At 42.4% G+C, this 71,788-nt stretch overlaps 3 protein-coding genes across 5 annotated transcripts in view; 1 reads left to right on the top strand and 2 right to left on the bottom strand.

The window, feature by feature from the left end:
- PPIL2 (peptidylprolyl isomerase like 2) overlaps nt 1-7,670 on the top strand; it is a 99,352-nt gene extending 91,682 nt beyond the window's left edge. The window contains exons 17-20 of the mRNA XM_060785902.2: nt 4,387-4,459; nt 4,575-4,637; nt 5,224-5,363; nt 5,972-7,670. Coding sequence (XP_060641885.1) covers nt 4,387-4,459; nt 4,575-4,637; nt 5,224-5,363; nt 5,972-6,065 — 370 coding nt within the window. The 3' untranslated portion in view covers nt 6,066-7,670. The remainder of the gene's footprint in view (nt 1-4,386; nt 4,460-4,574; nt 4,638-5,223; nt 5,364-5,971) is intronic.
- YPEL1 (yippee like 1) lies at nt 7,221-30,996 on the bottom strand. 2 transcript variants are annotated; one of them, XM_060785905.2, is made up of 6 exons: nt 30,821-30,996; nt 29,793-29,881; nt 21,136-21,421; nt 14,946-14,989; nt 14,103-14,211; nt 7,221-12,038 (listed from the first exon to the last, which is right to left on the bottom strand). In XM_060785905.2, exons 3-6 carry the CDS (start codon nt 21,250-21,252, stop codon nt 11,949-11,951), a joined length of 360 nt encoding a protein of 119 aa, XP_060641888.1. In that variant the 5' UTR covers nt 21,253-21,421; nt 29,793-29,881; nt 30,821-30,996; the 3' UTR covers nt 7,221-11,948. The 2 variants fall into 2 exon arrangements, with proteins under 2 accessions (XP_060641888.1, XP_060641886.1); XM_060785903.2 differs by lacking the exon at nt 29,793-29,881.
- A 13,123-nt stretch (nt 30,997-44,119) lies between these two features.
- Nucleotides 44,120-66,329, bottom strand: MAPK1 (mitogen-activated protein kinase 1). Of its 2 annotated transcripts, none has more exons than XM_060785907.2 (9): nt 65,969-66,329; nt 60,213-60,395; nt 59,426-59,615; nt 58,793-58,909; nt 56,524-56,638; nt 54,192-54,323; nt 52,062-52,171; nt 51,743-51,870; nt 44,120-50,005 (listed from the first exon to the last, which is right to left on the bottom strand). In XM_060785907.2, exons 1-8 carry the CDS (start codon nt 66,109-66,111, stop codon nt 51,754-51,756), a joined length of 1,107 nt encoding a protein of 368 aa, XP_060641890.1. In that variant the 5' UTR covers nt 66,112-66,329; the 3' UTR covers nt 44,120-50,005; nt 51,743-51,753. The 2 variants fall into 2 exon arrangements, with proteins under 2 accessions (XP_060641890.1, XP_060641889.1); XM_060785906.2 differs by having other exon boundaries at nt 51,747-51,870.
- Between the last annotated feature and the right edge of the window lie 5,459 nt (nt 66,330-71,788).

Below are 71,788 nucleotides of genomic sequence, written 5' to 3'. Positions count from 1 at the left end.
ATGAAACTAAAATATGAGACCAAAAGGGGGGGGGGCCAAAATGAGCAAGAGTTTGGCCGCCATTGTGGTCAAATCCCACCCCTTTGAGAGTTTAAAGAGGGACTGACAATGTGAGAGACGTAGCCTCCATCCAAGGCATCTCTTCACCCCTGGCGATTGCTTGCATCGATTGATGGTGTCCTCTATTGGGAAAGAAAGGGCTCCAAAGAGAAAAAGGCTCATGTATAGGTTGCTCTGTCTACGGTTCATGTAGAAAAGTTACTTTTGGAGTCGCTGAGCATGCCTGAGCAACTGCAACAGCAAGTTGTCCCTGAAGCTAAAAATAACACTGTCCCTGGCCCTGGACCTCATGAATCATCGTCACAGATTGTGGGGGAGAGCGTATGCTACCAATATATGTGCGATCTTTTCTTTTGGCTTGGGTAGATCCTGGTGGAGAGGCAGTCGCAAAGGATGAGCTGTTGTGCTGTTACCACTGCAGGACGAGCTAGGAATAGGATGGTACTATTTTTCTCACGAGAAGCTTATAATTTCATTGGCTTTTTAAGCTGCCAAACCTCACTGTTGACACATGTTCAGCTTGTTGTCTCCTAAGACTCCTAGATCCTTTTCCCATGGACGGTTTTCAAGCCAGGGGTCGCCCATCCTATACCTCTGCATTTCATTTTAGTTTTGGATCCTCACCTCTAGGGTACCGTGGATTCTCATAAGACCAAGCAGTGGGTCCTAGAGCAAGCGAGGCTATGGTATTTTGGCCACATTGTGAGACAAAGCAACTCATTAATGCTGTGTGCAGTGGGAGGGCTTAGATCAGCATTTCTCAACCTGGAGGTCGGGACCCTGGGGGGTCATGAGGGGGTGTCAGAGGAGTTTCCAAAGATCATCAAGAAAGCACAGTGTTTTCTGTTGGTCATGGGGGTTGTGTGTGGGGAGTTTGGCCCAATTCTATTATTGGTGGAGTTCAGAATGCTCTTTGATTGTTGGTGAACTATAAATCCCAGCAGCTACAACTCCCACCTGTCAACTCCCACCTATTTTCCCCAAACGCCACCAGTGTTCACATTTGGGCATACTGAGTATTTGTGCCAAGTTAGGTCCAGATCCATCATTGTTTGAATCAACAGTGCTCTCTGGATCTAGGTGAACTACAAGTCCAAAACTCAAGGTCAGTGCCCACCAAACCCTTCCAGTATTTTCTGTTGGTCATGAGAGTTCTGTGTGCCAAGTTTGGTTCAATTCCATCGTTGGTAGAGTTCAGAATGCTCTTTGATTGTAGGTGAACTACAAATCCCAACAACTACAACTCCCAATTGACAAAATCAACCCCCTGCCCAACCCAATTGGGGTGTATCGGGTATTTGTGCCAAGTTTGGTCCAGTGAATGAAAATAGATCCTGCATATCAGATATTTAGATTACAATTCATAACAGTAGCAAAATTACAGTTATGAAGCAGCAACGAAAATAATGTAATGGTTGGAGGTTACCACAACATGAGGATCTGTATTAAGGGGTCGCAGCATTAGGAAGGTTGAGAAACACTGGCTTAGGGGAAAACAGAAACTGTATTTCAAGTGGATTGACTCGATCAAGGAAGCCATGGCCCTGGCTTTGCAAGGCCTGAGAGCAGGGCTCTCGGAAACCTCTCATTCATAGGTCGCCCTGAGTCAGAGCTGACTTAAGGGTAAAGAGTGCCAACAAAACACACTCAGACGGCGTGCTTCATCTACAAATAATGTTTTTAGTAATGGCAGATTTTTGGAGCAGCCCTGCCTGTGTGGGTTGTCGCCCTCGGAAGCCCGTTTCCCTTCTCTCTCTCTCTCTCTCTCTCCCCCCCCCCCCCCATGCTTGGTTTCTTCCCCTAAAGCTTCTTATGTTTCTTATGTTGATCTGTGCTGCTTTCCTGTATTGTCTTCCAAGCAGGAAACGGCGGGGGGCTCTTTTGTGTTGGGGGCCTGGGCCAGCGCCAGCACAATATGGCACACAGCTTAATTGATGTAATTTAGGGGAAGACAAAAACACACAAGTGAAAAGAAACCTACACAGCGCAGATGTCCGGGAGACTGGGAAGTGCTGCCTTTAAACGTCAGGATCAGCGGGAAGAGCGGGGCTTGTACACAGCGCCCCCCCCCCCCCACACACTTTGCCCAACGTCCTGAGATTGCAGTATGTGTAGCCTTTGTTGGGTGCTTTCAAGCATTCAAAGAATGTGTCTTCCTGTCAAAGGCTTTCATGGCCATAATCACTGGGTTGTTGTAGGTTTTTTGGGCTGTATGGCCATGTTTTAGAAGCATTCTCTCCTGATGTTTCGAGGTTGTGAGGTCTGAGGATTCCTGCCATAGATGCAGTCGAAACGTCAGGAGAGAGTGCTTCTAGAACATGGCCATACAGCCCGAAAAACCTACAACCCAATGTTTCTTCCCTTATTTAGTTGTAACCTTCTGTAGGTCCAAACTAGGGGTCTGTTGAATGAACACCGCTTGAACTGCCATTTTTCAGACGTTGGAATAATTGTATTCTTCCACTTCAACACAAACATGAATATCACTTCTGTGGTCAGATGTCGTCACAGTGTTACATTTTTTTCCATGTTGCCTTCTGACAATCCCAATAAATAGAATTCTCTTTTTGTTGGGAAATTGAATATTAATTTGAATTTGGTCTTTGAGTCCAGACTGTTTGAGCCAACTCCATAGGCCCATATGGCAGAAAGAGATGGTCGAGAGAGCCCACCTGTTGCTCACATTTCCAGCAGATACTCGAGGCTCATTTCTATATCTTAGCCAAATTTTCCAGTGTGAAATGCCAACAATAGCATCTTATGGACATTTTCTTTTTAATCATAATGCAAATTTTACACATGTTGACCAATTTCTCCCATTCTTTTAACTGAATATTATATCTAAAATTCGACACCCACTTTATCGTACTTTCCTTGTTGTTCTTCTCTCCTCCCCCCCCCCCCCCCCCCGCCTCCATTTCTATATTTGACCAAGCCAATGTTTGTCATCCGCACACAGCCAGGTCACACATTCTGTTTTGTTCCCTTCAAAGGCATACATTTTTTAAAAGAAAGTTTGAATTAAAACATCCAAATATTTGTGAGGACACCACTGGAACTGATAACCCTCTGTCAGTGATTTGATTAATTGTATTGATTCATTAAGATATCAGGTCCCTTTCTAAATAGTCATAGTAAGTCAACTATCCTCCTTTCACTGTTGTTCCTCTCCTCGAAGGAGTTTCTTGGGGTGTCTTAGGGCATAATCTTGCTTTACATCGATTCGATATTCTGGGGGCATGGTTATTAAAACCAGCATTTGCTTGAGCTTTGTCAGGCCACAAGTGTCCATGCCATCCGAACCTCAAATCCCATGATATTGGAGATCCGGGAAAGAAGCTCCTATATTTTCCATTGTATTTCAGTGGAAATCCAGGGGCAATTAAGAATGCAGGGACCAGATGTTAGATTGGCTTTGAATCTCCATTGTAATGTAATGAGACTTCTGCTTTGGATTTTTCAAGTGCACAAACCTATTTGGCAGAAAGTGTGTGGGAAAGTTTTTACAATGAATCATAAAATAAATGATGTCAGGAGAGCTGTGGTTCTAGCTATGAGTAGGTTTCTAATTGGTTTTAAGGGTTTAAACTGTTTATTTTTTAAATATTGGGTTGCTGTGAGTTTTCCAGGCTGTATGGCCATGCTCCACAATGCTTCTGGAACATAGCCATACAGCCCGGAAAACTCACAGCAACCCAGTGATTCCGGCCATGAAAGCCTTTGACAACACATTTTTTTCAAATTGTCCATGTTTAATTCAATTTTAATATTTGCCTATTTTTAGGTCTTAAATTGTATTGTATTGGTTTCATTGTGAACCCACTTTGAGTCTCTAATTTTTAGAGAGAAAAAGCAGGATGACGATTATGGTGATGATGTTAATATTTATTTATTTATTTATGACATTTGTACCCCACCTTTTCCCAATCAGGGGCCCTAGTAGTAGTAATAATAATAATAATAATAATAATAAGCAGCCCCCAGTGGCGTTAAACCCTTGTGCCAGTAGGATTGCTGACCAAAAGGTTGGCAGTTCGAATCCAGGGAGCGGGGTGAGCTCCTGTTTGTCATCTCCAGCTTCTCATGCAGGGACATGACACAAACCTCCCACAGGATGGTAAAACATCCGGGCGTCCCCTGGGCAACGTTCTTGCAGACAGACAATTCTCTCACACCAGAAGCAAGTGACACGAAAATAATAATAACGATTATTATTATTATTATTATTATTATTATTATTATTATTATTATCAGTGATGGTAGATCTTGGATCTCTTGTCTTTTTTGCCTCCTGCTGAGTGGATTGTTTCCCCTTTGCTCTTCCAGAGTGGTTGGCGGCTTTGAAACCCTGACGGCAATGGAAAACGTGGAGAGCGATCCCAAAACTGACCGGCCCAAGGTACAAAATGGCTCTCAAGAAGAGCCAACACATTCTGACAAGGAAAAGGGCACCAGTCCAGTGAAGTATGCCAGGCTTAAGGTTTTCTTTCCTCCTCTTTCCATGCTCTTTTTAGGAGGAAATCCGAATTGAGTCAACAACTGTTTTTGTGGATCCATACGAAGAAGCCGATGCTCAGGTGAGGAGCAAGGCCTTCCTAGGAATGGCTGCTTTGCTTTCCATACTTCTGTCAGAGAGCAGGCAGGATGCCATCATCCAGGTTGCCTTCACACACTATTAGGGTGGCAAAGGAGGCTGGGGGCATCCCTTTTCCATGGCCACATTGGCATGAATCTCAGGCCCCTCAACCCTCAACTGTGATTGGTCAGTACTCGGGCCATTGCTTCAACACAGGCCTTTCTTCCCCCTCGATGGTTTGCTTGCAGCTGCTTGCAAACTTGGCAGGAATGTGCCGTTCCTTCGTAGACGCAGCTGTATTCACAGAGAACCCATCCAAATCCCATTCCCCTTGGCCAGAGCAGCTGCCCTGCCCGGGAGGGTTGCTGTTTTGCTATTTCCAAGCCTGGCTCGATTGGCTTAAGTTGAGAAAGCAAAAGGTTATTGGGCAGAGCATTGTCTTTGAAGCTGCATTTCCAGAGCGCCTGGCTCCCCGTGGGGGCCCCTTCTTGGGGCAAGAGGCTTGCTTGGCTGGGACTGCCACTGTTGCTGCGGTCACTGTGCCTTGGTAGCAGATTCACCTCTTTGCCCTTTTCTTCCCTCTCTAGGTTGCCAAGGAGCGAGAGAAGGCCCAGGAAGAGGAAGAGGCAGCCAAGGGGGCCGCCAAAGCCATGGCTCCCAAGAAGGAGAGCCACGCACCCAAAACGTACCGTGAGGGGGTCGGGAAGTACATTAATATTGCAGCTACGTAAGTTCCCTTGGCAATTTGCTTTACCCATTTCTGCTTTGTGTGTGTAGAGAAATGAAGTCATGGCCTTAGTGGAACTGTACCACATCCTGCACAAGTTTATAGTCCCCATCAAGGACTTAGATCGGCAGATGAGTTAGTTGGCAGGGAAAGCCCTTCCCCTATTGGCTTCTCTGTCTGCCTGTCATGCTGTTCTCTTCTCCTACCACCTTTCTGGTTAGACTGATATTTCTCTGAGACATGCCTTTTTTCTCCAGCAAGCCCCAAAGTCCTCCATTTTTGTTCTCCTTTTGTCTGCTGTGGGTTAGTTAGACAGCTAGGCTCTATGCTTTATTTTCCTATAGTTATATCGTTTTTTGAACAAAGTCTTTTGCAACTTTTAAAGTTTGACTCTGCTACTGAATTGCTTAAGCTCAATTGTTCTGCTGCTGGCACTAGAAGCTTTTGATCTGCCGCATCTCTTTGGCTCAGCTTTTGCTATGGGCTAAGTTTGGGTGAGCCTCTCTTTAGCCCCTGTGGTTCATTATGAAGTGTCATGGGAGCGGATAGGACCAAGAGGGAAGGAAAGTGGTGATCAGTCTGCCCCGATTCTTTGGTTAACATTATAGGAAGCGAGTGGCGGACGACGAGGGCCCATCCACCAGCGCAGCTTCCAAGAAAGAGAGAAAAGGCACCGGTTTTGGAGACTTCAGTTCTTGGTAGACGATGGATGGACTCGAAAATTATTTCAAATGTGATAGACCAGGTTGGTGCTTTTCTTTCCACCCACAAAAAAGCACATACCCTTAACATGCCTTCATTTAAGACTTCCATTTTCTGAAGTGGCTGTCCTTGGACACAGTTTCTAACCTCTCCACTCTGTGACTTTGCGAGCAGGGTTCCAGGGTAAAGCAAAAAGGTGTGAACTGTGCAGTATCCCTTTTCTTCATCTGCTTCAGCTGCCCTCAAGCTGACAGAATTGACCAGGATCAGAACATTTTAGCAGCCAGAATGTACCCAGAAACCCTGATCATAGGGGACAATTGTACAGATTAGTTAAGATTCCTGCTCAGGAATGGCTTGTATATTGCTTTGGGAAATCGTCCCTTTCTTTTACAGCTCATTTTATTTTTTTAAAAGAACACCTTGATAGAAAAATCTAGCTGAATGAATCCTGTGAAATATTCATAGTTGAAGATTCCATTTCAGTTTGTCCCGGATCATGCCAGCAGAGTGTTGTTATGTTATTCTCTTGCCAGGAAATTAGTCAGCCATATTTTCTAAGATCTTTGCAGGAGTCTGGGCTCATTGGAGGAAATGGTTGGGGCACTTGGTCAGTTTGGCCCCCATGGACAAGAACAGACGAGAACTTCAGTGTGTAGGGTATTAAATGAGAGGTTTTTTCTACCAAGAGGTGAAAACAAGAGGCCAAAATGTGACATTTGGACAGTTTTGTTAAAGATCTGTTAATCCTGTTTATGATAACTCAGCTGTAATTTCTAATGTATATTAATGTAGGCCTTTTGATGCTTAACGAGCTTGGGGAACAAAATAAAATAGAGATGCACACAGTGCATGTTGTATTTATATGGGCGCACATGGCCTGTTAATTTGTGTCCAGATATATATACATGCAGAGGACTATACCCACCTGTCTGTGTGTTCACTCACACATACACCATCAGAGGCCTTGTCCATCCTATCTGCAGCAGTCAGACTCCCTTCTGGTGTCTAAAGGGCTTCCTGCCATGCTAATTGTCCAAAGTACCCACAGCAAAACGTGATACTACCAAGAATGTGACTGTTTTATGAGTATGCTCACAGTTGTATAGTCCAACATGTTCTGTGGGAGGAGTAACCACAAAGAGAACCAGTGAGTTCAACAAAACAACTGAAGGCTTTTATTGTGATACCTCAAATAGATACAATAAAGTGAAACAACAAATTGTGTACAGTATTGCTAAGACAAAAAACCAGAAAGAAGCCACGTCAGCTGCAAAAGAAAGCAGGTTTTAAAGTGTTTCAGCATTGAGGCACAATTCAATTGCCACCAAGGGCTTCTCAGAAATCCCAGTCTGTTTAGTACATTGTCTAGAATGGGTTGTTTTTCAGCTAACAGTGTATGTGGTGCTACCAAAGAATGACCCTTGAACGTTTGCTTCTATTTCATTCTCGCCCCATTGGTCTCATATACACACATGTAATGTATATCCACATATAGATATGGATATCAAAATGTGACAATCTGGGAATGTCAGTATAAAACACGTTTTATCATTGAAGCTTATTATCTCAGTCAAAAAATAAAGTCATATATTGAAAACCTCACATTTCGTAGTCAATAATGCTGGTGACACTCTTATTCATAGTCAACATGAGCTCGCTCTTTTCTGGTACTACCAAAGTCTGGTTTCAGCTGGCATCCAAGTGAGTTTTGAGTATTTTGTCACAGAGTTCCATGACACACGAAATATAGCAATGGAGAGAGCCACTGGTCAGCTTCATCTTGCCACATTGAAACAATCAAAATGGAGCATAAATAAACTTTGGGCAAGACTAAAGACAATGCTCTCTCCCAAGTCCCCTTTCTTTGCGGGTTGGGACGACTGCCTTCCATATTGTTACAGAATGGATTCATGTCCAACCCATGTGGACAACAAGATCGGCAACACGCAAAGGCAAGCTCTACCTGGGGGGACAAGCTGCAAATGTTACAACAGATTACACTGCAAGTGTGGCGTTTCTTCCAGCGGTTCAAAGGCATCCACAGCTATTAAGTCTCCTAGACGGATCTGCTACATCAAAATCGGTGCGCACAACTGTAATGCTTACACCAAAGCAGCGAGAAAATGAAGCAATGGGTGGGCTAGTTCAAAGGAGAGCAAGGAAAGGGGACTGTTTGGGCCACAACGCCCCAGTCTGGGAGTTGTAGTCCTAGAATTCACAGCTCCAAGCTCTAGTTCAAAATGCACAAAACCCTCTTCACATTGAGCATTAGCACACAGCTCACTAACACAACCATAGCAGAAGTAACATCTCAGCTAATGGGATTTTCCTTCCTTTCAGGGAACTGTGCATCCCTTCCTCCACAGCCATCCATGAGGACACTCAACTTTGAAAAAGATTTGAATTGCCGTCCGTTATGTCATACTGTCTGGTTATTTTACGATAACCATGGCTATTGAGGTCAAACAAATACACACACACACACACACACACACACACACACTTCAATACACTTTGCCAGCACATCCTTGTCTGTGCCAATGAACATTCTCCCCAAGAGCCAGCTTGTAGTCAGTTCATCTAGTCCAAACAAACAAAACAAAAGCGGGGGAAAGACCCTAGCAGAGGATGCACAGGTGTTCACAAAAGTCGCCGTTACGATTTATAAAAAATATATATATATAAAATAAATGTTAAGACCAACAGTAATAAAAACAACACAGGTAACAAAAGTGCTCAAGTTGGGAGGGGAAGCGCAAACTCGCTCAGAAAGAACATGCGCACGACACCCTTAAATAGAATACATTACAAAATAGGGTTGTAGAGGGAAAGCGTTTTGTAAAATGTTCAAGTATTCTGTTTTTTTGAAAATGCTGGCAAGTTCAGTAACCAGACTGAGAGGTCAACCATTCTCCAGCTGGATCTGGTTCCGAGGGTCTCCAAAATGGCCCAAGAGGTGCACCCGGTTCCCACGAACTTCCAATGAGGACAACGTGGGAATACTACTGGTTAGGCTTCCGAACCTAGACTACGACCCCCTCCTCCTTTCTGAATCCATCCAACTATTGCCGGGGGCTGTTCCCCAAGGCTTTATCACCACCAGTAACTTGCACTTGGTTCCCTCCCAGCTATTTGGGACTCCAGGGGCTAGCTTCCTTGTTCTCTCAATTTTTGGAATCCAGAATGTTTCAATGAGGGCTTCCGTGTCCATGAACCCAGAGCACCAAACAACACATTGCATGTAAACCGTTCTAGAGACTGCTAGGAAAAGTCGGGGGGGGGGGGGGGGCTCAACCTTTTCCCCCAACTCGTGTAGTTTTCCCCTTCCTCCAAAGCAAACAGGCATTTTAATTCCTGCAGGGAGGTGAATTTGTAGCAGGGCAAAGGACCAAAGCCCCCCTGCTCTCTGCTACTGAATCACGGAGGGGGAGATTAGTGTCGGAAAGGCGGCATGCACATTCTTACGTAACAAGCAATTTGACCTGCCACAAGTCAGTCTGGAATACGAATAATGCACCGACAAGTGGCTGAAACCCTCTCCAAAGTTCCCCTCCTTCACTGTTTTTTCTTTCAGTGTTATCTGTGAAAAACCTATCTTAGACCGGATAGAAATGCACCAAATGAGCCTGCTATTGGAAAAAACAACCCACAATGTTTCTCTCTAGGAACACTTTCCCAGCCAATCACAGCATTCAAAGCCAAGAACAGCGGCTGCTTAAGAATTGTAGTGTACACCCTGTGGCTTGTGGATACACCGCCACAGGGAAATGTAGTTCAAACTCTTCCTTACTACAGCCATGGAGCAATGGAGGGAAGAGAAGGAAACCAGAGCTCCAAACGAAAGGATTTTAAAGAGAATGCACAGTAAGTCAGCTAAAGTTACTGGTTGAGGTGGGCAAGACGGAGCTTTCCATGTGTCACAAACCAGCAGGACACAAGAGGCCGGCCTGGGCCACTCTCCGCGCCACTTGTTCCAAGTCCATGGGGAACAGAAGGATCCACACTGGTTGCAGCAACTTGTGGCTCTCCAAGAAACCTCAATTTCTGGTTCACAGATCTATGGGGGGCACTGAAACAATCTGATATGAATCAAGGCAGAATCTGGTTCACTGCACTTTCTATTGGATACTGGGCTGAATGTTTATGGCGCCCAAAAACTCATTTGCATTAAATAAAGCACCGGAATAAAGGTCATTCAATGGAACAGGGTCTGAATCTAGCTGTCATGAAGACAGCTCTTTGGATTTGAATGCCTAAGAGGTAACTATATCGACATACATTTTAAATAGCTATATTTCAATATTGTCTTCATTTTGCATCACAGTGTAACCATATGACTTCCCAAATTAGTCACTTCGGGAAAGGACTCCTCAATCAAATCAGGGGCAGAGGGGACATCATCTTCAAAGGATATGAAACGTATAGGTAAAGTGCAGTAAAGAGTCAAAAGCCTATTAAAGGATGTTAGCAGCAGCTACTCAGGAGAGACATCACAAAGCTAAACAAGTTCCACTGTAAAGTTTTCCAATCAAATGTCATGCTCTCCGCAGTTATGTAGTGTCAGTGAAAAATCTCTCACATTGCTCCTCATGTCAATTTCAGAACAAGGATCAATGCAAAAAAAAAAAAAAAAGACAGGACGTAAAAAGTATTTAAACCTCTTGAAAGTGTGTAGCGAAAAAGTTCCCTTGCGGGAACTCGGCGCACTTAACACAACAGGCTGGAAGCGTCTGCTTGAGTCGCCCCACATCACAAGCTGCGGCCGGGGAAAACCAGTGACGTGCCAATGTTTTCGGCCACTGAAAAGTACAAAAATGTGCTCAGGGATGATTCAGCCAGCAAATCAAATGCCCCTTTTTAAAAACTACCTCGCTACTTTTTCTCTCTCTCTCATTGCCTAATGAAGAAATTAAGTCAGTTTGCCACTTCCTTGCTTGCTGACTCTCAGCGTCTCGCAAGCAACAGGGAAAGACTCCAGCCACTTACGGCACTGAAAAAATAATGCATTGTGGGGTTAAAGAGCTGCAGCAGCAGCAACCCCTTCCCTCTCTTTGTCCAGTGTGTTGAAACTATACAACGACATGGAACCAGCCATCAAACGCCACGGAGGGACACCTCCTGCTTAAAGGTACTGCACCCAACACGTCTCACACGGACACATTAAAAACACGAGCTGCATCTTTGTGTGTCTCTTGAGCTTTGCAAGACATTCTTCCTTCAAAAGAGAGCGGGCTTAAAAGCGCTCCTAGGAATGTAACGATTGAGGTTGATCTATTCTACAGTATTAGTTATCATTGCAAAGGAATGTTGCCCCTTCCCTAATTATTCTCTCTCTCTCAATAAAGCTGATTATTTAAGCAACCAGGTCAAAAGGTCTGTGCGGGTTGTAACACACAATACTTTCTCAGGTGGACTGAATACTTTTCATTGCAAATTGCTATGAAATGGCTATCTATGAGAGCTGTCTCATCCCCATACATTCTCTCCGCAGGACTCCTACATAATTCAGGCGATAGGCAAGAAAGCATGCAGAGCAGAAGGGAACACACCGAAAGGCCAATTGTCCAAAGAGAAAATACTTACTAGGAAACGTAACTTGCCAGTTAAAGAAGGATCCACTTAGAAAATAGTTCCATCCAAAACAACTGTTCACACAGGAACACAGATACAAAAAAGAAGGGAACGTACACAAAGAGAGAAAGGCAAAATGTGGCCTGAGGATGGGGTTGTGGCCACAACATGACACACGACGGACTGTAGAGGTTTCAAAAAATGCAAGGATTTCTCCCAACTGCCCCAACCACCCTCCTCGCTGCCCTGGTCTTGGATAAAGCCTGTTCCACAAACGCCCGGTCCATCGAGAGAGAGCAGGGTTCCCATTTACTCCCAGCCATTGTCTTTGATCATGTGGGCAAGTTCGATGATGAATTTCCCTTCTTTGTATTTCTGACTGCTCTCAAAGGCATGCTCCTAGGCAAGAAGGGAAATAAAAAAAGACAGACATGCATTACACACTCATCGCAAACAATATGTCCAATATAAGTATATTTCCACACTGCTCCTGCACATTTTTTTTTTGTCATGTCTGGAGCGACTTGAGAAACTGCAAGTGCTCCTGCACATAAAACAAAGGAAGAGCCAGCACACTTTCTTTCATTTGCAGCTCAACCCTACATCCCTGGATCTCTATCAAGAAGGCTTCAGGCATTGTCAGATTCCAATTTGAATCTCTAACCATTGACAAATTCAGCATACTCATTCCTCATGTAAGTTCTAGGTAGCACACTCTTACCTGAATAGAAGAAAATCAGCAACTTGGTCCGGACTTCATTTCACTTGTAATTTTGCAGTGTTACAATAAGAAGCAGCAGCAGCCATTGGCTAGACTGTCATTCAAACCTACCTTGGATATTTATGGGTAGCACAGAGAGTTAACATACTTTAAGAAGAGAGGGGGCGGTCTTAGGTCAAGTCCCTTTATCCACTCTGCTGAATATTTTCAATGCTAAGTGGCATCACTTCTTTATTATCTACGTTAATTACCCCAGTGTTTATTCCTCACAGCCTACTCAGTGAATACAGCAACAAATGATCAGAAATAAACAATAGTTCTCTGGCTGAGAATCCAAATAGCTCTCCCTAAATGGCAAATCCCAGGATTGTATCCCCCAGAACCGTGATATCCAAAGTGCAATAAATTGTAGCATGAGTGTATTTTTGCCCTTCACTTCTCCACCCCCATTCCGGATTGCATACCTTTCCCCCCCCTTCCCTGCCAGTGGATGATATAGGCCTGTCTCGCTTCACTACAACTCCCAGTACCCTACTGAAGGCAGTCGAGACAGAAAAAGAACCATTTCACTATAACTGTGTAGTGTGAAAGTCAAAAGACGTCTGTCCCCCAGTTTTTTCCTTAAGTGTCAGTAATCATCCCTGCCATGCCTTCCCTTTGATCCTTGGACTAAATTTAGATGTTCAGATGTTGCTGCTGCCACTAAGCAAAACCTGTGCCAGTCCTAGAGTGAGTTAATCCATTCAAAAACCTTGAACGTTTACCAAAATAATTAATTTTAACTGAATATATTTTATTTATGTGATGAATGTAATGAATTCAATATGTAGTAATTTTATGAGCTTAAGTTTAGGCTATGCTATAATGAAGTTAACCATATAGTTTCTCCTTGTGAACAGAAAAAGTGGGATATAAATAAACATAATAATTATAATGATAATAGTAGTAGTAGTAATATTTAAAGACAAAAAGGTCGGGACTTCAGAATTATGATGGTGTTGTTGTTGCTGTTGTTGTTTATTTATACCCCACTTTTTCTTTCCACAAAGGAGACTCAAAGAGGCTTGTCTAATCTAAAGACCCTGGTCCTAAAAGCACATCAGAAGGGAATCTCTATTCCTCAGTCACAACGTAATGCATTTGAAGCTGTTCAATAATGTTGATGGGGGAAAAATGCAGAATCCAGAAGCAACTCTGCTCCTCATTCCACTGCCTTGGCTCTTTCGTCATAAAACCTGCCTCTTTGCTCTCCCTTTTATCTCCACTAATGGGCTTATTTGTAGGCTGTGGCTTTTTTCTCCCCCCAAACAATTCTGGGAGGAAATTGGGACTGATACAAAAGACATAAAAGACAGATGCACTCCGATACTTGCCACATCCAAATCAAAAGCAAGGATAAAAGAGTTCAAGCCCCTTTGCCAATGCAAACCTTTAACAAAAGTGCTCCTCTATGAAACTAAGACCGCTGGGCCCATGCACCCAAGCTACACAGAGTGGCACATGCAATCTTGTTTTTGTCTCTTGAAGCTCAGACGGGGAAAGGTAAAGATGCCACCACTGGTGCTTCTCTGGCCCTCTCCCTCTAAGACTCTGGGGCTAAGTGGATCAAGTAGGTTCAAATTCAAGCTATGAGTCTGGCACAAGGCATGCTCCAGATATTCACCCCCTTTGCCCTCCCCTCAAAAAAGGACAAGAGTCAAACCATTAGACACAGATTTGCCCCACAGTGGACAATCGCTTACGTATTTCCATCCAAGAGTGGTTTTGCAGTTTTCACAATAAATGTCAGCGACTGCGTGCAATCCTGTCAAAAGGACTCTCTCTTCCGCAGGACCGCAGCCCACATTCACCCTGGGATGGAGAGGCGGAGGAGGGAGAAAGGTCAGCTAGACCAGAGGCGTCCCCTTCCCATTAATTTCTAAGCTTTGCACAAAACATACATATTTAACTGAAGCTATTTGAAATATAAGACCCTTCACTTTCCCTGTAGCATCGCTAGACATTAGAACAAAAGAAGCACTGTATGTTCATGTTTTGAGTCACTTTCAAGTGCAGAAGCTTTGAAAGAGCTCACATATGTCTATTTATTACTACATAGGAGGGATGGGCAAAGTGCAGCCCTCCAGATGGTGGGTGGCAACTCCCATTATTCCTCACCCCTGGCTTTGCTTGCTAGCTTTAATGTGATGGCAACATACCTGGAGGGATGTGCAAGTTGCTGCCCAGGGCTTATGGCTTCCTAGACATTGTTTGGCTATAACAGGAATTGGGACCCTGGGCTAGCCAGGCTGATGCTCGAATTCAATGTCATTCTTACGTCTGGCTGTGGACTATGCTGCCTGGAAGTCCGGCAGAGTCTCCTTCTCTGGAGGTTTTTAAGCACAGACTGGATGGCCATCTGTCAGGAGAGGGTTGGTTGTGTCTTCCTGCCTGGAGGAAGGGGTTGGACTGGATGGCCCTTGGGGTCTCTTCCAACACCGGGATTCTATTAAGTCATCTGAACTATTCCAACAAAGCCAATCATACATCACACTACCCCTGTCCAATGTTCTTTCACAGACTTTGAGAATCGTCATTACACTTACACTGAATTAAAGAGGTAGGCTCGTCCCTGGCTTCCCTGAAAGGACTGTTAAGAGAACAGAAGATGTTTGTTAAGAGAGGTTTTGAAGACATCTTATCAAATCATAAAACAACATTAATTCCTCCCAATAAAGGGCTATTAGATTTTTTTTTCTTTTGTAATCCACATTCAAGTTGAATGTTTAAATTGATACATTTCAGAATAATCCATAAAAATGTAGTCACATTTACTCTTTAAGCAACAGTTCTCCTTTTGTTTTATGATGCGGAAACCTTGGCCCAAGGCAAAGGTGGAAAACATTGCTCTCCAAGTTGATTCTGAACTCCAGTTCTCATCAATATTCTGTGAAAAAGGATGACGGGAGCTGCAGTCCAGCATCTGGATAGCCACACATTCTTTATCCTGGACCTATACGGCATGGTATATCAAAATGGTGAGCAATGCAGAAGAAAATGGTGTAGAAGGCCACTATCTGGCTATGCAATATTCAACATCAAGCAATCCAACCTGGCATTCGCCCTGCCTCTGCCTTTCACATTGCCAATATAGGAACAATAATGGCCTGACTTGCAGGATTATTGAGACAAAAATGAAATAATGGTTTGTGAAAATACATTGAGCACTCAATAGTCCACCTCTTGGTAATTTAATTTCATTTCTCTCTTGGGCCCTCATTTTTCTCTTTCATTTATTTGATCTCCTTTTATTCCCTTTAGCTTGTTTCATAAATGAAGACAGCAAAATGTGCAAATGGTTTCTAAGGGCACTCTGTGGCCAACAGCACTCTTGCCATTTGTTTGTCTTAAGTCAAGACGGCTGAATGCACAGCAAATGCAGAGATACGATTTACAGGCACATTTATACAGGCTATCATATGAAATGCATGTTGCTTTCAGTCAAAGCAGCATTTTCATTAGGCAAATAGGGGACACAGATGTAACTGTAGAATGTCTGACTTGAAATAATCAGAAAATGTATGGCTTTGCAAAGTGGGCCAGCTCCATTACATTGTAAACCTGTTGGAAATAGATCGTTTCAGAGCTAGGCTCCTAATGAACAGGTGCTTGTGGAACGTCTCTGATTTCCCTTTACTGTCACTGGTTTTAGAATATTACCATTTATGAAGTGTATTTCTTCAACGCTGGAGGAGCTTGGTTTGTGCATGAAATGTCTTGGCATAGAATTGGACTGGGCCATCTAAGTCATCCTGGTGACAAAGCATAACCATGCATTTACCAATCTCTTGCTTTTAATTAGTATTATCTAGACTTTCATCCAAGGAGTTCAGTTTGAGACTATGAAATGCAACAGATGCTTGATCTGACTGAACACAGCTCTCCTTTTATCAGGAAGATCAGAGCTGCGACAGGAACTGACCCAATCCTCCCCAGTAAAAGCTTTATAGCAAAATCTGGTTTTAGACTTGGGTCTTCTGGGTCCTAGTCCAAACTCTAACAAGCCCTGCCCAACCTGGTGCCCTCCTGATATTTTAGACTACAACTCCCATGAACCCCAGCCATTGACCATGCTGAGTTGAATGGAAGCTGAACATTAATCCTACTGTTAGTCCTGAATAGGGTAGAACCATTCAATTGATTGTGGCTCCAACAGGAGTCTCAATGCTACAGAATGCTGGGATTTGTAGTTGAGTGAGTTGCCAGCACTCTTTGGCAGAGGAGGGTAAAGGTCTTGGAAAATCATAGCTCCCATGACCCCACTACACTGAGCCATGGCCTATTAAAGTGGGGTCAAACTGCATTCATTCTACAGTGTAAATGAGCCCTTGGCAGCCCGATTTCCTCTATCTGGATGACGGGCTGCATTTTCTTCATTGAACCTGTTGGGTGTAATATGACCGTGTGTTGGGTTAACAAATGAATAAGAGACATGTACAAATTACAACTGTTCAAATGTTGAAGTGTCAGAGGAAGAAAAGAAATAGGCAATTTGTTAGGGACTAAATGGGAACCTTGGACAAAATATTTCCTGGTACCAATCAAACACCCGCTTATCAACGAAACATATATGAGGCAAATTATGATCCAGCGATTGCTCAATTTCTATGTAGTACAGTAATAAGTGGTTCAGAAATGTGCCATTTATATAAGTTATTACTAAATCACTGTTTTTCTTTTCAAACATGGCAATCCCTGTACTTGATACATTTCTAACTATGGGGGGAAATCTTGTCAGCTTTCTGTGCTGAAGTCAGGCTAAAATGTTGCAGAGAGAGAAGACATTCCTAAGGAAGATGAAACATTCCCAAGGATATTCTTGTATCCGTTTACTTGTCAAGTATAGATTGTATACTTCCTTGCCTTTCAACTAAACATATTAACTTGATCTGCAAAGCAGACTTTGCAAGCTAAGCAGGAAAACTGCCATGGGAAATGTCCCTTTGACAGAACTTTAAAAATATACCTGTCTGATGCTACAATGAATGCTTGCCGTATATATGCTGTGCTCCTCCCTGAGTCCCCTTCGGGGTGAGAAGGGCGGAATATAAATGTTTTAAATAAATTTGTTGTTCATTAGTTCAGTTGTTTCCGACTCTTCATGACCTGCCCAATTTTGATACAAAATGGCATGTTTTTATGTCATATGCAAAGTAGAAACATACACAATGCTATCAATATCCAAATTGTCAATGGGTTACATATTTCCCTGCAAAATAAAATGAGGGAAATACTGGACTGGTTTGTTTGTTTTTGTGTGTCTATCATATCTTCTAAAGTCTTTTAAAATTATACTGCTGGGGAACTACTTTTAAATCTTTGTCCTCTGTAATATTGGACATTCCCATTACAAAAAGGGGGAAAAGGGGAAATGGTATCATTATTATGAGAATGGAGACAGAGGTTTATTAAAGCTGATATACATTAGATCTGGTTACACAACACCTGACATTCAAAATTGTGCACATTAATATGGACCAAAATGAGCATCTCAGCTAAGGGAGGCTGAACAAGAAGGTTAATGGCATGGAACTAATTTCATATTTTATCTACACCTCCTCAGCAGGTATATACATGCTGGTCTGGAAATTAGTACTTGAGGTTAATATCTAGTTTGGTAGAGAGAAAAGAGTATTTACATATATGGGGAGTCAGAATTTCAAACACTATTGGAGAAAGCTTAATGGGAATTGTGGGTTTAGCTGGATAAATAGTACTTTGAAAGTGAAGGTAGCAGTTACTTCCAAATAGTGAGCTGCCATCATCATCATCCTGCTTTTCTCTCTGGGTGGAGACCCAAAACCACTACAGTTACAGAAGAGATGGTGTGTGACCATGACACTTTCAAGAATTTAGCAATGAAGTTATGCAAAGTAATAAAATAGGTATTAAAATATGCTATTTGTATAATTCATGCAAATATCACATTCTATTTTCATTAACACTGATTTTCATGATCGTATATGTGCCATCATCAAATTCTCAGACTTCTCTAATTCATAATTTGCTTTCACAGCTGACTGGTGTGTTTGTGTTTTGTGATTTGGTTCTTATCATTACTTTTCATCTATGGTTCTGGATGATCTTACTTCAGATGCAAATTCTTAGCTACTTAGAAAAAGCACCACATGTAAAAACAGGGATCTGTACCAGCTTTACATCCTAGAAGCCACCTTATAACCAGTGGCACCTTCCTACCAAAGCATCCTCCTAGACCAGAGGTGTCAACCTTGTGGCCCTTCAGATGTTTTGGACCCCTTGCCAGCTTTCCAATGGTCAGGAATTCTGGGAACTGAAGCCCAAAACATCTGGAGGGCCACACATTTTGACACCACTTACCTAGACTCTCCAAGATTCATCACTACTGAAGAATAATGATGACAATAGCTGCCAAACATCAGTAGGCCAAAAGAGAGTGCAGAACACAGATGTTAAATGCTATTCTATTCCATAAGGCAGCACCAGTTCAATATTAATTTGTTTAGATTTGATCGCCCCCCTCGCAGCAAGGTTCAGAGCAGATTGCAAATCAGTTTTCTTCCTAATGTTACCCTTAATAGCACTGTGGGTTAATTTAGTTATGACTAATTTAAGTCCCATTTGATTTCAACAAGTCTGTCCTTTGTATGACTAAGTCTGCAACCAACCCAATGTCCTGAAATATTCATGCTCAGTTATAGGTGGGAAAGAGAGACGTAATGCTTCTCATCTGTGGCTTACAGCCATATGGAGTTTTTTTAAAAGAAAAATTATAACACATCATGAGAATTGTGCTAACGCTAATTGTTCCATAATATCACTTTATTTCAGGGAAATGGACTCTGCAGGTTTTGTACTATTCATCATTTAAGTGAAGTAGACCAGCCTTGTTGTTAAAGAGAAATAAAAAGTAAATGTAAAAATGACTGCTACACATAGTGCCTCTCTTGTAGCTCTTGACCTGTTATTTAGTCTAGACAGTAGGACTTGGGATAAGACCAGTAATATCACATTCTCAGTCAGCCACATCTGCCCCTTACATAATTTGTATACAAAAGCAATATTACTTTCAACGAAGTGATTGAATGTATATTGCTATAACTCTCTTTTGAAGAGTTTCCCAGTATGGCATTCATACATCAAAGGTATGATGAGTATTGGAAGACATTCTTATAAAATCTTTTGTCCCGGATCCACTACTGTAGAAAAGTGGACTCCAGAAGGCACACCTGAATTGTTGAGGCCAAAGACATGCTGGGAACTAGGTCTCCCCTTCTCCATTTTCATTTGTGGGAGTCATTCTCATTACTCCTGCACACAGTTTGCAAACTCGGAATTGTCCGGATTTATCTTAAGGGCAACCATGACTCAGCTTCTTGCACTGGTCTCAGAAATAGTCCAATCCAATACATTCACATCCCACTCTATCCCTGACTTGCAAATGTATTCAACTTGAAAATTAAATACCGGCAAGATTCACAAGTCTGGCTGAAATCATCACATTTCCTTCTCAAAATAATATTAACTGGTGCTACAATATTTAATGACATGGGCAAATCCCACACAATGTAGGCAACAAATGGTCAGCAACTGTATACAACGCTTGTTAACAATTCAAGGAGGTAGATATTAGACAAACTGTCTATCTGAAAAGCTCTGCATGAGTGGCAGACAGTTTATTCAGAATATATATAATGCTTTTGTCTGAATAGCAAGCAAAAACACTTTAACTTGCAAAAAATAATAATTTTCTTGAAGGCTTATAGGGTTTAAATATTTTTCCTAAATTTGGTAAACAATTGGGGGGGGGGGGGGAGAGAGAAGCCAGATTTCTTGAGTCTTTATTTCCTTTGATGAACCAGGACCATAACTACATTTAACCTACTAGTAAATGCATCTTTGCCAGGATCTGTATGTAAACTGCAACAGTTTGACTACATACATTTAAACTTTAATGCTGGGAGGAAGAATATGGATTATATGAAAAAGATTATCTTCCAGAGTTCCTATGTCATGCAGATGATGGAGAGGCAATCCAATTCAAATGAGTGTGAAAGAAAACAGTGATAAAATTCCCTCTATTTCAAGGAACAAAAGGGGGGAAAACATTCTTGTCATTATTTCTGTAGGATAACTGCCTACAAAGATCTCAATGAAGGACCCTGATTCTCAGTTGCTAACTACGTCCTTAAAAGAAGAGATAAAGGAAGGAAGAACAAAAAGTTATATAAACAGCAGTCTTCAAGAACATGTTCCACCAGGAATGCTTGAACTCAATAAGTAAAAGAAAAACCATCACACTAAGAACTCCCTTGTTTCCCCTCCCATACAAACCAGATATGCATCTCATCTGTAAAATTACCTCTTCAAATCATTTTAGGCTATTTAGACTCTGCTTCAGTCGATAATATATATAACTAGCTTTGGGACCCAGCGATGCCTGGGTTATTAGAAGAAGGCATTTTTTGTTTTGGGATGTTAGGTAATATCACTTAAGTTTGGCCAAAGTAACCACCAGCCCTGAGAATTGTGGTTTACTTTGATGGAAACTTTCTCTTTTACAAAACAGAACACTTAGCTGTGGCCTGGCAGAGTCCAAACATTCTTCAAGGGGCACCTAGACAGCAACAAAAATTACGTAAACGTAATAAGTATTTCCAACAGAGTCTTCAAGTACATCGCTATTGATGGACTTCAATAGTTTACAAAACAGGCAACAAATAATGCACTCATGAGATGTCGAGACAAGCCACTTGCCTTAGAAATCAGCTCATCGTGATTGGCTAGATGGGCTCTGCAGTGGATACAGCTGTATGTCCGGTGACAATTTGGCAAATAGGCCTGAAACGTTTTGGATTTTGTCATCTTTACCATCTCTGTCGCTGGCGCCTCACTCTGGTCAGGGCTGGCACTTGAAGTATTATTACAACTTTGCTGAACTCGCTGGCAAAAGAAACACTGGAAAATGCAAGCAAAAGCCGTTGTTGTTCTGGAGTGTGTGTGGCACGACCCACACAAACGCCACAGAAGAAACAGTTAAAACCTGAAACAAAAGGGGAAACGTGTATCAGATTCTCCAAGCCTTCTTAACAGCATACATTTCCAAACGCACACATCCTTGTCCATCTCACCATCAACAGAAGATTCCAACAAATATGCACATTAGATGACCTATAAGATTTCTCCCTATATTAGTTAATTCAGGTGCTTGGTTTAGGATCCCAAATGGGGAAAGGGTCACCATTAAGTGAACTGAAGAACTATCCTCTGAGAATTCATAAGGTTAGATCGCATCCTCAACCTATGGCTCTCCAGCTGTTTGGGCCTCCAACTCCCAAACGACCTCGCCAGCTTGTTCAATGGTCAGGAATTCTGGGAGTTAGAGACTAAAACAACTGGAGGGCCACAGGTTGAGAATGCCTGGGCTAGATGGTCCCTAACACCGAAGAGCAATCCTTTCAAAGGGATTTTCTCCATGTGGATGATGGACCCTTGATATATATATAGCCTGCTTCTGGGATAGCAATTACCAGGGAGATGAAGCAGGGACACTTTCCCCACAGTCAATGTATCAGATGGCACTAAGAACAGCATTTGCTGATCACAAAAACCTGCTTCTGGTCCAGTATTTCAGGTAAGCCCAGTGGAGTTGAACACATATGAGAATGGAAAAGGGGCCAGAAACATGTAACCTGACAATTTTGGCAAGAAAGTACAGAAACCAGGCTTCTATCTCCAGCAAAACCCAGACTGATCGGAGGTCAGAGGGGGTCACAAGACCACCTCCAAAGTGGGATTAATTTGCAGCTGCAGTTCCTGCTGAGAAACTTTACTCTTTTTAGGGTTCATTTGGTTGTGGACTCATTGCTGCAAAGAGCTATTTGAATTGAGGTAAGATTACTATGGCTGTAACATTTTATATACTGCAAGCTCAACGAAGTTTCATTAGCTGATTTAGAATTGAGCAAGCTGTTTCCCAATAATGTGCAAACCATGCTAGTTAACAGAAGGATGACAAAACCATATCTAGAAAACCGTATGTAGCAATATAAAATGACTGGGAATTTTAAAGTCATACAAAAAAATTTCCTGTGGTTTTTTTTTTCAGGAAAAAATTAACAAGAAATTGAAATACAGGCAGTCCCTGAGTTACAAACATCTGACTTACAAACAACTCATAGTTACAAATGGGGCTGAGAGAAATCTACCCCTCTAAAGGGAAATCCACCCCTAAAAACTTTATTATAATGGGGGAAAGAGGTATCCACTGAAGCTTTCTCACCAATCCTTTCCACAACAAGCCATATTTTCCAAAATTCAATGATCACAGGGACAGAAAGTGAGGTGAAATCTGAACTGGGGCACAGGAAGCAAAGGAACCACCACAAGAGGCTTAACCCTTCCCTATGCTAGTCAAAACTTTAGCTGGAGTTACACTTTTAAAATGTCCCTGTTCCAACTTAAAAAATTCAACTTAAGAACAAACCTACAGAAACAATGTTGTTGATAACTTGGGGATTGCCTGTATATGCTTATTGTCATATCCAACATAAATTGATCCTACTGCTTAGCATCATTACATGATTTAGTCATAGCTACTTGGATTATAAAAGTGTGCTACTGGGCATATTTATTACACTTTAGTATTTTAAAAACCCTGATTTTGTATTAGCAGATGCTATATTAGTGCTGCAATACTGCTGCCACTCTATGCAACTCAGCATATGCATCTTGTATGTATCTTGTATGCTATGTAGTATGTATCTTACCATATGTAGCACTGTGTGAGAAGTAAACAATGGGAAAAGAAACCCCATGTTATGTAATTCAAATATGGTCTTTTATTTGAAGAGAAACAGTTTCATGCAGTTACAATTTGACTAAGCTAGCAGCATATTTGGATACAAGGTTTAGCTCAACGCTGAAAATACTGAACTCTTCAACAGAATACTATTATAGGAGCAACAAAGGCCACATTGTAAAGTATTCTCATGAGGGTGCCAGTACCCATCTTCACCTTGGAGTCAAGCATCTGTGTCTATATTGTATATTTTACTAAGTCTTACATACAGACCTCCGAGTTTCAAGAATTTCATCCACTTTTTTTACAGTGTGCAAAGTTTAAATGTTTTTATTAAACCAACCAAAATTATAAAAAGTGTGTGCGTGTGTGTTCCCCAGGCCTCCACATCTCAACCTAAAAGGCCACCTCAAAATAATTTCAGAACCATTTTGTTATTATCACACCAATTATATTGCTTTTTTCACCCACGCATAGTTCCACATCCCATTCACATTTACATTTTTCTTGGATTTCATTGTGATCAGGATGCTTTATCATTTGAATCACACTTTGGAAGAACTGTCAGATATTATCAATGTCAGCACCACTGGGAGTCTTTTCAGATCATGTAAACTATTACACGTTGCATTTCTAAGAGAAGTTTTAGTCTATGCTAAAATAAACTGTTAGCTAAGACAGCCCCCTTTCATCCTTCCTTGGCCAATCCCATGATGCTCCTGTTTACACTTTAGGGGGAGGGATCACCAAATTTTCCCTGGCTTTATCCACAGTGTCTTCAAAACTTCTCCCAGGTTGGTTATTTTGAAAGGAGCAGAGGGAGATTAATATTTTTAAGTGGTATTAGCAGGCTTAGGTGGCTTAGGAATGAAAAAATGATTACAATATAATATGCAAAAATTCAGCATGTAACATAGCATTAAAATATAGCACTATCAAAACAATTTTAAACATTTTAAAATTATAAAACAGTTTTAAAAACACATTTTGAAACAACAGCATCCATTTGCAGACCTTTCTTAAAAGCCATACATTTTTAATGATTTTTATTGCAAATCAACCAAAAAATAAAACATAAAATGTATATATTTTTTTAAATTACACTGAAAGTGGGGAAACATTATAATCAGAGAAAAGTAGGAAATTTGAAAGATAGAGGGCAGTGGGAAAGGGAATAAAGAAGAAAGAAAAAAGGGGGAAGCCATACATTTTTTAACCTGTCTGAATAAGAAAGTCTTTGATTGCCGATCAAAGACAGCAAGTAACAGAAACTGGGCAAAAGGATAGAAATGTGGGAAGTTATGGGGAATACCTGTTTAAGGCTCAGTGAGACAAGATTGGACAAACAAGAGGATAGGTTTTTACAGCTGGAAAAAGAAGCAAGCATCAGAACTGGTAGATCTACAATGTTTCAGAATAACTCAGAGCACTCAGAAAAGGGAATCCGATACTTTCTTTCTGCTTGGTCACCTGCAAACTCACAGCAGGCACAAACTACCTTGGCTGCCATGGATTTTTGGTCACAAACTAAAAAAGGAGCATAAATGCTATATGAAAAAAAAATGTAGAAACAACCAAAGGGTTTAGGTATCCAACAGGAGCTGTGCTCTTGGGGCAGAAGTGTGGAAACTCCAAAGCTAAGCCTCACATGACTGAACACGGCAAACTTTGGGATGCAGGACTTTGGAGAAGAATATCTCCTAGAATTCCAATCAATTTGAGAGAACTAGCAAACCCAAAGAGGGGCAGGACAAGAGAGTTGTTCAAGATAAAAAGGAGGGCAAGCTTTGTTTGGCTCCTGCAAAGCCCTCAACACAATCCCATAGGTTTGAAGCTTATTCACTAAGTAACTCACCCACTGGATTTGGAGTTAACAACTCATGAGCACCAACAACTCACTATGAGATGGGGCAGTAACCCCAGATCCCAAGAGGCTAGCTATAAATCTAATGGCTGTGATCATGTACTAATAACAAGAAGCCCAGTGGCATGATAGGCAATGAAACAAAACAAGAGCATCTGAATTCACGGTGCACTTCGGCTGAGCCATAAACAGATGCGGAATTTTAAGACATTATACAAGTTTCATCAGGAGGAGAAGCAACCATTGCAGGAAGCTTTATATATGTATGAAAAAACAATTAATCTCACTGGGTTTATCAGAACTGGGTAGTTCAAACAAACAAACGAAAAGATACCCCAAGAAAAGTACCAGAGTAGAAGACAGGTCTCAGAGTTGTCTGACAAATGATGTCCACATTAAGCCTCACAATGAAGAAGAGAGTCAAGTGCCTAGACTGCAGGGCAATTGTGGACTACACACAAAGAGGCCAAAGGCGAAATGATTCTGTGTAGACTCAAGTTGATACAGAATAAAAGAACCTGAGGAATGAAATTGAAAGGGCACCTGGGCTTCTTGACTATGAGTAAAGCTTAACAGAATAAAAGGATCTGACCAGAGCTGTAGGTGATACTTCACCACTTGATCCTTTTGAGTTGAGGGTGCTTCAGAACTAGATTTGTAAGGAAACAGGCTATAGAAAGGGCAGGAAGGGCTGCCTGACTAAAATGGCAGTGCTGCCTGACTAGAATGCCTGACTAGATTGTCCTTCTTGTGCATTTGAACTAAATGTTATTCACATTTAGTTCAAATGCACAAGAAGGACAACTCCTGAACTGAGCAACATACAGGCATTTAGCCCAATATACTAACACAAGAATACTCTCACTCAGTGTATATTCCCACCAGTCACCTGCCCACCTGGTGGTTTCCTATATAAAAGAATCAGCCAAGGTGCTGAGATGATAACAAAAGATACACTACATATATACAAAAAGCCATCATGACCGAGTGCCTCATTAACATTGTGAAAAAATAATCCACTGTTCCTTTAGACAATAGCATTTATTGTAAATGCTTAAAAAGTCATCAAGATAAGTTTGTTTCCCACAATTCTAAATGTCCTGAATAGTGTGCTGAACAAATCTGATGTGGCAAAAGACTTCCAAAGTCAGAAAGAACTTTTTTAAACAAAACAAATCCCATTCAAGGCAGTGTGAGGTACAGTTTTCTCTAGCAACTGTACAATTTTGACTGACAACTGCCTGCAAGTGAGTATGTCAGGTAAAATTGGCAATAGAGAAACAATTAAATTATTTTCCTTAAAACCCATACACCGAATGTATGGCACGTTTGCTTTCCTGCCTACCAGCATGACATCATTTGAATTAAGGCATACATTTGGCAGTCCAGCAGCAGCCAATCTTCAGCACCGTGGGCTGTCTTCCCTCAGCACCCGGATGTATCAACAAATACTTAAGCATGTTAGCTGAAAGAGAACAAGATCAGCACGCGCTAGATCTTTTCCTATTCCCTTAGCCACAGGCAGACATTGTCTGACAATAATGCAGGCAACAAATCACTTGAATTGTATGCATTGCCACTGCTACTTCATTCATGATTCCCATTGCTTGCATTATCATATTCACTATCAACCACCAGTGAACATCAGGTACATAAAGACAAAGACAGCTGCAGTTTTAACAAGTTCAACTCAACACAATGGAACTTAATTTTGAATATGTATGCATAGAGCTGAATATTATAAAGTTTCCTAAAATGCACCAAGTTAACCAATCACTTGTTGTGTCCCATGAATACATATTCAAGATCATTTTGAGGCATAAATATAACAGAATTATTCTATGATAACATGCATAACCTACTCAGAGCTTCGGAATCAATCCAGTCTTCACTCAAAGCGAAGTGAAGCCCCCAGCATCTCCTTCTTGGCCTTTCTTTGTCTTGCCTTTGCCCCAGTAAGAGACAAAACAGTGGGCAGAAAGGGAGCTTTTGCGTCAAAGAAAGGTAGAGAGGAGGGACGCACCAGCCTGGGCCAAAGACAGCCGGGATCCTCCAAGCCGGGACCTGGGCGAAGCAGAAGAGTCCAGCCAAAGGCTCTGCTTTCATGCGACCCTAGTGAGGCTGCTCTGGCTTTCAAGGAGCTTGTCTCGGCCTCCCTCCAGGGGAAATAAGGGGGAGGCAGGGAGGGAGGGACCTCCTTCTGACGGAAAGGGGACGGAGAAGCAAGGGGGGCTGTCCAGCTCCTCCTCCTTGTCCAGACTGGGGCCACCCCTGGAGGCAGAGAATGCCAGGCAAACCATGAAAGGGAAAAAAGAGAAGGAACCGACACAAGAAGGAACCGAACTGGTGCTGGAAAGAAAACTTCGAAAGCAGAAAAAGAAAGAATATGCAGGTGGGGGAGGGGGGCAACAAAGTCGACATCACTACTAATGTGCCTCTGAACATGTGTTGAGTATTTAACTGCCCCTCTGAGCCTTTGCATGGCTCAAATTCTAGGCTTCATGTATAGAATCATAGAGTTGAAAGAGACCACATGGACCATCCAATCCAATCCCCTTCTTCCCCATAGAAAAAGCACATTCAAAGCACCCCTGACAGATGGTCATCTAGCCAGTTTAAAAGCCTCCAAAGAAAGAGCTTCTGCCACACTCTGAGGCACAGAGTTCCACTGTTGAACAGCGCTTACATTCAGGAAGTTCTTTCTAATGTTCAAGTATAATCTCCCTTCCTGTTATTTGAACCCACTGCTCCACTGATTCCTAGTCTCCAGGGCAGCAGAAAACAATAAGAGTCTAATGTCTAGATGGAAGGAAGTCATTGTTCCAACTCTTTGGCCACCTGGAATAATTGTCATGCTTTGGGCCCCACAAGAAAAGAAAGGTCAGAAAGCATCCAGAGAACGGCAACCCAAATGGGCCAAGGTTTGAAAGCAGTTAATCTCTCTGAAGGAGGGTTGTTGAATTTAGCTATAAATCACTTTTGTCTACCTTTCTGCAACCATGCTAGATATGATTTTAAAAAAATCATGAAGTTATGGCTATCAGTGTTAGAATACTAGAGTTTGAGGACACCCCAAATGGCTATCCCAGGCATGGGCAAACTCTGGCCCTCCGGGGGGGGGGGTGTTTTGGACTCCAGCTCCTACAATTCCTAATAGCCTACTGGCTGTTGGGAATTGTGAGAGTTGAAGTCCAAGACACCTGGAGAGCCAAAGGTTGCTCATGCCTGGGCTATCCAGTTCAATTCCCTTGTGCCATATATGAAGACACAATAAAAGCCCTCCCAAAAATTGGCCTTCCAGCCTCTGCTTCAAAACCTGCAGAGAAGGAGACTACACCATTCATTCTCACCTGAGGCAGTTGGGTGAGCAAAAGGGCAATGTTCGACATCCCCTTTTCCTTAAGAAAATGCTATGGCAGGGAAGGAATGTTGAATGAGCCCCCTTTTTATGGACAGGGGGCATCTTTATAGGACCAAGCCCTTTGCGGAGTGGAGAAAGTGGAGAGGATGGGACATGACAGCCTTATGTAAGGATTAGAAAGGATGTCCCATTGTTGTTGTTGTTGTTGTTGTTATTTGTACTCTGCTTTTTTCTCTCCACAAGGAGACTCAAATTGGCTTACATTCAAAGCATTTCAATACATTTTCAATACCATTTCAAATTGAGGAGGAAGGGGCAAGCTTCTTTCGACAAAAGGACTTCATGATACTAGAGCAGGCCTCCTCAACCTGTGGGCCTCCAACACCCAGAAGCCCTCGCCAACTTGTCCTTTTTTCTATGCTATTTTCCCAATGGAGAGGTTAGTATTGTGACTGTCATTTTCACAGGGCTTTGTTTTGGGCATCCTCAGGTCTCAGGTTGGCAACACACGTCTTCATTGATGGTGTCTTTCCTCTGGCTCTTGTCCATGTGATTGCCATCCTGCAATCTCCAAATGCAGTGCTGTTTGTGCTGTTGATGTTGGTTCTCTTCTTATGACATGGACGGGACACCATAGTCTTGCTTCCTGCATTTTCTTGCTGATCGCTTTTATTCCTAGTCTTTGACAGATGGATGTCCTCATTTGGCACATGGTCAAGAAGTGTCAAACCAAGTGTCCATCTCAGCATTTTAATTTCTATTGTGTTCAGGGCTTGCTTGTGTTTATTTGTTGCTGGCCAGCACTCTTACTGGGTGAACAACCGTAGTGTGATCTTAGCCTTGAGAGGTTCAGGCATTTTTGAGTCACACAAAATGCCAGTAGTTTGCAGCCATTTTAACCATGTGGGGTTGCCTTTGAAGACTGTTTGGAAGCTCCAAGTAGTCCTATGGGCAGCAGCCAGACTGCTCATCAGAGTGGCATACATGGAGCACACAACCCCTCTGCTGCGTCAGCTCCACTGGCTGCTAATTTGTTACGGAGTACAATTCAAAGTGCTGGCTTTAGCCTATAAAGCAGTGGTTCTCAACCTGTGGGTCCTCAGACGTTTTGGCCTTCAACTTCCAGAAATCCTAACAGCTGGTAAACTGGCTGGGATTTCTTGGAGTTGTAGGCCAAAACATCTGGGGACCCACAGGTTAAGAACCACTGCTATAAAGCTCTAAACCAGAGGTTCTCAACCTGTGGGTCCCCAGATGTTTTGGCCTTCAATTCCCAAAAATCCTAACAGCTGGTTAACTGGCTGGGATTTCTGGGAGTGGTCGGCCAAAACACCCGAGGACTCAGAGGTTGAGAACCACTGCTTGCAAATGGTTCTGGCCCAGCTTACCTGTCCCATCTTCCCCTTTGAACCAGCTCGAAGATTAAGATCTTCTGGGGGAGGCCCTGCTCTCAGTCCCACCTTCTTCGCAGGTGCAGCTAGTAGGGAACAACAGGACGTTCTCAGTGGTGACCCCTCAGCTGTTGAACTCCCTTCCTAGCAAAATCAGATTGGCTCCCTCCTTTCTGTCCTTTAGAAAGAAAGTTAAAACCTATGGAACCAAGCGTTTGGAGAGTAGTGCAAGGCAACATGACGCTACAAAGTGAATGGAATGTAATTGAAATGGCTTCTGGATTAGGATTTCAGGTATATGTACAATGTTTAACAGCTTATTTAATGTATTTATATTTTGGTGTTTTTCCATGACTTTAATGCTCAATGCATATTGTAATTTGTATGTTTTTATGTTATTGTGGCATTGAATTATGGCAATTTAGGAAGCCGCTCTGAGTCCCTTCCAGGGTTGAGATAGAGTGGGGTAACAATGCAATAAATAAATAAATAAGGGCCACAGTCTGAAGAGGCCTGAGGTCCTAAGACCCACCGTTGCAGGACAAACAGGAGCAATTTCAACACCAGGATTGTTTTGCTTGTGAAGGCAAGACGGGGCTGGATTGGATGATCCGAATCTAACAATCCCTCAAGTCCAACGCGAGGTTTGGATATTTCGGGGCGGCGGGGGGGGAATGCTAGGCCCGAGCCTCTGGGCTGGACAGGCCCAGTCTGGACGGCAGGGGAGGTCCCACCCGTCGCTCCTGGCAGGAGAGAAGCAAATAGGCGCGCGCGCGCCACTGGCCGGCTCTTAAATACCCCCCTCTGAGGGTCACGTGCTGTGGGGAAAGGGCCAATCAGGGCTCTCGCCTCCGGCCAAAGGCGAGTGGGACCCCTCCCCTCTCTTAAGACCCCCCCCCCTTCCGCGCGCGCTCGCTTTTCTGTGAGGAAAACCAAAAAAAAGTCTCCTCTTTTTGTCTCCCACTCAGAGCCCTTTCCCCCTTTCCCTCGAGCGGGAAACTTGACGGAGAAAGTCCGTGGCTTACCTGCCGCCGCGGAGGCCTCTCTCCCCACACGGAACTCCCTCAAGCCCCCTCATGCTCCCGCCCTCCGTCTCCCTCCTTCGCGGGCGGCCGTTGCTCGCCTTCCCTCGCGCCGCTTCAGCTTTGTTTTGCTTTGGGCTCGCGACTCTCTCCTCCCTCCTCCCCCCGCCAAGCCCCGCCTCCAGCTTTTGATCCTCGGCTCCGCCCCCTTGGGGGAGGAGGGAGAGGAGCGCACGCGCGTCCAGCCCTCCCAAACTCTACTACTTAGAATGTTGTCGCCGACCAATCAGAGACGCCTCTTTCCCCCCTCAAATTAACATACCTTCTCCCATTGGACACCACTCCCCGTCGTTCCTCTTAATCGCCTCTACTTTTTTCCCTCCCTCACCGTGAGGACTTCATTTCCCAGAATCCCTGCACATAACCAAAGTGCCTGGGGCTTCTGGGAGTTGGAGTCCAAAAACTCCTGAAATAACAAAAAGCTTGGGGAGCCTTGTTCTAGAGAAGTATAGAATTATAGAGTTGGAAGAGACCACATGGGCCATCTAGTCCAACCTCATTCTGCCATGCAGGAAAAGCACAATCAAAGTATCCCTGATAGATGGCCATACAGCCTCTTTTTAAAAGTTTCCAAAGAAGGAGCTTCCACCAGACTCGAATTTTCTTTTGGGATCTTGGAGGGTGTGTGTGTGTATTTCTCTTTGTTTGTGTATTCTGGCATGGGATGTTTGCCATTTTTTGGGGAGATAGGGCGGTATATAAATAAAGTTGTTGTTATTATTATTATTATTTTCTAAATGTATTAATAAGGTCAACAAGTAAAGTCAACAAAGATATAATCATTATATATAATTAATGACATAAATAATGATAAATGTAATAATAAAGGAGCATCTAATTTAGTTTAAAACTTTCCCTATCTATCTATCTATCTGCATAGAAAATATTTAAAAATATATAACTTTAATATGTTTGGCTCCCCCCGTCCCTTTTCTTTGTGCCACCTTTGTATTGATTTGAAATGCACTCTCCTCGATTTCGCAACATTGCATTTTTCGCACGAAAAAAAAGACAGGAGTGTGAACAAAAAGCTGCATGTCCCTTTAAAAACCCGCGCTCTGCCAGGAGGGGCCTGGATTCCCAACCAATGGCCGTTCAGCTGAGGCTGGAAAGGGGCGGAGCCACTTCCTAGGCAGGCCTCCTTTGCCTTTTTTTAGCCGAAGGAAAAGGACCCAGCCAATCAGGGCGCGGAGCTCTTCAGCTGTTTCTAATTGCTACTGTGTTTCTATGGCTACACTTTAGCCAATAGGGGAAGCCTGTTTCCTTTCCTCCTCCGCCCCCCTTTTTAACCTTTGCCTGAAAGTTTTATTTTGTGTTGTTTTGTTTTTTTGTGTCAGGAGCGACTTGAGAAACTGCAAGTCGCTTTTGTCTGATGTGAGAGAATTGACCGTCTGCAAGGACGTTACCCAGGGAACGCCCATATGATTGATGTTTTACCATCCTTGTGGGAGGCTTCTCTCATGGAGCTGACAGAGGGAGCTCAACCCGCTCTCCCCGGATTCGAACAGCTAACTTATCGGCCAACAATCCTGCCAGCATAAGGGTTTAACCCATGTGCCACCGAGGGCTCCTTTCCTGTGAGGTTGTCCGTTCAAATCCCTCCAAGGTCCCTGCAGTGTAGGACTAAACAATAGGACTTAGTGTTCAGATCAAAGAACTGGGAAATATTGGACGAGACCGCATGGCCCATCCAGTCCAACCCCCTTCTGCCATACAGGAAAAGCACAATCAAAGCACCCCAGACAGATGGCCATCCAGCTGGGGAAAGGGATGCAGGCTCCTCCTCTTCATCACTGTTCCAGGAAGGAGGAGCAGCAGAAATTAACACTTCAAAATAATAATAATAATAATAATAATTATTATTATTATTATTATTATTCACACTCCATTAGAAGTGGGGAGGAACCCCTTGATATGAACTCCAAAACAAAGACTCATTTGCATGAAAGGATTGATTCTTGATTGGGTCTTTCATGTTAGGTAGGTTCTTGCCATTATTAAGAGGGATTATTACGTAATATTTTGCTATCATATAATTATATTACAGTAGTATTTATTTATTTATTTATTTACAACATTTATATGTTGCCCTTCTCACCCCGAAGGAGACTCCGAGCACACTTACAAGATATATATACATACAATATATTATATTATTAGCATAGCATAATATTAGTATTTAGTAATAGTCATAGTACTGTATTAAAGTTGCTATTATTATTAACATTACTGTATTATTATAATATTATAGTAGCATTGTTTTTATTATTATTATTATTATTATTATTATTATTATTATTATTATTATTAGCCTGGATGTCCCTAAAAATTAATCACATCTTCAGAAATCAGTTTTCTCTCACCAATACGTTGAGTTGCAGATGACATTAAATTTAATTAATGTCCAAAGTCTTCCTCTATAATACCTTGGCTTAGTCATTATAATTGAGACCGTGGGCTGTTACATACATACATACACATGCACATGCACATACACAGGTATATTCAGGCCCGGTTACAGAACTGAAACTGCATAGGTTGCCTTGGTGGGTGATCTGTGCCTGTCATCAGTGATGGACTGGATGAGGGCCAGCAAGCTGAAACTAAATCCAGACAAGACTCCTGGTCAGTCATAACGCAGAACAGGGTATAGGGTTACAGCCTTCGTTGGATGGGGTCACACTCCCCCTGAAGACACAGGTTCGCAGTCTGGGGTTGATCCTGGATTCATAGCTGACCCCAGGTGTCGGCGATGGCCAGGAGCACGTTCACACAATTAAAACTGATGTGCCTGCTGTGCCCATACCTTGACACACCTGACTTGACCATGGTAGTCTATTAGTCACATCTTGTTTGAATTACTGCAATGCTCTCTACATGGGGCTGCCTTTGAAGACTGTTTGGAAGCTGCAGTTAGTTCAGTGATCAACAGCCAGGCTACAAACTGGGGCTCCATACAGGGAGAGATCCACTCCCATGTTACGGCAGCTCCACTGGCTGCTGGTCTGCTTCCAGGCTAAATGCAAAGTGCTGGTCATTACCTTTAAAGCCCTAAACAGTTCGGGTCCAGTCTATTTGTCTAACCGCCTCTCCACATACAAACCAGCATGAGCGTTGCGATCTGCGGAGGAGGCCCTTCTCTCAGTCCCACCCCCATCTCAAGATGAGAATGAGAGTGGGGACCTTCTCCGTGATCGCTCCCCACCTCTGGAACTCCCTTCCCAAAGAAATAAAAATGGCTCCTACCCTCTTCTCCTTCAAAAAACTTCTGAAGATGCATTTATGCACCTTAGCATACGGAGAGGAGGACGAGCACACCCCAAATCAATCTTACCAGAACGCTGGCTAATTCATTTGTATCTTATCGCTGCTATGGTATATTTTAAAGCACAACTGATGATAGGCACTTTCTATGCATCTTAGTCATTCAAATGCCCAGGGTATATGTCTTTACTATAATTATGTTATTAGTGTAATTATGTTTTATTTGAGTATTTTAATTATTTTGATTTTAATTATTTTTATTTGTTGTAAGTTACTGATATTTTGTATTTTTGTGTTATTTTGATGTGTTTGAATTTGATTGTGGCATTGAATGTTTGCCTTTTTGTATGTAAACTGCCCTGAGCCCCCTCAAGGAGAAAAGGTGGTCTATAAATAAAGTGTTATTGTTATTATTATTATTATTATTATTATTATTATGTATGCTTTCAAGCCAGGCTACCTTTACAGTGACTCCAAAGGGATACCTCATCACTTCCAGTTTGCTTTAGGCCTGTTGTCAATTGGGAAAAAGTTTCAAGACTTTGTGGACAAGATTCAATTGAGTTGACAGCCAGATGCTGGTGTTGCAATGGCTCCATCTTGTGGTTGCATTAGCAATGGGTTTACTCACTCCACTTTCAGATGGAGAGCAGAAACCAGTCTTCACATTAATTTCTTTGCACACTGCACATATCTTATCTGGAGTCCCCAGTGGTGCAGTGGGTCAAACCCCTGTGCCGGCAGGACTGAAGCCCGACAGGTCGCAGGTTCAAATCCAGGGAGAGGCAGATTAGCTCCCTCTATCAGCTCCAGCTCCTCATGCGGGGACATGAAAGAAGCCTCCCACAAGGATGATAAAACATCAAATCATTCAGGCATCCCCTGGGCAACGTCCTTGCAGACGGCCAATTCTCTCACACCAGAAGCAACTTGCAGTTTCTCAGGTCGCTCCTGACACGACAAAAAAAAAAATCTTATGTGTAGTGGGAAAAAAAGAAAGAACAAGACAATATTTAAAATAGCTCTTTCCTTCCTTCCCTTTTCTCCCCCCTTCTTCCTTCTCTCTCCCCTTCTCTTTCTTTCCCTCTTTCCCTATCTTTCCCCCTTTCATAGAATTATTTATTTTTACCCCACTCTATCTCAACTCCAAAGGGGACTCAGAGAGGAATCCCAGAATCCTAGAGCTGGAAGAGACTGCATGGGCCATCCAGTCCAACCCAATTCTGCCAGGCAGGAAAAGCACAATCAAATTACCCCCAACAGACGCCCATCTAGCCTCTGTTCAAAACCTTCCAAAGAAGGAGCTTCCACCACACTCCAAGGCAGAGAGTTCTACTGAGCCCTCCTGAGAGATGGCCATCCAGCCTCTGCTTTAACGCCTCTAAAGAAGTAGCCTCCACCAGACTCCGAGGCAGAGAGTTCCACTTACAGTTAGGAAATTCTTCCTCATGTTTAGATGGAATCTCTTTTCCTGTAGTTTGAAGCCATTGTTTTGCATCCTAGTCTCCAGGGCAGCAGAAAACAAGTCTGCTCCCTCCTCCCTATGACTTCCCCTCACATCTTGATACATGGCCCACATCATGTCTCCTCTCAGTCTTCTGCAGGCTAAACATGCCCAGCTCTTTAAGCCATTCCTCATAGGGCTTGTTCACCAGACCCTTGATCATTTGAGTTGCCCTCACCTGGATACATTCCAGCTTGTCAACATCTCCCTTAAATTGCTTTGCCCAGAATTGGACACAGTTTGATTCCAGGTGTTGTCTGACCAAGGCAGAATAGAGGGATAGCATGACTTCCCTGGATCTAGACACTAGACTCCTATTGATGCAGGCCAAAATCCCACTGTCTTTTTGGCTGCCGCATCACATTTTTGGCTCATGTTTAACTTGTTGTCCATGAAGACACCAAGATCTTTTTCACATGCCCTGCTGTTGAGCCAGGCATCCCCCATTCTGTATCCTTGCATTTCATTTTTTTTCTGCCTAAGTGGAGTATCTTGCATATGTCCTTGTGGAACTTCCTTTCCCCTTTCTTCCTTCCTTCCCTTTCTTTTCTTTCTTCCCTGCTCCCTGTTCCTTCCCTTCTCTTCCCTTTCTTCTATCTTTCCCATGCCTCTTTTTTTCTCTTCCTTCCCTCCCTTTTATTTCTCCCTTTGTTTTCTTTCCCTTTTTTTCTTTTCTCTTTCTTTTCTTCATTTCCTTCTCTTCTCCTATCTTTTCCCTGTCTTTCCTTTCCCTTCTCTCCTTTTTCTTTTTCCCCTCTCCTTTATTTCCCTTCTTTCTCTTCCCTTTCTTCTCTTCTTTCCTTCCCTCTTCTCCTATCTTTCCCAGTCTTTCCTTTCTCTTGCCTCCTCCCCCCACGTTTCTTTCTCCCCTTCTTGTTTTCCTTTTTTATTCTTTCTTTTCCTTTTCTTCTCTTCTTCTACTTCCCTCTTCTCCTATCTGACCCCTGCTTGTTTTTCTCTTGCTTCCCTCCCTCCCTTTTCTTTCTTTACCCTTCTCCCTTTCTCTTCCTCTTCCCTGTCTTCTCTTCCTTTCATCCCTCTTCTCCTTTCTTTCTCCCTGCTTTTCCTTTCTCTTTATTCACCTCCGTTCCTTCCTTCTCTTTCTCTTTGCTTTCTTGACTTCCTTTCCTTCCCTCTTATCCTATCCTTTGCCTGCCCTTCCTTTCTCTTCCTTCCTTCTCTCCCTTGCTATTTTTCTCCCTTGTCCTTTTCCTTCTTTTGTTCTCTTTCACTTCCTTTCCTTTCTCTTCTTCTATCTTTCCCCTGCTTTTCCTTTATCTTCCTTCCTTCCCTTTTCTTTCTGGTGTCGATACACCCTACCTTACAGCTTCCATAGAGCATGTACCTCCTTGGGTTCCATAACCCTCAAGCACCAAGTAGTTGGTATTTCATGGCAGAATTCATACAGGATCAGCCCTACATATTTGGCATTGATTATTTGATTGATTGAGTGATTAATTCAGGCACATTGTATAGTTACAAACGATATCCCTGAATTTAGCCATTTATCTGTATTGTGTCCTATTAATTGTGAGCTACCTTGAGTCCCTACATCAGGAGAACAAGTAGTAAACAAGCCAAATAAATGAAAATAAATACCTTCTGCAGGTAGCTGTTGTTTACCTTGCCTGTTGCAGGCAGCCACACACTGTAGAAACATATATAGGAAAATCTCACTTTTCCCTCGCTCAGGTTTTATTTATTGCATTGCTTTCTGTACATACGTTCCTGTCTGAACGCATCTCCTCTTATGAACCTACTAGAGCCTTAAGTGCGACTGGTGGAGACAAGTGACAGGACCTTCTCAGTGGTGGCCCCTCATCTGTGGAACTCCCTCTCCAGTTAAGCTAGACAGGCCCCATCCCTTCTGGTCTTCAGAAAAAAGCTAAAGGCCTGGCTCTGCACACAAGTGTTCAAAGAATAAGTCACTATTGGTTTCGACACAGGCAGAATAAGGATTTTGGGAGAATGGAACTTATGCACTTTATATGTTTTAAGTTGTAAACTGTTTTATGTTTTTTATTGATTAACTGCTAATTGTTTTAATTGTGGGGGTATGTTTTATTGTTGGTTTTACCGACATTAAATTTTGCTGGAGCTGTAAGCCGCTTAAGTCTCCTGTGGGGTTAGAAAGGTGGGGTATAAATGAGGCAGATAAATAAATGCACTGTGTCAACGGTATCCTAAAAGTTTGTGTTTCTCCAGCCTGTCTTTTTTTTCTTTTTTCCCCACAGGAGACTTAAAAAAAACACAACAACAACCTGGAAGCCAAATGTCCTATGTTGTTCCTTTGGTGACTTGCAACAGAGCAAACCAGAAGCTAGGCACTTGGTGTGTCGGTAGGTTGGCTCAATTTGAAATGACAGCTCTCAGGATCCCATAGCACTGAGCCAGGGCATTTAAAGTTGGGTCAAACTGCACTGATTTTTACAGTGTAGACGCAGCTTATATTAACGGATTCTGCACCCACAGACTCCACCATCAGTGGCTCGAAAATATATTTTGTTAAAAATCCCAAAAGGCAAAACCTGATGATGCCCTTTTACATCAGGGACACCATACTACTACACAACTGTATATAATGGGACCTGAGAATCCATGAAACTTCCCTGGAAGTTTTTAAGCAGAGGCTGGATGGCCATCTGTTGGGAGTGCTTTGTGCCTTCTTGCCTGGCAAATGAGGGTTGGATGAGATGAGGTCCTTTCCAACTCTAGGACTCTATCTGTCTATCTCCTTCTCTGGAGGGCCATCTGTTGGGAAGGCTTGGGTTGTGCCTACTGCCTGGCACAGTAGGGCTGAACTGGATGGCCTCTGAGGTCTCTTCTAATTCTAGAATTCTATGCAATCCCAACAAGTACCAAAGGCCCAGTGTCAACATCTTTTCCTCCTAGCTCTGAACCCAAACCTAACACTTGAGCATGTGAACAAAAACCCTGGATCCATTTACACTGATTGTTTAATGCACTTTCAAAACGGCATTGAAGAACATGTTTTCATTCTGTCAGTGATTCCATAGAAAATCATAACCAGTCTGGATAGTGATGATACCAATCCCTGATGTGAATTAAGGGCTTTATTTTGTGTGTTTGGGGAAAGTTTATTGTCTGGCTGCCGCAGTTGAAAGCTAGCTCCAAACTGCATTAAACACTCAGCGGAGATGGGGGTCTCACAAAGACTTAAACACTAAGCAAGGCCAAATCACATTTCTGTGTTGTTTGTGGTGCGGCTTGATCCCCCCTGGGTCCCTCCGTATTTTCCCCTGCAGCTGCTTTCTCCTAATTTCATGTCCCCAATTGCCTTGTTCTTGCTGTCTTAAAAGCCACTTGACAAAACGGAATCGCGAGCTGCGGGCCACATAATGCCCAGGTGCGTCGGGAACACGCGAGTGTCTTGCCGAGCCTGTGCACGGTAATGACAACTTGCAGTGGGGGAAACAGGCAATTCAAAACATCAGGAGGCTTCTTGAGGAGCACTTACTTATCTTAAGGCTCTTTTTTCTCCGCTAGCGCGGAGCATGCTGGTTAATCTAATTATATGCTGTAATTATAGCTCACCGTGCATCGAAGCAGGCTTTGGCGCGACTGGAACCCGCTTCTGAAAGCGCAGGAGGAAAATGCAATGTCCTCACTCGACTCCAGCAGAGGGGAAGCCTTTTGCATGGGGAGAAGGGTGCACAAAAAGAGAGGCCAAGACCCCATAAATCCTCAAAGCATTAGTGGGCAAAAGCATGAAGATGCCCAAAGAGCAACCCAACCATTACACCTTGCTGCCCTTTCCACCTCTCATATTAAGTGGCAATTTCGGTACAGTTCCCACTAGGCATGGAAATGTCAAAACTGGAGGTGACGCTGTTAAAAAAAAGGACTAAAATACACAAAGAAGGTCCAAAAGGAAGGCAAAATTGCTCCCCCGTGCCCTCAAAAGGATGGCCCAGAGACATAGTAGAAGAATGAGGGCAACAAATAATCCTGCTCCTCCAATATGACATTTTCCTTCACTCCCCACATTTCTGGCCTTGCAGCGAGCAAAACACAAGAAACTATTCCTATCCATTGGTTACTTTCACATTTCTTGGATCATTTGGCCTCTTCCTTTAATTTGGGTGCCTCTACACAGTCAATTGCATGCAGTTTGATACCACTTTGATCACCATGGCTCAATGCTTTGGGATCCTCTGTGTTTTCACTTGATAAGGTCTTAACTGTTCTCTGCCAACAAATGCTGGTGCCTCACCAAACTCCTTCTCTCCATTTGCCATATCATGGAGCCATGGTAATTAAAGTGGCATTGAACCGCATTTGACTGTACATGCACCCCATGGTTATATATGAGGATCTGGGAGAAGTATGATTATGGGTCTACTCAATGGTGAATGTAGCCCCTGGGAGAAAACGTTGCCCAAAACTCTGAAGGAATCACCTGGGATGTCTTGTGAAATCCAAATAGATATTTCAACATCACATTTGCTTTGCTCCCAAATGGAAATGTCCATGATTTATTTGGAAGGGAAAAAGTGTATTACCTAAACCTTGAACAGGCCACCGTTCTATCCAACGAAGATGCCATGGATGCTGCCCTGATCATCTTTCATCAGTTGTCACTCGGGACGGCACATTGATCAAGGAAAGATGAGAATGAATCAGTGTTGGAACTCAACCACATATTGCACAAGCTTGTAGTCCCCATCAAGGACTTAGATTGGCAGATGACTTAGCTGGCAGGGAAAGCCTTTCTTGCACTGGCCTTTCTTTCTGCCTGTCACTTTGTCCTTTTTGTTAGCCTGATACTTCTCCTTTTCTAAGCACATGGCAAGTCTGAGTCCTCCACTTTGTTCTTCTGTGAGCATGGAGAGAAGACAGAATGTCTGCTGTGGGTTAGACAGTTAAATAACTAGGCTCTGACTTTCCTATACAGAAATGTAGTTGTTTTATAACTTTTTAAGCTTGACTCTTTCCCTGTAATGCTTAAGCTCACTCGCTCTGCTGCTGGCACTAGAACAGTGGTTCTTAACCAGTGGGCCGCGAGGACGAAAATCTGGTCCACAAGCCTCCTTCCTCTTTATTTCCACTCCTTTCGTGCCGCCTTCCACTCCTTGCTCGTCGCTGACCATGATACATGTACTGTATCAGAAACTAGAGCTGATGTGGTCAATCCAATGCAATTTTCTGAATCAGCACCCCAAACCGAATCTAAATTTTGACCAAAATCTGATTCGTAACCCTTTTGGTACTCATGCTGGAGAGTGGTCCCTGGTCAAGTGGTCTATCAAAAAAAAAAAAAAAAGGTTGGGAACCACTGCACTAGAAACTTCTGATCTGCTGAATTGCTGCGACTGCTGTTGTTGCTGCTTTACAATTTTTTGAATGTTTTCTTCTTTTTTTAGAAATTAACCCCAACAATCAGGTCATTGCAGGTGAATCCCATCCCTTCTCCTTCTCTGGATCCTCAAAACTATTCTCCATCCTGGGCCCTTCCCACAATCAATTTTTGCTGCTCTCTCCTCTTTGCACTTCAATAAGGCTCCAATCTGTGTTTTCAAGCATAGCTCACCTCCAGCAGGTGGGGAACACAGAGCTGTCTTTTCCCCAGAGAAGCATTTACGACTTCTCCCTTGAGCCTAATGCCCAAATGGGGACCTTGAGTTCCTTTACAGCATTGTCTTAATAGCCTTGGCTCCTAGGCTGTGTGAAAAGCCAATTAAATGGGCGGCAACAGCAGGTTTCTAAAAGCAAGCCCCTACCAAAAGAAAATCATGCCTCTCTTCCAGCTGTAAGTTATTGTAAGGCACACCATTAACATGCCGGTTGACAGCCAGCGGAATTAGCAATGCAAGTAGCTTAAAAATAGATAGGCATGGTGATTATTACTGTTTCTCGCTTGCTTCATCTGTTGGAGCTCGGGGTGCTAAAGCCGAAAGCTTATTTTTGTTTTGTGTCTATGACAGTCTCTTAACACAGATGTAACCATGGGGAAGTTCACGTCCCCATTCTGAAACACATTGGATGTCTTTCTCTTGAGATATAGTATGGCCCCTATATCTGTGGACCGTTATCTGTGGTTTCTACGTCAGACGTCCTCCATTGCAATTGGATTTGCTATTATCAAGGGTTTAATATATCCAAACAAAGTCTGGGATTGTATCTCCTGTGGATATGGGAGTTATTTCCTTATATAAGTCAAAGTCTGTCTGCCTGAACCACAAAAGCTATTGCTAGATGAAGTGTCCCTCTGTGATGCCACTGGATTGGCTGTTGCTTGGTGAAGGATCCTTCTGTGATTTTACTTGGAAAGAAAGGTGACATGTGTATGAGAGGAATGGAGGAAGTTGCCGGAGGCACTGTGACACGGAAAAGGGAGAAAGTAAGCAGTCCCAATGATGAGTAGTGGAAAATTAACACGCAAAAATACTGTGGGACTTTCGAATCCAGACTGACGAAGTTTTGGAACACAATACACCAACACATCACGATTGTGGAAAATAAAAAAGTTTGGATTATTGATGTCACCTTACCAAGTGACAGTGCATTGACGAAAGACAACAGGATAACTCAGCCGTTATCAAGACCTCAAAATCGAACTACAAAGACTCTGGCATAAATCAGTACAGGTGGTCACAGTGGTCGTCAGCACACTGGATGCTGTGCCAAAAGATCTCAGCCAGAATTTGGAAACAATAAACATTGACAAAAGCACAATCTGTCAACTGCAAAAGGCCACCTTACTTGGATCGGCACGCATCATTCAAAAATACATCACACAGTCCTAAACGCTTGGGAAGTGTTCCACTTGTGATTTTCTGATATGAAATCCAGCATATATATCTCGTTTGCTGTGTCATACTGTGTTTTTTTTGTCAGCAAAATATAATAATAATAATAATAATAATAATAATAATAATAATAATAATAATTTCTCACCCACCTCTTTGCACAGCTCAAGGTAGGACATGACATAGTTAAAATGCACCATCCTAAAAATGGTATTCATTAGTACTATATTTAGCGGGCCCCTCAGTACCATCTTTTTGGGAGAATCAAGAAAGCTTGGGGAATAAAGACATCTCTCAGAAATGACCAACACAACCAATTCATAGCATTTTCAAACCAGGAACAGATTTTTTTTCAAATTTTATTATATAGTGTAATCTATGGCTACCAAGCGCCAACTATTAATTTCTTTTGCATAGTGATCAGTGCTCTTTAGTTTTTACCCAATTTGGGATCCTAGATGTGAGTTACAACTCCAATCATTTTGGATTAATTATCTGCCATGGGGACTGAGGATAATGGGCGCTGCAACCCAACAGCCCTTGTGACCCTGAGGTTGGGGAATGGCTAGAGCAGGCATGGGCAAACTCTGGATGTCCAGGTGTTTTGGACTTCAACTCCCACAATTCCTAATAGCCAGTAGGCTGTTAGGAATTGTGGGAGTTGAAGTCCAAAACACCTGGACGGCCAAAGTTTGCCCATGCCTGGGCTAGAGGCTATTTTAAAGCTAGGCATCTCATCGATGAGCCTTGTATCTCAATTTTAAAAAAACCCTCTCCTGTCTAAACAGAACAAACCACAGCCTTCCCGATGTGACAGTATCCCAACTCCAATAGCTCTGGTCACGATATCTAATGATGATGAACATGGGAGTTGTAGTCCAGCATCTGGAAGGCCACATAAAAGGGGCCTTGAATTTGACATATATGGTGTAAATGATCTTTATTCATTCTGGTTGTGTGGTCTTTTTTTCATTTCAAATGGATTTCAGTTTCCAAGCTGAGAGGTTGTATGAAGGAATACTGACGGCAACCCCCTCGACATGTAAATATCACTCTTCGGAAGCATGATTCAGGTGCTTTTCCTATGGAGTGGGCGAATAAGACAGAAACAACAAAGCTGGGATTTATGCCAACGGACCATATGGGGCAGTCAGTGTATGTTGGAAGGGACAGTGGCGAGCGATGGCATGGGTTGCTGTGAGTTTTTCAAGCTGTCTGACCATGTTCCAGAAGCATTCTCTCCTGACATTTCATGCACATCTATGGCAGGCATCCTCAGAGGTTCTGAGGACTGTTGGAAACTAGGCAAGTGGGGTTTCTTTATCTGTGGAATAATGTCCAGGGTGGGAGAAAGAACTCTTGCCTGTTGGAGTCAAGTGGGAATGTTGCAATTGGCCACCTTGATTAGAGCTGAATAGCCTGGCTGCTTCCTGCCTGGGGAAATCCTTTATTGGCAAGGCTTGAAATTTGCATCTCTCTGAGTGATCAGTTAATGGCTACTATTCATTATAGCAAATGAACTTCCACGCTTTCACAATTTAGAAGTCTTCACTTGCAGTTTTTCCCCTAAACAAGAGACCCAGTTTCAATTTGTGATCTGAAACCCCTAAAAAAAATCCAGAGATGTCACTGTTAGCCAATTTGTCCTCATTGATTTTTTCAGTGCAGCTTTACCCACCATTCTTCATCAGGCACAACACTTGGTTGCTTTGGTAACCCAGGATCACAATTTTTAATGATTTCTTCACATTGGCTTTATACAAGAATCAAGATAGCATGTATCAACAAGACATTTAAGTTGTCATTAAAAAAAAACCTGTACGTTTACATCAACAGAATTAAAATGAAATATAAATCTTCTCTACTTACAATCATTCTATACATCTCATCAGAACCAAAATCACACAATATAAACATTTTAGTTGTTAATAATGTAATGATACAGGGGGGGGGGGGAATCTTTAGAAAACTCTTTTTGTCTTAGGGTTGAATCTTATCATGAATGAAAATCAGCTGTGCGGGAGGAGGTCAAGGGGACATGACTAAGGCACCAACAGTACAAAGCAAATACAAAAGCAAAACAGTATTTTCGTAGGAGTGCTCTACACCGAAACACCACAAGAAAAGGCAACAAGATTAAGTAAGCCTTCTGCTGTCTTACAGAGTTGATTTTGGGGATCCAAAGGTCCCTTCGGATGTTGTATTTCTCCCAGGATACTGTTTCAAGCTCTGATTATATATCGGAGGCAGTAACATCGGTTACAAAGATGGACAATTACTAAGGAGCACTTGGAAGAACTCCAATTGCAGCAGGGCCTTTTAGTGTTTTTTTTTCAGTTAAAGCAGAAATTATTTCAAAGTTGTGTGAAAAAGGATTTTCTTGGGCGCCAAACTACAGACAGCTACAAACATATTTTCCCAGCAAACCTGGGACAATTTCAAAATTTTGCTTTAAAAACATAGAAATACAATGCAAGGGGCTAAAATAGTGCATGTAGGTATGCCACATTACTTTAAAAACAGATGTGCTCTGTTGCTTTGATATTAAGGCATACATTTCCCCGCATATAAGCATCTCTAAAAATGGAGTGTGCCTTAGAATTCTTATATATAAAGAAAGCTTCCCCCCCCCCCCCCCCCAATTGGTAGTAACTGAAATGAGTAGGCAACTTAGAATCGAAGAAATAAGGTATCCATCGCTGGAGTAATCCTGTCGAATGTACACAAACCAGTTGATGCTCCAGAATTGGAAACCCTCACTGGCATTGCTTGGTTAGGACATTATAAATATGCCACTGCACAGGAGATAGCAAGGGGTGGGTATGTGTTATGGGTTACTGATATGGCATCAGGTCTGATGCTGGAAGGGGCAGCATCAGGTCTGAAGCTGCCACCTCCGCTTTAGAAGGAGCTCCCTGCTAACCATGTTGGGAAATCATTGCAAGTCCTATGCAAGTACACTAGGGCAGAAAAACCAAAGATTTCAATCTTCATAAAGCAAGCATTACCTACCTACCTACCTATCTATATGCCAAAGTATGTGTGTATGTTTGTTGTTTGGATGTTTGTCCCATGAAGGCTCACCCACAGATCTGGACCAAACTTGGCACACAGACCCTTCCTGATCCAATTTAATATAATTGAGGGATCTGAACTAAAAGAACTACCCCTTTCAGACTCAGAGCAGGAGGAAAGGAAAGGAACCAAGCAGATTGGCATTGACTAGGGGAAGGATTGGCTATGGCAAGGTGGTGTCCCTCTGTGATGTCACTGGGGAAGAAGGGAGGTGAAGCGGATTGGCTGCTGATAGGTGACATGTGTATGAGGGAGGGAAGAAAGAAAGAAAGAAAGAGAAAGGAAGGGAAAATAAAGGGGGGAAGAAAGAAAAAGAAGGGGAGGAACTTTGCCATGGAGACATTGCGAGGTGGTCCTTCTCAGAGCTGAAGGGAGAAAGTAGCAGACATCCCAATGACAGGCGTCGCCAAGAATATATGCTAGGATTTAAATATTCTATAGCTGATACCACCAGCATCCACTTGCCAAAATCCCCTTGGAGCTCTCAAGTCTCACCTGGGTATTCAAGTTCAAGTTCACTTTATTAGAGTCAATGACCAGCTCACCTGGGTATTTAAATATAATGATTTCCTAGAAACATGCATTGCAAGGCTTCTTATGAGTAGCTTGAGGGGGAAAAATGGGCTTCAAAAGCAAAGCTCAGTGCAACAAAATCAGGAAAATTACTTACACTGCTATACATTGGAGGATCTTCTGTTTAAGGCTGGAATGTTTTGTCATCTTATAACGCTTACAGATTATGGGAATTCAGTGGAGGAGGTGCACCAAGTTGACCTGAATGAATAATACAATAGGGATTGTCTCAAAAGCTAAAGGAGAAGTCACCCCAAGAATAGTGACTAGTAACTCTGCACATGATCCATTCAATTCACAGTCCCAACACAGGACATTCTCAGATTAAGATGCAATATAATTGCATGCCACATTGGTGGTCTCCTTTCTCTGGAGATTTTGAAACAGAGGCTGGATGGCCATCTGTTGGGAGTGCTTTGATTATGTGTTCCTGGATGGCAGGATGGGGTTGGACTGGATAGCCCTTGGGTCTATTCCAACTTTAGGGTTCTAACACTGATAGCCATTACTTCAAAATTGTCTTTGAAATCATATCAAGAATAGTTGCATAAAGGTAGACAAAAGTGCTAAGGAAAAGGAAGCCCTTATGTTAATTAAACATTTTTTAAGTATTACCTTTGAAATGATCTCCTGTTCTGCCAAAATGAAAAACCTACCAAATGTGAAAATCTGAGCTCAATCCCATCCAGTGATTTCATAAAGCATTGCGAACCGCCGTCTGTTTGCACAGACATCACGCCTCAGAGAACTCTCTAGGACATGAATGCGAGGAGACTAAACAAAACAATAAAAAACAGCCTCAATAAAACCTGCTCTATTATGTTGCCGCCGTTAATGAGGCTAATCAGGTCGAGGCTGCAATGATCACGTAAAGCCTCGGGCAACATTCAATCCAAACCCAACTTGGCGTTTTTGGAAAGAGATGTTGCCTAGATACTGAGCTGCGTAGGAAGATACTGTGACCAAAAGCATTTTTGACGCAAGGACAGTCCAAGGATGAAACAGAGTTCTTGACCTCTGCCAAGAGTTGTCTGTGCAGTCATTGTCCCACTCCAATGTCCCTAACAAGTCTTTTAACAGTATAACGGACCATCCAAGTCCACAGAAAACATCCTGGGGAGGCAAACATGTTCAGTGAAAACTCAGGTTTAGTAGGTTAATCTCCCTATATAAAAGTCAACATATGTATGCATTTGTTTAAAGACTCCTGTGTGGCTTGATGGATCTGGACGAAACTTGGCACACAGACCCTTCATTACCTAAATTGAAATAATGGAGGGATCTGAATGAAAGACAACACACTTTTTGGGCCCAGAGCAAAGTGGGAAAGAAAAGGAAGGAAACAGATTGGCTGTGGCTAGGTGAAGTGGCCCTCTGGCATGTGATCAGGAAGAAACTGAATGAATTGGATTGGCTGTTGCCGGGTGATATGTATGGGGGAGGGGGGAGAAGAGAGAAGGATGAGGGAAGAAAGGGAGGAGGGAAGAAAAAGAAAAGGGGGGAAATATGAGGGGAGGGAAGAAAGAGAAAGAAGTAGAGGGAAAAGAAGGGAGAAGGAAGAGAGGGAGGAAAGAGGAAGAAAAAGGAGAGAAGTAAAGAAGTGAAAGGAAAAGGTATGAGGAGAAGGGAAGGAAAAAAGAGAAAGTTGATAAGAGAAAGGAAGGGAAGGAAAAGGATAGAAGAGAAGGAAGGAAGGAAGGTATACAAGGAAAAGCAAGTGAAGAAAGGAAGAACAGAAGGGAAAAGGTATATCAGAAAAATGGAGGAAAGACAGAGCCACAAAGAGAGCTTGCCTACCATTGTGAGACAGGCCTTCTCAGAGCTGGAGAAGGGAGAAAGAAGGTGGGTACTGGCCCTTCTGACACCCGGGCAATGCCTCAATAAACTTCCTCAAGATTTGATCAAGGGAAAGGTTGACTTTTGTAACGTGTAAGCATCTGTATGTGGCAGCCTAATCCTGTCTGATCATTAATGTAAGAATTCTAGATGTATTTGTTAGAGCAGTGGTTCTCAATCTGTTTTGGCCTACAACTGTCAGAAATCCAATCCAGTTTACCTGCTGTTAGGATTTCTGGGAGTTGAAGGCCAAAACATCTGGGGACGCACAGGTTGAGAACCACTGTGTTAAGAGAATATGCCTCAGTGAGTAAATGCACTTAGGGTTAGGATTCACTGAAAGCAGGTATAAGTCAACTGTGGTGGTTGGAGCCTGGGGTTACAATCCTATATAATTATTATTTGGGAACTGGCCAATGTCTGGGTAAAGGCCAAGCATCAGTCTAGGCTAATTAAAGTAGGAAATAAAATCAGAGCCGGCCATCAGCAAGTATCCTTTATTCAGCAGCCTGAATCTTAACTAATGTTTCATACAACAAATATAATTATGTGAATGGTGACTATAAAGATAAAAGACTAAAATTTGGATTGATTTGTTTGTGTTAGTAAGCCATCTTTGTACAATCTCTCCTTCGCTGCAACACAGCGGAGATATGTAAAGTTACAGACAAAAGCTATTTACCTGACTTGTCAGAGAGGCTTTCCCCAAACACACTTCAGAGGTAACGTTCATCAACTGTAGGCATGTGGCACTTAGACAATCATCTTTGCACAGAAAGCTGTTAACAGTCATGCGAGGGCACAGTCAGTTATCTTTAGCAAGGCAACATTTTCACCATGGAGCAGTGGGGAAAGTGAAGGAGGCACTGCACTGGAACAAGACAGCTAGTCAACTCCACTGTATGCAATGTCAGAAACAAATACTTGAAGTGATATAGGGTTGGTCCCCCCCCCCCCCCAAAAAAAAAGATTTGGATGATGTGTGATTTAGGGATAGCTTTGAATGGCACAGTCAGCCTTATTGAGTCGCTCCAATGGTTCTGTACCAGAGACTTAGAGGAACTGAAAGCACACAAGAAACCATCTTGAGAGGCTAGCATGCTATGGGAACAAAGATCAGTCCCAATTTTCCTTTGTCAGAGCCCTCAGCATAAAATGCAAAGGTTATGAAGATACTACAGGCATTTCACTGATATCCAGCCAAGACACACAGTAGTTTACAACATCCACAAGTTACTTCTGCAAATGAATACACACCATATGAAGGTGTTTTCACAAAAAGAAAAAGATCGAATTGGAGATCCTGTCCTAAACTACTATGTTGCCACTCCATCAAGCTTTGGTTTCCTAAAGAAATTGCGATAAAGTAAGTCTACTGGATAGAGTAGGATTGAGCCCTAGAAGCTTAGAACTGTGCCCTGTATCTTGTAAATATAATGATCGGATTTAGAGTACCCTTGAGATTTAAAATTGCACAAGTACCTCTTTTGTTTGTCATGATTTTGTTAGCAAAGGATTTCTAGAGGCCCTAAAAAATATTCTCCACTTGTTCATAAGCATAAAGGAAGTGCATGAGCAAGGCTTATGCTGTCAATCTCTCGGCCTGCACTGGGTGACAAAACCACTGCATGTGCCTAGAAGTGCAAAAGATGGGAGGATGCCACTGACTTAAAGTGCCCTAAACTGTAGCTTTTCCTTTTTTTAAAAGACCAATAATTTAAAAAAAACTAGGAAATAAATGGCTCCTGGCAAAAGCATCTTGGTCAGCCACCATCTCGGTAAACACTGGAAACAAAATTACTACACCTTTCAACGCAGAAAAGGAAGCAGTTCAAACAGTGTCAGCAGCAGATGCATATATGGAAAGACAGATCTGCAGAAAGGTCAGTAATGGAAATGACACCCAAGAATATCAGGAGCAATTTCAAGCATAAATAAAGACTCCGTTAAAAGCGAAGAAGCCGGGAGTGGCAGAAATTGGCCCTTCTGAATGGCTTGACGTAGTTAGTGGAGAAGCTGAAACAGGCCACAGTGTCCCGCCATAGATAAAGGACCAGGAAGAGGACCGCTACACAGAGTACCCCCAGCGCTTTATCTCCTTTTATCCTACAAACAGGAAAAACAGAGGGAAAAAATCAGACTAGATTTAATGAAGGAACAAGAGCTCCCCTATTCATAAACATGTTACATGGTGATGGTGTAATGCAAGGGAAAAAATGAGACATTATTGCGCCTAAGATAAGAATGGCTGCAGTAACAAGTTTGTAATACAATGAGATTTATCAAAGCATTTGATTTTGACGATGTTGTGCCTCGCCTCGAGCCACAGGGAGAGCCAGGTAATTAATTTATTATTATCATTATCATCATCATCATCCCACCCTATATCAAAAGGGCAGTGCAAACCATTTACGATTAGGACTTCCAACAATACTAGAATATAATATGAAAACTCTAAAAGCATCTTAAACATGGGCCAGTATAAAACAAACGGAGACATTTAAACCTATTCTTGCCCAAATATTCAGAAAAGTTCTGTAACATCTGTAAAAAGCTTGGCCTTTTGCATTTTTTCTACATGGGAAAGATGTTCCTGAGTATTCTCTGCACCATTTAAGGACTGTGGGTTGAAACAGAAAGCGACAACATCACTTACTTCTCCATAGCTCATTATTCCATTTTAGGAAACCTAGCCAAAGTCTCTGGGTGGATTATTTCTTTAGCTATTTAATTGCTCACCTGAGGCATTTGTTGATCACCTATTGACCCACCAGGAACCCTGGGATGATGCCCATTTGATAAAAACACCAAAAACACTACATTAAAAGTAGGCAAAGGCTCTCCAAGCCACAGCATCCACCTGGCCTTTCAAGAGCACACTTAAATTATAAGCCTGATCTTTCAGAGGGAGCACATGCCTCCCAGAACAGATTGCCTTCCCATCCTCAGGTTAACCTTCCTATGACCAATAGCACATCCATCTTTGCTGGATTGAGGCTCAATTTGCTCATCGACACCCAATCCTTCACTGCTTCCAAACAGCCGTTTGGGACTTCCATAGCCTCCTTGGCATCAGTTGTACAAGAAAGATGGCGATCACCAGCAAACTAATAACCAACTCCAAGGGGCTTCATGTAGATGATAAAAAGCAGAGGAAGTACTCTAAACCCGACAGGATAATGGCAGGAGACTGGAATCACAGCAGCATAATTCTTCCAAGTCCTGCATCAGCTAAATGACCCAGAAGGACACAATGATGAATGGCATCAAATGGCACTGACAAGTCCAGCGGAAACAGGGACACGTTCACCCTTCCAATTTCCAACATAAGCCATCCATTAAAGTGACCAAGGCTATTTTGATCCCACAACCAGCCTTGAATCTAGACTGCAACGGAACCAGATAATTCATCTCAAACTGGGCTTGGACTACCACTATTTGCTCTAAGACTTTACTTTTAAAAGGGAGATTAGAAACACGGCGATGGGGCCCAGTGAAGGTGTCTCCAACAATCATATTACAATTGCTTCTTGTACAGCACTGGGAATGAAGCCCTTGGTCCAAAAAAAAAAAAAGTATTTACAGTCTCCACCATTCAACCAGCCAGCCCTCCTCTGGCAGCTTTAATCAGCCAAGATAGAGACAGGCCAAAAAGATGAATGGCTGGCCTTACTTCACATTTGATTTCATTTTTTAAGTGTTTGCCTTATGTTATGACAACAAAGAGCAAATCCTAGCTAATGTAATATTTCACATGTTGTTAATGGGAAAAAAAATCAAATGTTGTATGTCTGTTATTCTCTTTCCCTCCCTGTTCAATAGAGACAGTAAGATTGAATGTACCCACGAGCCATTTAGCATCTGTATCCTGGCTGGAATCTGGCAGTTTCCTCAAAAATAAGGTCTTTAAGTTTTTCCTTCGGCAAGTCGTCTAGTTCCATGTCAAATTTGAAAGGTGCTTCTGCTACAGGCTTGAAAAAGAGAAAACCAACATGAAAATGACTTCCTTTCTTTGTAGCCTCAGCACATTCCTTGAACTCAAGAAAGTTACAAACAACTCTAATACAGTAAGCTCACTTTAGATGCTTACTATTGAAAGCTCAATTTAAGGAATTTCAGTTATTTCAAACAGTCAGGATAACAATAAAAGAAGTTCTCATACCTCATCACTTGGATCGTAATACTGCTCTAGATATGGATGGGCCAAAGCTTCTTCAACTTCAATTCTTTTATGAGGGTTGAAGGTCAACATTTTGTCCAATAAATCAAGAGCTGTAGAGAAGTTGTTAGCATTAGTTCAGACTTATAGAAAAACAGTGCTATAGAAAAACAGCTAACTTTTCATTTGTACACAAGTGCATTCCATGGGAGACTTCACTCCTTCAGCGCAAAGTATTAAGAACAGATCACGAAGAAAAGCCTCTCAAATCCATCCTGTCTTAATGAGAAAACATATGAGATGCCTCGAATATGTGTGCACATGTACACGTGATTAGTATTTGGATCCTATTTCCACAGCTAGGAAGTCAAACTGATCTCTCCCCTTGCTGTCTTGCTTTAAAAACATAAAGTCCAGTTGAAAAGAATAAGATAAAGGCTTGATAAGCAATCAGGTCAATTACCGTATTTCATCACATAATAGTCGCCACTGCAAAACTGTCACTCCCCCATTTTTGTGGTGGCAAATTTGGCATTATATTCCTTGCATAATAGTTTCAGAACTGTTTGGGACTGATTCTCCCTCCCTTCCACATTCCCTTCCCCAAAGTCAAGTACGAAATAGAGGTCTCTGAAGCTCCGCTCTTCCCTTCTTCCTCCAGTTCCGATTTTGTAAACTGCCTTGCCTTCAGAGAAGGGAGGGAGAATCAGTCCTAAGTGGCTTTGCAGTTTTAAAAAAGAAAAACGGAAACAAAACTTTTTGAGGCTGGATCATTCCTCCTCCTCCTGTCTCAGAGGTAAAGAAGTTTAAGAAAATCTAAAATTGGAGACTCAAAGGCAATTTTCCACTGCGTGAGGTGGCACCCCTTTTTCCAATATGTGTGGCTATTATGTGATGAAATACAGTATATTGTGAGGAACTAGGACCTCATCCATAGGTAAAATTCAGAATTCAGTGAGCACAGCCAATGGATTTATGGGAGCTATAGTATCTCATTGGCTCCAGGTCACCTACTCCTGGCTATCTTATAAAACTCTGCTCTGTGATATGAGGGTTAATGGAAAGACAGCATGCACATCTACAGGATCCCAGCCTCCTATAACCTTTTATCTTATTGCTAGTAGTACTGCACTGTATTTCTTTACATTTCATCTTAACAACGATCTTAACAGATTAGAGAGATGGGCCAAAACTAACAAAATTAAATTCAATGGGGACAAATGCAAGATACTCCACTTAGGCCAGTGTTTCTCAACCTGTGGGTCCCCAGATGTTTTGGCCTTCAACTCCCAGAAATTCTAACAAGTGGTAAACTGGCTGGAATTTCTGGGAGTTGTAGGCCAAAACACCTGGGGACCCACAGGTTGAGAACCACTGACTTAGGCAGAAAAAAATGAAATGCAAAGATACAGAATGGGGGATGCCTGGCTTGACAGCAGTACATGTGAAAAAAATGTTTAACTTGTGGACAACAAGTTAAACATGAGCCAACAATGTGATGCTGCATCTAAAAAAGCCAGTGGGATTCTGGCCTGTGTAAATAGAAGTACAGTGTCTAGATCCAGGGAAGTCATGCTACCCCTCTATTCTGCCTTGGTTAGACCACACCTGGAATCACACTGTGTCCAATTCTGCGCACCACAATTGAAGAGAGATATTGACAAGCTGGAATGTGTCCAGAGGAGGGTGACTAAAATGATCAAGGGTCTGGAGAACAAGCCCTATGAGGAGCAGCTTAAAGAGCTGGGCGTGTTTAGCCTGCAGAAAAGAAGGCTGAGAGGAGACATGATAGCCATGTATAAATATGTGAGGGGAAACCACAGGGAGGAGGGAGCAAGCTTGTTTTCTGCTGCCCTGGAGACTAGGACGCGGAGCAATGGCTTCAAACTACAGGAAAGGAGATTTCACCTGAACATTAGGAAGAACTTCCTGACTGTGAGACCTGTTCAGCAGTGGAACTCTCTACTCCCAAGTGTGGTGGAAGCTCCTTCTATGAAGGCTTTTAAACAGAGGCTGGATGGCCATCTGTTGGGGGTGCTTTGAATGTGATTGTCCTGCTTCTTGGCAGGGGCTTGGACTGGATGGCCCATGAGGTCCCGTCCAAGTCTATGATTCTATCATCTCTTGACATACCTTTGGCGTCAGCATTTGGAAACAGCCTGTTCCACGGCACTTTGTTTTTGTACGGTAGAGAAAGCAAATAGTTTCTAGCTTTCAAATTGATTATACAGTTCAGGTCTTCTTGAGAAGGAGACCCAAGTATTCCTAAGAGAAAATGGGAAAGCATGATTACCAAAACAAAACAAGTCTGATGTAAGGACAGAAAGAAACTGTGTTAGACTTGATGGTTTAAGAGATGACAAAGCTAGGTTACTTTGGATTTTGTTTGTTCTTGGAAATCAACAGTTTATTTATGGGTTTTGTACATACAAGTGAAGAGTCCTTTCGCTAAAATAATAACTATCTTTCCTCAAGAACACGGAAGTCTCAGCTTACCAAGCCAAACTGTATTGTTCCCCAGTGCAAAATGGGTAAATGTTGCTGGGGAATGAGCAGCCAGCAGTTACCTAGCAGACAGTAGTTTGACCACTAACACATAGGTCAGTCTTAAGATCATACCATTTATGCTATTCTGGAATCTTTTCACTTACTTTAATTATCACTTAGACTCAAATCTAAGAGTCTTGGTGAAAGACTTGCTGGAGAAGTACTGATGGTAACGGGAGCTTTGGAAAGGAGAATTCTCAAAATCATCATCATAGGCTACCACTCGCGTCTGAGTATGATTGCCTTCCAAGTGCAGAGTCTTGGCGGTGGATTTATAATTGACTGTAGAAACCAATTCTGGGTCCGCATGTTCATTCACAGTGAGGACATACATTTCCAGATGGAAGGTTGTCTCAACAAGGGTTGGCTTGATAAGCCTTCTTCCTCTTGGCATGTTTCTCCCTTTTGCCTTCCATTCGTGCCTCTTCAAATTCTGCAACACTGCTGGTCACAGCTGGCCTCCAGCTAGAGCACTAAAGGGTCAGGGCTTCCCAGTTCTCGGTGTCTATGCCTGTTTTAAAGGTTAGCTTTAAGCCCATCTTTAAATCTCTTTTCCTGTCCACAACATTCCATTTTCCGTTTCTGAGTTGAGAGTACAGTAACTGCTTTGGGAGACAGTGATCGGGCATTCAGACAAGGTGGCCAGTCCAGTGAAGTTGATGGCAAAGGATCATAACTTCAATGCTGGTGGTCTTAACTTCTTTCCGAATGCTGATATCTGTCCGCCTGTCTTCCCAAGAGATTTGCAGGATTTTTCGGAGGCAATGCTGATGGAATATTTTCAGAAGTTTTGAGTAACGTTTGCAGATGGTCCACGTCTCGCAGGCATGTAACAGGGTTGGGAGGACAATAACTTTATAAACAAGCATCTTGGTATATCTACAAATGTCCTGATTCTCAAGCACTCTCTACTTCATTCGAATAAGTGCTACACTCACAGAGCTCAGACGGTGTTGTATTTTGGTATCGATGTTGCCTTTTGTGGAGAGGTGGCTGCCTAGGCAGCAGAAATGGTCAACATTTTCTAACAACACCATTAAGCTGTATTTCTGGCATTGCAGAGGGATTAGCTGGTGCCTGGTGAAAGAGCACTTTGGTTTTCTCAATATTCAGTGAGAAGCCAAGCTTTTCATATGTGTTTGCAAAGGTGTTTAGGGAAGCTTCTAGATCTTCTTCTGAATGAGCACAGACTACATTATCATCAGCATACTGGAGTTCAGTAATAGACGTTTTTGTGACCTTACTTTTGGCTTTCAGTCTGCTGAGGTTAAAGAGCTTGCCATCTGTCTGATGGGTTATTTTATTGGACAATATTTATTTAACCTCATTCTCAAAATATACCTCCACTAAAATATGACATGATTGTTATTAATCTTATTCTGAAACGAGGAGCGGTTCTTAAATAAGTTCATGCACACAGTCTTCTTTCCGACCATTTTCCGGTTCCAAATCCCAGAGCTTTACTTGAGATACATCCTACATGAGGTATTTCTTTCTAAAGGCTGATAAAATGTTTTACACTTATTTTCTCTCTTTTGAGTTCAATACGTAAGATTAAATTATGGCAAAATTCTCTCTTGCAGAAATCAATTTAATAACAGCTGTAGCTACTTACTGGAAATGATTTATGAACATGTGACAATTTGGTATTTAAAATCTATCAAAAGAGCACATTTAAATCAAACTATGAAAATGATGTTAGCTCTTGCTTGTTTCTTCCAATGGAGATTGAGCAGCATATGTTCAGATAGTCTTGCAAAACTAGAAAGAGTATGCTGCTCCTTACAAAGCAAGAATGCTGAAAAGGATATATTCAAAATAAAAATATGAACAGTGAAACTCAACTGTTCCTATCAAACCTGTCCACTAAAGAACCAACATGATAAATCTTTCACTATGTATTTAATACAAACCTTACCCAGAATGTGGTTCAGCTGATCGAGATAGTGTTTCCCTGGAAAGATGGGTCTGTTGGATAACATCTCTGCCAAAATGCAGCCTACAGACCAGATATCAATAGATTTGGTATAGCCCTACAGAAAGAAATCAGGGGTGTGTGTGTCAGTGCTTTGAAACACTTACTATATTGTTATGTACTCTATAGTTCAAGAGTGGTAAATTATGCTAATGCTGCATTTCAGGACTCTAGACCTGGAGATGACTCAGAACTTTACATAACTGCTGTTGAACAATGAGGCAAGCGCTGTGCCCAAGGAAGAGAGAAGCAAAACAGAGCACACATTACCACACAATGTATGCACAATTACTCAGAAGACAGTCCTACTGGGTTCAGTGAGATTTATTCCAATATCGATGCATATAGTACTATGGATTCCATAAACTTTTTGATAAGTAGCTTATCCAACTGCTGCCATATTAAATGCACACTGTTGACTTCTGTAAAAAGATTCATAGGCCCCCACTTCCCCTTTAATGCACTGGACACGGACCAAGAATCACCACTGTTTCAGATGACTGTAAAATTAAGCAAACCACACACAATATAAATGTCCCTAATTGAAAATGGTCTATGGCCAATGGCGGCCCTTCCAACCCTATGGTTTAAGTACTAAACTAATGATTTGAAATATACAAAGCATAAGACTAAGAAAGAGTACAAAAATTAAAACATGGTTTGCTGAACTTTTGGACCAGGACTTTTTGAACCCCACAACTGCTAAGCTTCAAATCCCTCCTGTGATCATAGCCTTGCCTATTTTCCCCCCAGAACTATGATTCAAACCTATATGCATTTATCAAAAGCACTTCTCACTTCCTAGCCCTTTAGCACATGTGTGAAAGTGTGCTCTTGCTGGTCTCACCAGCTCCTTCTCGTCTCACACCACTGATGACTGAATGTGAGCAAACATATTGGGAATTAAGACACAAGAGATTGAGATACAAAAAGAATGTAAGGATGGAATATTTTTTTTTAGAAAAAGACTATTTTCTTCTAAAGCTAAATTGTAGCAGCACAAGCAGAAGCACAGGCTCAATCTTGTTTTGGGAAGGCAAGTACATTACAATACAGTTATATACCTAAGATAGCAAGGTTTCCTTTAACAAGTGGCCCCAACTATGTGGTAAGTTCTCTAAATGGTTCAACAATTGGTTGGGGCAGGAAGAACAGTTGTGAAAGCAGCACTTTCTCTGAGGTTGTGTAAGTGCCACCAATTGTCGCATAAACACACACAGATTGAATCCTTATTCAATCTGGATGCAGTAAGCAGAACTAGTCAAGTAATGTACAATAGTCAAGCTCAAGGCCATAGCACCTGTTGTACATCAGCTGTGAAATCGTGGCACTCAGTGTAATTACACTGGCATTGATAGGTATTTGTCATATTGTCAAAGGCTTTCATGGCTGGAATCACTGGGTTGTTGTAGGTTTTTTCGGGCTATATAGCCATGTTTTAGAGGCATTCTCTCCTGATGTTTCGCCTGCATCTATGGCAAGCATCCTCAGAGGTAGTGAGATCTGTTGGAACTAGGAAAATTGGGTTTATATATCTGTGGAATGACCAGGGTGGGACAAAGAACTCTTGTCTATTGCAGCTAGGTGTGAATGTTTCAGCTGACCACCTTGATTAGCATTTGATGGCCTGGCAGTTGTTTGGTGTGGCTTGTTAGTGCCTGGGGGAATCTTTTGTTGAGAGGTGATTAGCTGTCCCTGATCATTTCCTCTCTGTTGTTTTGCTGTTGTAATTTTAGAGTTTTTTAATACTGGTTGCCAGATTTTGTTCATTTTTATGAACAAATTTGTCCACATGCTTATGGATTTCAATGGCTTCTTTGTGTAGTCTGACATGGTGGTTGTTAGAGTGGTCCAGCATTTCTATGTTCTCAACAGATCTCACTACCTCTGAGGATGCTTGCCATAGATGCAGGCGAAACGTCAGGAGAGAATACCTCTAGAACATGGCCATATAGCCTGAAAAAACCTACAACAACCCAGGATCTTTGTTGTAGTCAGTGTGTTAAGCTCAAGGGTGCAGCTCATGTACACAGAAAATTAAGAATTGAGGCATGGAGTTTGCAAGGAGGGAGAGACGGGTAGTCAAACCATGCAAACCCAAAGGAACTGTTAAGAACAGCATTGTAGTCAATCAAAATGACATTCTACTGCAAATCAAAAGCACAAAGATTTCAATCAAAATGTCAAGAACCCTTTTAGGGATAGTGATCACCTTTGAATTCAACATGATCTCAGGAGCTCGGTACCAACGCGTGGCCACATACTCAGTGAGGAAACCAGTGTGGTCATGATCTGGATCTGCGACACGAGCCAATCCAAAATCACAGACCTAACGTTAAATAAGACAAAATCGTTGTTATAAAAACGTTCTTCTTTTCAACCATATTATTCTTGCTAATCAGGGTCCTCACAGATTCGGAAGCTGTAAGGCAAACTGTGAATCTGCACTCAACGCTTCAGACTCTGCAGCCTAGCTGCTCCATGACAACAAGCAGGTTCATTTTTATGTCCCATTTTCAGCACTAGGGAAAGTGAGATAGCATCTAAACCTACAAAGAGAGCGAACAAATCTGAAAATGTAAAAAAGGTGAGATCTCAGACCTGTGAGCAAACAAGCTTCAGTTTTTGTTGCCCAAATCCTTACTTGCCAAATACTATGCCAAACAGATCCATAGTAAATACTCATCTTTCTCCCTATTCTGTTTCCTATACTTGACTACAACATACCCCGTTTAAATCTATATAATTCATTTCGTTTTTTCCATGAAGAATTATTTACCAATGTTTGGAAGCATAGAACAAATTACACATAGTACATAGTCCTATGGGAAATATATTCATGAACCTTAAGATCGCAAGTTGTGTTCAGCAGCAAGTTGGAAGGCTTGAGGTCACGATGCAGCACATTGGCTGAATGGATATATTTCAATCCTCTCAGGATTTGATAAAGGAAATAACAGATGTGATCATTACTAAGATGCTGGGTCTTTAAGAGCTTGTAAAGGTCTGTCTCCATGAGATCTTGCACAATGTATCTGTACATCAAATTAAGGCAAAAGCACAAACTTTTACTTTAAAAATAAACTTTTGACTGCAAACACTGGAGCTGTGGGAATTCCAAGTCCTTGAAAAGATTTTCCCAACAATTCTCAGAAAAATCAGAAAATATACAGAACTTTTAAAACATTATTTATTTATTTTACTCTATTTGTGTGCTGCCTTTCTCTACCCCGAAGGGGACTCAAGGAGGCTTTACATTTGGCAACTATTCAACGCCTTTGAACAACAAACAGTTAAAATACATTAAGTTAAAGATTAAAATTAAATCCACATTAAAAACATATAATAGACAAAGATGCACATAATCCACAGCAAACATCCTAGAATACGGAAGATTATTTTCAATAGTATGAATGACAGTGGCACCGAGATGAAGGTGTAACTTTGCAAGAAGACAAAGTTACAAGATTTGGGGTTTGACCCACTAATAAGTATCAGCAGGCTTAATTCTGTAGCTAGAACAGAAAAGTAAACCTTTTTGTCTATTCAGTATCAAAATCCCAATAAGAATTAACTCAACACAGACAAACATCAGAATGAAGGGAACAACAGGACATATCTTTGAAGGATACACATCTTTCATTTGATCAGTTGTCGGAGCTCTGATGATGTCATTGATGCCAATAATATTTTCATGCTTGAAACGCAAGAGGATTTTGATTTCTCGCAGAGTCCTCTGGCAGTAAGTCTGGTGTTCAAAAGGGCTGATCTTCTTTATTGCCACCCGAACTTTGTTGACATTGTCATAAGCAGAACTGGAAGAGGAGTTGTCAATATTATATTTTTAAAAATGAAAATTCAGCCTCTATAAAGCCAGATCCAGACATTCAAGATCGACATGCATGATGATATCATGGCAATCTCAATATGGTCATATGAGTAGAGGGTAAAGTTTCATCTTTGTAAGATGCCCTTGGTACTGAGACTTACAGGAATTACACAATGTCTCTGCCTAATCCTCATATCTCAATCAATTTAATAAGGTCTTACAGACCCATCTGCAATTTTGGAAGGGCTGTTATAAGGAGGGACAGGAATATCTGCAAGTATTTGCATTTAATTCACAGAAAGCACTATTCGTTTTAGGGCCAACCAAAAAGGAGCTCAGGTACATTACCAATATAATTATCTGCTTTCATAAGCTTAGTAGATCAGGTTTTTAATTGTCCTAGTGAAGTGGGCTCTCAGCCACATAAAAGGATACAATACATTTGTTCTCCTTTTACATGCCAAATGACACCGTTTTGCTACAGCAGACTAACCCAGTTACTCTTCTGGATGCTACCATCACAGTAAACTTTTGCCACAGAAATAAAAATGGGACAATTCACAAATGCAATAACAGGACACCGGAAAGCTGACTTTTCCCATACATTTAGCTAGATCGATCTCGTCTAAAACCGCTTTCGCTCTTGACCAGGTAAAAGTTAGCCCCTTCCTGCTCCAACTCTTTGCCAAGGCTTTTTTCGGATGGGAAAAGCTGTCGTCTGGAAATCTGCCCAAATACTCACAAGACCGATTAAAGGTTTTCTTGTAAGTATAAAGCAGGACAACGGACAACAGCCTGGAAGCCAAGCTTCCACTTTCGGAAAATAATTACAAAGCATCATTTATGATCGAAGCCTAACAATTACACTGCTCATAATGATTGCCCTAAACAGAAAGTTAGCACACAATCATTTGAGAGAAAAAACAGCTATCTTAAGCTAGTGTTCGCCTTCAACATCTTCACTTAATCAGTAGGATGCCCTGCTGTGACAAAGGAGAAACAATGTTTTTCAAGGTTTTCAAGCAGAGTTATCTAGCAAAAAACCAAAAAAATTAAAGATGTAACTAATCGGATTGAACACAAAAAGTTTTCAATAATCGATATGTTTTTTCAAATGCTATCACAGGTTTTCCTGGAACTGAAAGTGTGAGACTCATGGATCAAGCCCTGGTCTCTGGAGCTGCAGTTGAACACTCATAACTTCTCTTCACAATGAACCACAATTTAAACCAGGCTATTTCCGAAAGGAAAAACCTGAATAGAAAGTGATGTGACCTTACAACAGGTTTCAAAACAGAGGAAAGGAAACGAAGAGGAGTCGGTGTGGGGTAGCGGTTTGAACACTGGACTAGGACTTCAGGAGATAAGGGTTTGAATTCCCCCTTTTAGTTATGGAAGCTCAGCGATCTTGGAAAAGGCACATTCTCTCAACTTTAGGAGGAAGGCCAAATTAACCCCCCTCTTGCAGAGATCCCTCTTTGCTTCTTCATCCAAATCAACAGTAGGCACCAAGTGACTGAAAAGTGTCACAGGGCTAGAAGGCAGGCACTGGATTGAGGAAGAAAAATGCTAACACTGGGCTGAGGGCTCTGCGCAAAAGCCGAATGATCAAAACAAATGCATGCCACCTTTCTCGATACACCCTGCAAAACAGCAGGTGCATACGGACATACATGGGCACCACCTCTACCCTTTTACATGCATCAGTGAAAACTCCTGGCTATTTAAATGGCACTGATGTCTATGGCACTAAAAAGTTATGGCTTTGGCATATGACTAGATGTTGGAAGTGGCATTGAAACCAGTAAATAAAAAGATTGGTGATTAGGCATACTTATAAATACACAATACACTACAAGCAGAATAGGATTGTATCAGTAATTAGCTTCCAATTTTTTATTTTGTTAGAATAAGATCTCGTCTGTATGAAAATCACTAGTTCTTATACTTTCTTATCCCAATCTTACTTTAGTTCCTTCCATCACAACATAACAATTAATAAATATAATATATCGTACTGTTTGGGGTAAATTCACCTACCCCAAGTGCCGGTATATGTGAGTTAACTCTATACTCTTGATAACGCATTGACACTGCAAGACTCCAAAACATCAGTGATGGCATGCCAAGTACTAATCAGAGAGAAAGATAGCTCAGAAGCCATTCTTTTGCACCTTACTGCTGGAACCCTCAAACCCCTATTTCTACAAGTAAATATATAACACTGTATCACAGTTTTTTATCTGCTGCAAAGCTCATAACATACTAAATAAATATGCAGTGTGCGCAAGACTTGATGGTATCAGGTTTTTTTAAAAAAATCTTACTTCCCTTTCCATGCATCTAGGTTATTGCTCAAGTCAGGAAATAGTTACTACTGACGAACATTCATCAAAAGCCAGCTGAGGACGTCCTATCTCCACTCACTTTTGCAGCAAGTAATTACAAAGGAAATGGCGAGAAGCAACATCAGAAAACACTGAAAAGACATATCATGTTCTTTTTGAGGAAAGAATGTTCAGGGAATTGGGGCGAGGAACTAGCTCACGTCTTTCATATGGTAACCATTTATATAATAGGGGATCAGGGGTTCTTCACTACACTTCTAGAAGATTTCCTTCACCCCAGAAAACTCTCATACCACAGACACAATACTTAACACAAAGCGTGTTAACTGAAGGCAAAGCACACACAGCCACTTGGTTTTACGTGCACAATCTGCAGAACGGTTATGCAACTTCTGGGATTGTGTGTTTATACTGGTTTTGAACTGTTCCCTAGCATGTCTTTAGCTGAAGATAAGGGAGTAGTTGATATTAAGGGCACGGCATATAAGAAACTCCGTCTCGGTCTGAAAGTACACAATAGTTAGGTGAAAAGACACAAATCCTGCCCTCAAGACAGCAATCTTACATACCTGGGAGTATGTCCCACTAAATTCAATGGTACTAACATTTTGAAGAAACATATTTATGTCATAGAATCAAAGAACTCGAAGAGATCGCAAGGGTCATCCAGTCCAACTCCCTTCTGTCATGCAGGAACATATAATCAAAGCCCTCCTGACAGATTGCCATCCAGCCTCTGCTTAAAAACCCCCAGAGAAGGACGCTTTAAATAGGACTGGAGTGCATGCAAGTTGCCAGATGTTGGAGTGCACCTCTTTGACATTCATTCCTCATCAATGATCATACTGGGTTTACAAGACTTTAAAAGCTGCTTTAAAGGTAAGGCATCTATAAACTATTAATGATCTTTGAACATCATATAAAAGGGACTATAATCATGGCGCGTGTTAAGGTAATGCATATCCTGCCATCGGGAACTCAGTGGGATTTACCTTTAATTATAGTGCTCATTGTAGTGGTTTGAGCATTGGACTATCATTCTGGACATCTGGGTTCAAATCCCTGCTCAACCATGGTGACCCTGGGCACGGTAGAGACTCCTTCGTTGGAGGCTTTTGAACAGAGACTGGGTAGCCATCTGTCAGGGGTGGTTTGAAATGCAATTTTCCTGTTTTTTGGCAGGGGCTTGGACTGGATGGCCCATGAGGTCTCTTCCAATGCTACAATTCTATGTCACACTCCTCGTGCCTTGGGGTCACCATGGATCAGAAGCGAATGGAAGGCACACAGCAAAACAGCCATAGGAAAGTATTTAAAATCTACACTGCAAACACACATTTACCTTTGAGGGAAACTCAGCCACTTCTGGCACGACTGTTTTGACAACAAATATCACAGCTCACCAATCTTGGAGTCTATACAACAAAGCTGAGAGCAAGTGCCTTTGTTTAAATGGGATTTGGGACACTGTGTTTGGGGGATATTAATGAGAGAACTTCATAGGTCATGCAAGAAATGCATCATGAAAATGATAAAATAGGATGGAAGTGACCGCTGACTAGGTGTCTTCAGCATTCCCTATCACAGACTCAACCGTCAATTAAAATATTTTCTGAAAAGCCCCCAAAGCATACCTTGATGTTTCCATTTTATATAAGAGACCCCGTTTCACTACACTGTTATATATATACTGGGAGGTGAGCATCTGATGGATCTGGATGCTGGAAACCATCCTAAGGGCCTGCCTGATATGTTTTGGGAGCAGCACCACGCTGACAAGAACACCTTGTGCAGGAAGGTCAAGAAGGCTGGCTTTCAAACCAGCCAAGCAAGGTGCCTTGGCCCCCTTTACCCCAGAGAAAGCCCCACAGGGCAAAGGAGGATTCATCAGAGAATAAAAAGCACCGGATTCCAGATGTTAGCATCTTCAACATTTTTGTTGGCTCCCACTGAGGCACAGGTGGCATCTACACTGTAAAATTCATGCAGTCTGATGCCACTTGGACTGCCCTGGCTTGATACTATGGCATCAAGGGAGTTGCAAAAAGGTGAAGACCTTGAGAAACTATAACTCCCATTGCCAGGGCCGTTCAAATGGACAGTGACACTGGGGAACAAATTATTATTATTATTATTGTTGTTGTTGTATTTATTTATACCCCGCTTTATCTCCCCAAAGAGGAATCAAAGAGGCTTGGCATAAAAGCATTCATAGACACTTTAAAATATACACATATAAGTAAAGGTTTTCCCTGACCAGTCCAGTCATGTTCGACTCTGGGGGTTGGTGCTCATCTCTATTTCTAAGCTGAAGGGCTGAAGTTGTCCGTAGACGCCTCCAAGGTCATGTAGCCGGCATGACTGCATGGAGCAGTGTTACCTTTCCGCAGAAGCGGTACCTATTTACTCACATTTGCATGTATCGAAACTGATACTTTGGCAGAAGCTAGGGCTAACAGCAGGAGCTCATTCTGCTCCATGGATTCGAACCGCTGACCTGGTCAGCAAGTTCAGCAGCTCAGCGGTTTAACACGCTGCGCCACCAGGGGACCATACACATATACAAACATGAAAACAGAATTAAACACAAGCAGCACTAACAAAAAATCACAGTTAAAATCCATTGAAACATATTCACAGTATGTTTGGCCACTTGGCCCCACTTCAAGTGCCACGGAGTTTTGGGAGTTGTAGTTTGACAAGGCCTTTTCTGCCTTGTGGGCCAAAAAAAAAAAAAGAGGGCAAGGGCCTCACCGTGCTGCAACTTTAATCTCAATTGTTATTTTGAAATACTAATTATGTTTAATGCTGTTTTAGTATGGAGAGAAACAGCGGGATATAAATAAACATAATATTTTAAATTGTATTGTAATGCTGAACGCTTTTACTGTTAGACACTTTGCGTCTCCTTATGGAGAAAAAGCGGGATAGAAATAAACACCATCATCACCACCATTCCCAGGATGCCAGAGAGCCATAAGTTAGGGTCCCACTGCATCCTGGGAGATGTAGTTTGGGATTCGTAAGCAGAGAAGGCTACAAAACTCCCAAACTCCCAGGGCTCCATATAACAGGGAGCCGGGGGTTTCCCCTTGCATCCTGGGAGGTGTAGTTCGACGAAGTCCTCGCCCTCTTTGGCCTCGAGCAGGTCGAACTACAACTCCCAGGGCGGGTCAAATGGGGTCCAGCGCCAAAGCGGCGGGCTCCTTACCAGACCATGCCGTAGGCTCCTTCGCCGATGTAGGAGAGGTTGGTGTAGCGGGGCCCCACGTCGAAGGCCTGCCCGCGGACCATTTCGGGGCCCCCGGCCGGGTTGGCCCCGCTGCCCCCGGCTGCCCCCGAGACTGCCGCCATGTTGGAAGGATGGAGAAGACGAAGCCAAGGAGCGAGGAGGAGGAGGAGGAAGGCGGAGGAAGACACAACCCGACGCCGCTCTGAGGGGGAAAAAAAGAGAAAAGGAGCAACACCGAGTAAGACACGTCCACCTTCCTCACCCACCGCCCGCCGCTTTGAGGGAAGCGGCAGCTCAAAAGGAAAGAGGGCGGAGCTTCCCCACAACCCCGCCTCTCCGTCTTGGCGCGCGCCAAACAAAAGGGGCGTGGACATGCCCGATTACTTTAGATGAAGGGGGCGTGGCCTGCGTTGGAGAGGCGGGGTTAGCAAGTCTAGGCTTCAGTGTGCGGGCGGGGGGGTGGGGGGTGACACAAGGAAAAGGGATTGAAGTATTAAAGGGGCCTCCCTCCCACAGATGATGTCGTCGTCTCTCCTGCCATGGTGGGACAGAGGGCCCTTCCACACAGTCCTATATCCCAGAATATCCAGGCAGAAAATCCCACATTATCTGAGTGTGTACTCGGATAACCCAGTTCAAAGCCTCTTCTACATGACCATATAATCTAGAACAGGGTCCTCAAACTTTTTAAATAGTGGGCCAGGTCACAGTCACTCAACATGTTGGAGGGCCGGATTATAATTTGAAAAAAACATGAATATTTCCCATGCACACTGCACATGTCTTATTTGTAGTGCAAAAAAACCCACTTAGAATCATAGAATCAAAGAGTTGGAAGAGACCTCATGGGCCATCCAGTCCAACCCCCTGCCAAAAAGCAGGAATATTGCATTCAAATCACCCCCGACAAATGGCCATCCAGCCTCTGTTTAAAAGCCTCCAAAGAAGGAGCTTCCACTACACTCCAGGGCAGAGAGTTCCACTCCTGAACGGCTCTCACAGTCAGGAAGTTCTTCCTCATGTTCAGATGGAATCTCCTCTCTTGTAACAGTAAAAGCGTTCAGCAATATTTTTTTAAAGTAAATTTTATTAGGTTATACATATACATAGAAGTAGAGAAAAAAGAATTTACAAGGAAAGTGGGAGAACATTTGATTATAGGATAGTAGGAAATTTTAGAAATCAATATAAGAAAAAGAGAAAAAAACAAAAAAGTACAATAGTTGTTTGACTTCCATTCTGTGCCTTCGCTTAATATATATCAGCTTTTTTAGTTTATATTTGTCTCTTCTCGTTTCTCTCTGAGAACTCTTTTTTCACTCATATATCTAAAAAAAGACAATAATAATAATAAAAGAAAAAATATTGCCAATAAATGTCTCAAAGAGTAGTCTTTTTATATATTTGTCCTATTAACTCCTTTCATTTATATAATTTTCAAATGATGACCAGTTCGTTTCTTTTATTGGTTTTCCTGAGCTTTTCTTTAAAAAAAAAGTTAGTTTGTTACAATAATTAAAATGAAAAACAATTTCAACAAATATAAACTTATTAGTGTTACAATGGGAAGTGTGGGCCTGCTTTTGGCTGATGAGATAGGATTGTTGTTGTGTGCTTTCAAGTCATTTCAGACTTAGCTTGACCCTGAACGAGGGCCGGGTAAATGACCTTGGAGGGCCATATGTGACCCCCAGGGCCTTAGTTTGAGGACCCCTGATCTAGAATATCAAAGGTGATAATGCACATTATCTGCTTTGAACTGGATGACATGAGTCTACACGGCCATATAATCCAGTTCAAAGCTGACCATGTGCATTATGATCTGCTTTGATAATCTGGATTATATAGCAGTGTAGAAAAGGGCCAATGACAAGTAGTGTGCATAAAGCATCGTTCTTTTTATTAGCCCCTTCTACACTGCCATATAATCCAGATTATCAAAGCAGATAATCCACATAATCTGCTATGAACCGGATAATAGGAGTCTATACAGTGTTCCCTTACTTATCACTGGTGTTACATTCCAGGACCACCTGTGAAAAGTGAAAATCCATGAAGTAGGGACGCTATATTTATTTTAATATTTATACATTATTTTAGTAGTTTTACACTATTTCAAGTCTTTATAAACTCTCCCCACACACTTATACACTACATAACTCTTCTTGAACATACAGACAAACGCTCTTAAATCCATATTGAAAAACCGCGAAACAGTGAGTCCGCAAAAAGCAAACCGCAAAGTAGCGAGGGACCACTGTACTGCCATATAATCCAGTTCAAAGCAAATATTCTGGATTTTATATGGCAGTGTAGGTGTCCTTATTCACTGCCATATAATACAGACTATCAAGGCAGATAATCCACATGATCTGCTTTGAGCTGGATATTAATCTACACTGCCATATAATCAAGTTCAAAGCAGATCATGTGGATTATCTACTTTGATAATCTGGATTATATGGCAGTGTAGAAGGGCCCTCAAAATGACTGACATTAAAAGCTTTTCAACATAATGTAAAACATACGAACATTAAAACAGGATTAAATATCATTAGTATAATAGGATGTGGGTCCAGGAATATTTCTGTTTTCATCAGGAAAGTTCGCAAACCTCACAATAGTAAATGAGGAGAGGGGATTTCCCCCTCTATGCCAAACTGTGAGATTTCCTCTTTATTTGGGGGTTGGCCTTTAATGAGCCATCAAGACCCCTTAGCTCTTCACAAGACCTGTTCTTCTCAGCTATTAAACCGGATCTAAGCAGTCTGTTGGTATGGAACGATGGCAGGCACGGGCAAACTTTGGCCCTCCAGGTGTTTTGGACTTCAACACCCACAATACCTAACAGCCTACCGGAGGGCCAAAATTTACCCATGCCTGATCTATGGGGATGCAGGTACAGGGACTGCTGGGACACGCGTCTATGGATTATCTACACTGTGGAATGAATGCAGCTTGGGATCATCACTTGACTGCGATGGAGTCAGGAGATCTGTAGTTTGGCTCTCTTTGGCAGAGAAGGTGAGAGACCTTGTTAAACTACAACTCCCAGGGTTTCATATCAGCTCAAAAGCCAGCCATGGAGAAGTTAAAAAAATCATCTAAACACTAAATTATAGACCACCTGTTTGCCCCAACTGTTTCCAACGAGCGGCATGAAACAGGTTTTCTTGCCAATGTTTTCCTTTTTTGAAAGAAAAAAAATGTAGCCAGGAACATGAAGTTTGGAAAAAAGAAACAGGGAGGGGGGAGATCACAGATGACAATGTTACTTGGTACAAAAATATGTTTCATCTTTCCTGTTACATAAGCGGCGCCACTTTCACCGAGAGGGGGAGGACCAGATGGTGGAGGCTGCAAGCCTGCACATTGGGAAGGCATGTGCAGTGGGCTTCTGCACTGCTCCCAGTGGGCCCCCAATGCAACCCAAGCCTCGCAATGGCAGATCTCTCTCCGGTCACTAGCAAAGAAGTTCAATTTCATAAGCTTGGACCAGGCCATGGGTGCTGCAACACAAAGGGGAAGCATTACTTATAGGAGTTGGATCCATCAAGAAAACCGCAGCAGGGAATAGATGAATTGTAGCATCCTAGAGTTAGAAGAGATCCCAAGAGGGCACCTAGTCCAACCCCCTTCTGCCATCAAGACACAATCAAAGCACCCCCGACAGATGGCCATCCAGTCTCTGCGTAAAGTTCCCCCTTCACCATTCATTCTTGCCTGAGGTTGTTGGGTTAGCGAATGGGAACATTTGGCATGGGAGGCCTCACCTTTCTTTAATGAGGAGAGAAAGAATATTTGCCATGGGCCCTCCAACAAATGCTACGTTCAGCAAAGGACAAGAGGGATCGTCTCACCTCTGTAGGAGTCTACCATCAGAGGCGGCCCTAGGTAATTTTCAACAGTAAGCAAACAATATTTTGGCACCCCCCCCCCCCAACTAATCACTGATATATATTTTCTGTTCGTCATGGGAGTTCTGTGTACCATATTTGGTTCAATTCCATCATTGGTGGAGTTCAGAATGCTCTTTGATTGTAGGTGAACTATACATCCCAGTAACTACAACTCACATATGTCGTCTATTTTCCCCCAAGAGCTCCTCAAGAGCGCCCCTGGGCAAAATCAACTACGCTTACTTTAGAGTCTCACCTCTGTAGGAGTCTACCTACAGAGGACTCCTCTGTAGGAGTCTACCTAACTCTAAAATTATAACAGTAAATAAAGAACAAAACTCAAACACAGGGGAACTCCAGACAAGAAACAATCAGGAACACCTAATCACCTGACAACGAAAGATTCTCCCAGGCTGTAACAAGCCACACCTAAAAATTGTCAGGCCATCAAATGCTAATCAAGGTGGCCAGTTGAAACATTCACACCTACCTCCAACAAATAAGAGTTCTTCCCCCCCCCCCCCCCGGACTTTCCACAGATATATAAACCCAATTTTCCTAAGTTTCCAACAGACCTCACAACCTCTGAGGATGCCTGCCACAGATGCAGGCGAAACATCAGGCGTGAATGCTTCTAGAACATGGTCATACAGCCTGAAAAACCTACAACAACCCACCCCTCCTTTTGATGGACAGAAGTCGTCTTTATATGAGTAAACACCACGAGTGGTTTAGGGAGCTGGGAATGTTTAGCCTGGAGAAGACTAGGGCTGGATCTACGCTGCCATATCAAATCCACATTATCTACTTTTGAACTGGATTATATGGCACTGTGGACTCATATAATTCAGTTCAAAGTGGATCCTGATGGTCGGAGCTCTTTGACAAAGCAATACACTGCCTTGGAGTCCAGTGAAGGGAGGTTTGTAAACAGAGGCTGGATGGCCATCTGCTGGGAGGGCTTAGATTGTGCCTTCCTGCCTGGCAGAAGTGGGTTGGGCAGGGGTCTCTTCCCACTCTAGGATTCTATTATTAAGTCTAACGTCCTTTTCACTGTCTACATAAGTGGCTGTTACTTAGGGTTTGAGAAAGAAAAAGACAATTCAGGACATGGAGTAGCAACTTGAGAGAGGAGAACAAAGTTGTGCTCCTAGATGGAGCACACCCTCGATTTCTAGGCAGGCATTTTATGGTCTGAATCCAGCTGTTGGCATGGGGGGGGGGAGTATTGGGACACAAGACAATAGCCCCATTCCCATCCAGAGACACACACACACATATAAGCCAGACTTCCATGTTATGTGCATTGCCCATTCTAGACCTAGTTTGCATCACAACAGGGAAAGTTCACATGTATTGAATGTGGATGGGATTATCTAAAGTCCATTCGGTTACGGCAGGACTGTGACTCTGCTGAAAGAGCCAGCAAAACCAGAACAGGATGGCAGATGGCCACATTGTCACTCTTATTCAATAATAATAATAATAATAATAACTTTATTTATAGCCGGACCTATCTCCCCAAGGGGACTCAGGATGGCTTAGAGCAGTGGTTCTCAACCTGGGGGTTGGGACCTATGGGGGTCACAAGGGGGTCTCAGAGGGGTCACCAAAGACCATCAGAAAATACAATATGTTCTGTTGGTTATAGGGATTCTGTGTGGGAAGTTTGGCCTTATTCTATCGTTGGTGGGGGTTCAGAATGCTCTTTGATTGTAAGTTAACTATAAATCCCAGCAAATACAACACTCAGATGTTAAGGTTTATTTTCCCCAAACTCCACCAGTGTTCACATTTAGGCATCTTGAGTATTGGTGCCAAGTTTGGTCCAGATCCATCATTGTTTGAGTCCACAGTGCTCTCTGGATTTAGGTGAACTACAACTCCAAAACTCAAGGTC

The sequence above is a fragment of the Anolis sagrei genome, chromosome X, assembly GCF_037176765.1.
Source record: "Anolis sagrei isolate rAnoSag1 chromosome X, rAnoSag1.mat, whole genome shotgun sequence".
Lineage (NCBI taxonomy): Eukaryota > Metazoa > Chordata > Lepidosauria > Squamata > Dactyloidae > Anolis > Anolis sagrei.
The sequence above is the reverse complement of the archived record's forward strand: the minus strand, read 5'-3'. Positions and strand labels throughout refer to the sequence as shown.

Coding starts and splice junctions, on each gene's coding strand:
- YPEL1 (XM_060785905.2), bottom strand. CDS start 21,252: ATGGTAAAGATGACAAAATCCAAAACGTTTCAGGCCTATTTGCCAAAT. Junction 14,990..21,135: donor ACGATGAGCTGATTTCTAAG/GCAAGTGGCTTG, acceptor TTCTCTTAACAG/TCCTTTCAGGGAAGCCAGGG. Junction 14,212..14,945: donor GCCTACCTCTTTAATTCAGT/GTAAGTGTAATG, acceptor TCTCCATCCCAG/GGTGAATGTGGGCTGCGGTC.
- MAPK1 (XM_060785907.2), bottom strand. CDS start 66,111: ATGGCGGCAGTCTCGGGGGCAGCCGGGGGCAGCGGGGCCAACCCGGCC. Junction 58,910..59,425: donor ACACAACTTGCGATCTTAAG/GTTCATGAATAT, acceptor ATTTAACGTTAG/GTCTGTGATTTTGGATTGGC. Junction 51,871..52,061: donor ATTACGATCCAAGTGATGAG/GTATGAGAACTT, acceptor CTCTTTTTCAAG/CCTGTAGCAGAAGCACCTTT.